Raw genomic sequence first — 72,089 nt, 5'->3', positions numbered from 1 at the left:
TTCTTTTTTGGTAAAAATTTGATGCGTTTTTTCATGGAGTGTTTTTTTTTAGCCATTTGGTTGGAAAAAAGATAGCTTGAATTTTTATCCTTTCATTTGAAATTTGTTCTTACCAGTGGTGGAAAACTTACCAAACAATAAGAAAAATGGGCATATGTGACGATCATATAGAAACTTCAATTTTTTTTTCCTTACTCATTTCTTTCCAACCAAACACAACCTTATATTGTGAGAAAATGTGATACGATCAGCATCTTTAGATAAGTAGTCACTCATCCCAACAAGTGGTCGGTGCTTTTTGTAAATTGATTGAATCTCATGGATACCGTTCGGGTGTTACCTCAACGGAAATGGGAATGCAACGAAAATAAATCACCAACCGGGTGTAATGGTTGCAAGCTTCACGATCTTCTTCAACTTCTAGATATCTTGAAAGGTTTCTCTACGGAAAAATCCATACCACAAAACCTTGGGAATTGATTGAATCCCACAGAGAACACACTAACAGCTTAGAGAGAGAGAGAGAGAGAGAGAGAGAGAATTGATTTCAACTTAGGGTTGGGGGCTGAAGATATGAGTGCATATATAGAGCCCTCCTGCCCCCTCTTAGTATCTCACTTGAAGTAGGAAACCAAAGAGGGTAGGCACCCGAACTGGGTTATACCTAGTTCAATTTACATCTCACACTCGTCCAAATAAGACATACTAACTCAATCGTCCATCCAATCAAATCTCAAATGCGTAACTCTTCATACTGGAAATGTAGCATGCAACCTAATAAGATAGAACAAGGTAGGAGTGCTATATCATGTATCTAACCAACATAGCATATCACATACAAACAATCTTGGAATTACCCTAAACAATCCAACTACACCAAATTCAGCACTCTCGACCCCTTATGATGAGCAGTGCTAACCCCTTTCATGTATTGTACTCATGACTATGTTGATCACAAATACGACAAGTCGCCTAGGCAATGAGTCACAAAATAGAGGTATATTATCGAATGGTTTTTCCTAAGCCTCACATGTCAATCCAACTATTCTCAACCGGTTTCCCAGACAAGTCCCGCCAAACTACATCATCCATGATACTAAGGATATGTTAAAATAGTGACATTAAGCGTCCTCTTCATGACATGGTTTCAGGTAGTAAAGGTATCACAGGACCTACTAGATATGATACATGTGGCTCACACAGTGACAAAGCAGGGATCCATTTTGTCACTCCAACTATCGATTTGTACTAATATATATAGTGTGATATATAGGTTATGTCGTAACTCCCATTAGAATGGACATGCCACTCATAAAACAAACGTTGATTATACACAGACTACACAGAAGTGTGGTATCTTCCATGTTCGACCAGATAAAGTCTCATTTTAGTTCTAACTAAGGCGTCATTAAGCACAAATTGTCACACCCCCATCCCAACTAGGATATTATACCAATATAAAACACAAGGTATGACTAGGACGATGACATTCATCCGACAAAACCACCAGGATCTCGATGCAGTGGCTAAATCACAGTCAACTCAAATCAATAACACATTATTCAGAGTGCAAAAATAAACATATTTGCATTAGAAACAATGTAATCCAAAGAATGCGGAAGCGTTTACCATAGTTATATGATGTTCATTCGTATAAATGATAATTAGTATAGTATATTACAACTTATCTCAATTGACCATCAAATAACTAGCAAAAGTATAACTATAAAAGCTTATACAAAACATGGTATAACCCAAAAAGAATCAAAAAGAAATATGATCTCCATAATCAAGGTTCCCCATAGGCACAGTCATCACACAGACATCCATCGCCACGATCCTCGATCACCGACTCCAGGTCATCAGCACCGATGAAGTCATACTCATAAGAATGAGCCTTAAAGCTTGCCACATCCATCATTTGCCATCACATCTAAAAAGTGTGCACAAAGAGGGGTAAGCTCCATTGAGCCTAATGAGGGGATTGGGAACACACAAGCAATCACACATAATTCATGATGCATGAATTCATTTTCATTATTAACCACTTAGCAAACAAGTTTAAGTCACTAGGTCGATAGTACTACAACAACTCAAGAAGCACGGGTCACTTTTCGGTTTTGCTGCGATGCAACCTCAATTATTGTCTTGGGAGCCCACGTCCGGCCCACAGTATCCCATATCGCCCTTTGGTAGACTCTGATAACCAATGATCATCCCTGACCTGGTCTTTCCCATCTCCACTGGCAATAAGGAGTCTTGGCTACCCAACACCTGAACCCCTGTTGGTAAGGATTGTAGCAAGGGGAACATAATCCTAACCACAAGATACTACATGATACTATCGTATTGCAAGGGTATTCTGGGTGCATCAACGTCCCATACCATCTAGTATCCAGGTACCAACTCGACACGGCACATGACAAACCAATTATAATACATGATAACAACATTTAATATTTCGCATAATAATCCGATGTCGGAATACGCCCCGACCACCGTATCCCATTTCATAAGTTCCCAACCACGTTCATCACACATAAAACTGATAAGCATATGCATGAGCATGTTCATAAATGAATTAGCAACATATGTAATTATGCATTATGTGCGACATACAATACATATTATAATGCCAAAACACTCCCCAAAAGAAAGTTACCCCCAACCCACTCACCTAGAGTTTTCTTCAAGTAAAGATCCAAGATTCGTCGCCCCAATTATGCCTCACCGGAAGGTGTAAAGTTGCCTAACAATGGGTGAGAATACGTGTTATAAAGAGTAGAAGAGATCCCCCAAAAGATCCCAGCAAAACTTCCCAAGGATATACAATTCAGGGCAAAGGCGGTTGAAGTGGCGGCTGCATCAGTACTTACGACCGCTCAATATAAGAGGCCCCGGGTCACTGCGGTTGAAAAGGCAATTTTACACAGGGTGTGCAACTGCCCCTGTGACCGCTTACGAGCAAAAGCCTTATGGGGTTTGGCAGTTGAAGAGGCACTTGTTCTCAGGTCTGCAACCGCCCCTGTGACCATCCACCATCAAACCCAAGTTTTTCAAGTCTTTAACCACCCAAAATCATCCCACTTGCATTCCAAGGCCTTGTGGTCTCGAGGGGAAGCATCCTAGGGTCCCCGAAGGTACTAGTGACCTAACTATCACAAGGAATCAAGGGATGTATGAGTTAATCCCATGTATTGACCAACTTCTAGGCTTTTGGAGCTCAATACCCTAATTTCACAACATGGGGATAGAGGAGGGTCAATGGAACACCAAGAGGTGGGCATTAGCACCACATTGGTTTACCTAGAAGTCCTACAAGTATACATTGGGCTCCAAGTTGAACCCAAGACCTTACCCAATCCATTGGAGGTTCCTAAACCCAAAATAGAAGGGAAAAAGAGAGGGTAGAGGGTCTATGGTGCTTACCTTTATGCCAAGTGTGAAGAACCTCAATGGTTGGTCATTCTAAGTGGCCCAAGTCCCCATCAATCTCCCTTCTTTCCTTTACCTCCTCTCTCTCCTTCTCTTCTTCAATCTTCCATGATTTTGGTTGGTGGAGAAGTAAATGAGACAATGAATGCTCAAGGTTCCCTTTTATAACTTAAGTGACTCTTAGGGTCTGTTTGGTTAGCCAGTTTAAGGTCCAAAACCATTTAAAGGTTAAATTGAGCAACGTGGGCCGACTAATAACTCTGCAAGGTATAAGATGTTGTAGATGAAGTCTACAGTGCTCAGGAACACCAACTCATTACTCAAGTCATGGGGTAAGTGGGCGCCATGGATTTCACTCCATTTGGAGCATTACAGCACAGGCGATTGTATAGGCAATTTAATCAGCAGGTGCAACCGCTTGATCAACCGCCCCCGTTGAGAAAACCTTTTTCAATGCTTATCACTTCTAGGCATTGGCTCACACTCATAGGGCTTTGAAGGAGATATGTGTAGATGACATTAAGGGTTAGATGCTTACCAATGTGTTATACCCGCACCTGAAATCCTAATTATTTATTATAACCCTCGTGGTGTGTAAATGGTGCTACAATGTATGTTAGTGAGCTATTCGCGATGGTTGTCAAGCCCAGTCATAAGGTCATTGATTTTGACACGGGTTTGCCCATCGAGGAGAAGTTCCTCAATCGGGAGTGGGAAATTCATTGATGATTCCATCGACTATCCTCCTAGTACAAGTCCTAAGAGAGAGGCGCACCGAAAGGCACACCCTGTGTCATGCCATATCGACACTTCATCTCTCGATGAGATTAGCATCGAAGTGAGGAAGCTCTTTGGGATCACGGAGGACACACCGTGATGGTCAAGGGGTAAGTTATTAACCTTAAATTATACTTATGTACCATCTCTCTTTATGACCTTGAAGTGCAGGCCAAGGCCCGACAACCTTATTGTTGCTGTTCAAGCTTCTCAGCAGGAACAGAACCACGAACGGACTCACTGCTGATGAGTGTGTTCGAGAATCCGTTCGTGCTATTTGATGCATTGTGTATGTTACTAACCTTAAATTATACTTGTGTGCCATCCCCCTTTATGACCTTGAAGTGCAGGCCAAGGCCCAATAACCTTATTGTTGTTATTCAAGCTTCTCAACAGGAACAGAACCACGAACGGACCCACTGCTGATGAGTCTGTTCGAGAATCCGTTCGTGCTATTTGATGCTTTGTGTATGTTTTCCTATGTAGGATCCATGTGCCTGCATCTCAGACACCGTTACTGTCCCTGGACATAGTGGACCCCACCCTTTACTTCCCTAGTAATAGTGGGTCATGTTAGTGGGCCCACAAGCTCTATAATGGGTTTAAAATGACTTTATGGACTTAAGACCCAAACCGAACAGGACTTTAGGGACAACTTACTATAAATAACACTACTTGGCCATTTATTGTCTCATTTGCTACTCTACCAACCAAAACCGTGGGAGTTAAGAGAGTGAGAGAACAAGAGGAGGTGATTGGGTTGAGGTTTGCTGATTTAGAAGGCTACCGTTGGAGCTTTTCCCCTTAGCTAAGTAAGTTATCTACTATTTTCCTTCCTAAATTTAAACCTTGGTAACCCTACTTGATCGGTTGGGCTTAGGGTTTCACTTGGGACCCAAGCCTTACCTATGAGCTCTTATTATGTTTTAGGTGAACTAAGACTCACCACACTAAGCTATAAGGACCTTCCCTCCTACCCTCATACTTTGAGTTTAAGACTCCAATTCCTTAACCTAGAAATCAACCTTAGAAAGATCCAATCTTTGATTCCCCTAAAACCATTAATCAAGTTATGTCAACATGATCTTAATAAACTCTATGATGGCCTTCCCTAAGTCCTAAAGCAATAATATACCTGAGGTTTGGGTTTGAAAAAGGATAACTTAAGGAATCTATATTCGAACTCGAACGGATTTACGAACGAACCCAAGTATCAGGCCTTCGTTCGAGAATCCATTCTGTATAAATACTTAACTTTTGGAAAACTGAACTGAACAAATTTATGAATAGAGTAATAAAAGTGGGGTACGTAGGAGAATCCGTTTGTCACTGCCTCTTAATATTTGAGAACGGATCCACGAATGGATCCACTGTTGGTGGGTTACGTTCGAGAATCCATTCGAGCTTCCTTATGTTGTACCATATAGCAACTCTTGGGGACCCTTTATGGGGCCCAACTACACCCTCTAACACCTTGTTCATGTATCCCTAGGCTATCTAACTACTATGGGGGAACGTGTACCAAGGCGATCCTTACTAGACACATCGAATAATATGCGAAAGATTGGTGAGTGAGTTTTGGATAACTGTTTGGGTTTGCTTATTATTAAACTTACATTATTCATGCTATTTGCATCATTATCATGCATGTTGCATATTTGCACTATATCTCTTGATTGATGGATTATATGACTCTATTGTGACTCATATTTTATTTTATATTGGGTTACGGTGTCATGAAGTACTGACATTGGAACCCCAGGAATATGTAAACTTCTGTTATATGCCATGATGATATGTATGCATCGTGTCATGCTGGTACCTAGATGCTAGATTGTATGGGACGTTGATGCACTCGGAATACATCTCGAGATGATAGGATTACATATGGTCTAATTGCGGTTAGATTTTCGTTCCCTATGCTACGACTCTAACCAACAGGGGTGTAGGTGTTCGATGATCAGGGCTCCTTGTTGCCTGTATAGGAGAGAGGCAAGTCAAGGATGACCACTGATCATCGGGGTCTGCCTCTGGGTGGTATTTTGCAGGCTGGTGCGAGCCCCCTGGTAACAATTGAGGTTTTACCCTGTGGTGAGAAGATAAGTGACCCATGGTATATCCCGAGTTGTTATAGTAGCATATACCATTGACTTAGAACTGTTTATTAGGTGAAAAATTAATTAACATTTACATGCATTATGGACTATGTGTGAATTACTTGTCTGTGCATTCGTCATCTCCTCATTGGCTTAGTGGAGCTAACCCCCTTTGTGCACACTCTTTCAGATGTTGTTGCAGGTGATGACTATTTTGCTGGACTCAAGGTTTAATCCTTGGGATATGATGATATTGGTGCCGAGGACCTAGAGGTTGTGACTGAGGAGCAAGGCAATGGATGTCCTTGCGACGACCATGCCTACGGGGCTTACTGATGTCTGGGACTTATTCCCTTTTAATTCTTTTTAACATTTGTTGTTATACTTGATATTTTACGTAGTTATATGATGGTCAGTCGAGATAACTATTAAACTTATGATATATCATTTAGTCAATTGAACATACTGTAATTACTATTACAAACGCTTTCATTTGGAATGTAATATTTCCTTTCTCTGCACTCTGATATTATTGTGTTTTTAATATTGGTTTATGACTGTAGATTGTGCCACTTTATCTATAATCCTGGTGGCTTATTGGGATGATGTGTGTTCTCCTAGTCACACCCTTATATTATATTATATTCTTATTGGGATAGGGGTGTGACGCAATGTGTGGTCTCATCACTCATCAAGGTGTACTTTCTCTAACCTCGAAAAACTTCCTCATCTTGATGCATACTTTACAAAGGCACCGATGTGAGGACAAAGACATGGTGAGGGGTCGCCACGTGTCCTCCACCTTATCACCCTTTTTGGTGGAGAAAAGGAGAGAGGGGAGATGAATTGTATGTAAGGAGTCGACACCTAGAGGAAGGTCTAGGACCCAAGATGTAAATGTAATGACTCTCATGCGATGCCTATTGGGGACAAATGGTCCGTTGGTCTGGGTACAGGTCAAGTTACAGTCTGGGGAAGGTATTAGGCACCCTAGTCCGCCTAGACTTGCCGATCTTTCGATTGCTAGGCATAGACAATGATTTAACGTGCTTTGGTGGAACGCAAGATGCAAGTAAAAGTGCAAGAAAGTAAAATACTAGAAAAGTGGAGAAACACATACCTGGAGGTTCGGCTACGAGGGAGAGGTTAGTATATAGGAATGTAAAATAAAGGACTTAAAACTTATGAGACCTAAGCATGATCGACACTAATCTAGGCGGGAGCGAGAGGCGAATATGAAAACATGGATAATGGTTCAATGCATATGCATGGAATAACATGGAAATTGACAATAGCATAAGGGAATGCGTGCACGATAGGAGACTGATATAGATGTATGTATGGAGGGAGTCTTAGACTACGGGGGATGGGGATCATGGAGATATGCATGCAATGCTAAAGATGAAATGCATGACATATAAAAAGAAAAGCAATAAAAGTGAGGTAGAAAAGGGGGGTGTGATCACCATCTAGAAAGATGGGATCACACTTCCCTAGGATATGCAAAACAAAATGAAAGCGAAAACAACGTAAGCTAAATAGAGTTTGAAGACAGAGAGCCTACCTAGTAGAAGAAGATTGGAACAAAAATGTGAAGATTTCCCTTGTGTAACTCAAGAGGTTTGCACGTTGAGCAAGTATCATTGTTCGTTGTGGCTTCTCTTGTCTCTATGTACTCGAACACTTTGTAGTGAAGCCGAGGTTATTGGATTATTGTCTTCAAGCCTTGATCATGGAGTTTCAAGTAGGATGGAGGTGTTCAAAAGGTGAGAGAGGCAATATCTTAGGCCAAGTGAAGGGCTAAAGGCTAAGGACTCAAAGCTTTTGACAAAGGAGCACTGTCTCTGAACCAGGGACTAGGCAAAGCTCATAGAAGGTGCATGTATGGATTATGTAACCCTCCTCCATGTGAGAGGGGGTGTATTTATAGATGTAGAGGGGTGTATGCACTCCCAAATTTGTGTAGGGTTGCTGGAGTTAATCTAGATCGTCTAAAATGGTTGTCTTTGCATCGACGATAGGTGCAAAATCAAGGTAAGGACCAATGGGATGTGGGCAAGTGTTTTATTGTCTTTGAAAGGGTTTTTTGGGACCTAAGGGAGCCAAGATTGAGATCCAAGGTGCTAAAAATAGGCTGGGTCATGAAAAGAATCTCTGAGATCCAAGGTGCTAAAAATAGGCTGGGTCATGAAAAGAATCTCAAACGAAGCAATATATGGCAAGTTTGGGCTTCTCAGATTTGTAGAGATTCAACAGTGAAATTGCCCGAGTCGACATCAAAGTGGGTTGGAATTGACATCGAGTGGCTATCGATGAACAAGACTCGACATTGAGGGTTGGTGTTTGAGTGTCGAGTACTATTGACTGAATGTGGAAGTGAGATGGACAATAGAAATGTTCTGTCCGACAGTGAAACGACATGGCTCGATGTCGATGGCAGGTGGGTTCAATGTCGACTCGGGGCCTTTGAGTGTCAATCCAGGTTCCAGTGTCGACAAGTTTGGTTGGGGCTATTTGGGTCAGGTTCTAAGTTGAGCCAGGTTGGTTCCAAGGGGTCAGGGTTAGGACTAGCCTTTCCAGGGGTTCTTGGAGGGCTTGGACGCTCTGATTTGGGCTCCAACAAGGGGATAGACAATTGGTATACGGATTCGGGCAGTGTACATTAATGCTACATCCACAGATACATCGGCTCTAGGCCTTGGAGGGTACTCATCATCGTTACGGGAAACCTCCAGGCGGAAAGACAAAATGAGGTGTCTATAACCCTTCGATGTTACAGGATACTAGATTCTCCTTCCAAAACTCCTCACTCCTGGGGCTGTTACTAGGAGGATAGTCGATAAATTCATCGTCAACAAACTTTCCCCAATCTTGGTTGAGGAATCTTTCCTCGACTACCAATCCTGTGTGTTGATCGATGATCTTGTGGGTTGGTTTGACAACCATCACAAACAACTCATCGGCGTAGGTTACTGCTTCATCTACACGGTACATAATTAAGATTAAATTAGTATGGTCTTAGGTACGAGTATAACACAAATGCTTATAGGCTCATCTTGCTTACTATATTCAAGTGCTAAGGCAAATCACATGTGTGAGTAGGTTGATTCAATGCCTAGTGATACATTTATAAAACAAAACAAATGTGTATGCACAATATCACTCAAAAAATACACATCTCATATATATAAGAGAGAGATACAAAAAAAAAAATGTTCAACTAATAAAGTGTCCAAATAAAGAAAATTATATATCAAATCCACCTCAGTCCCAAGTCCAAACCATAGTAGCTGAGCATGAGGTCTATAGTATCATGTAGATATCAAAGGATTCGTTTCACAGCTTGCTAATGACACAACCCTCGGTTACTCTTCAAACGGCTGACTATGCCAACTGGGAAGCATATATCTGGATGTGTACACAACATCGCATACATCAGACTGCCTACAGCCGCTACGTAGGGTACTTTGGACATTTGGTTTCTTTTTTCATTAGTTTTAGGACACTGATCTAGGCTTAAAGTGCATGTACTGCCATTGGAGTGTCTATGGGTTTCACATTGTTCATATGAAATTGCTCAAGGATTTTATTGTTATTGGTGAAACCTGATTTCGATCCAGAAAGTGGTTCAGATGATCTTAGGAGGACCGTTTCAGCCTCGAAACGTGCTCGGATGGCCGATCGATTTGAGTTTCTCGAACTTGTTCTTCTCTTGAGAAGATTGAAACATAAAGATTGGTCAACCACTTGGATCATCTAGTCAACCAAATTGCCTCTAAATTTATAGACCTGTGATCACTCAATCTTCCATAGCTTCCTTGATCTGTATCTGATTGACCCAATTCTTCTTTTGATAAAAAAGCTAACTCAAGGATCTTCATTTGTCAAGATATGGACTCTTCCAAATTCTGACTAGAAGATATCTCAATAAATCCATGAAGCTTCTGCACCAACACAATACTGCTTAGTTGCCACATCTTCCACTGCAACTGTACATAGCTCCAACTATCAATGTTGACAATAATGACAACCATGCACCAACAATAATAGCTTTTGGATTGATTACTTTAACATGATATTAGAACCACTATGTTAACGACATCTCCATATATGACCACCCAAAAGAGAAGCAACATGTGAGGGAAAACGTCGGAATATGTAAACATCTTATCTTGTTACTTGGAAACTATGGAGGACTATGAGGACAATGGGCTCTGATCGCCGGGATCGCCACACCGTCATCCATCTTACACACATAAATGAGATTAATCTAACCATAAGCATTCGCCACCTAGATTAGGGTCTAGGGCCTATGCATAATAAAGAATGACTCCACGACTTATCCAACAGGGAATTGGTCTAACCGTCAATATGAGAACGAGTCTAAGTTATGGTCTAGGGAAATTGTTAGGTACCTTAATCTGCATCGTATTATTTGGTTAAATTGTATAACACATGCATAATCCACATAAAATAGATGTAAAATATAGAGAAGATTTAGAGAACACATACTTGGAGGTTCGACTGCAAACTAAAGGTTAGCACACAAATGTAAGAAAGCATAAAATATAACACCTGTAATGATTAGAGGGATAAAAATCCTAGTTTCATATCATAGCATGAAGTAGACATACATGGGAAGTCATGCACAACAAGAGGGTAAGAAATTACCAAGACACCCATAGAGTTAGATGAGCTTATAAAAATCATGGAAAAATCTCTAAAAATACTTTAAAATAGATAAAACCATCTAGAGACTAAATCAACAGAAAAAAACTTAATGAGACACTAAAACATGGGTTTAGGACTAAATTAAAATCGATAAAACACCTACTCAATAATGCAAAGGTATATATCCCTATAAACATACAAAAGAAAATAGATGATGTATAGAAAAGGAGGAGAAAAAATTATTCATCGACATCCTACATCATGCAAGCATAAATTATATTCCTAATATTATGAAAAATTATGGAATAGAGTATGGATCGTAGGTTAATACATATAAAACATAAAAATTATACCAAAATCAATGAAACATGGGTGTGTGACCAGTACCTAGAAGGGTAGCATCGCACACCCTCTTTTGGGCTTTCAAGTTGCAAAACTAAACATAGGAGAATACCCAAAGACAGCAGATACAACAGAAAATGTCAAGAACTCACCTTATTGAAGATAACCAATCCAACAATATAGGAGAAGGTGTTGGAGGTTGCTCTTGACTTAGGTAGAAAGCTTCAACTCAGATTCAATAGTGCTGATACACTTAAAGCATAAAAAATATAGTCTTTTCACACCTCTAGTCAATGAGAGACTCCATATACTATGAGGTTGCTACTAGACTTGAGAAAAATAGTCAAAAGATAGAAGTTATAAACCATAGATCAAGAGCACTAGCCAAATATCAAAATAATTGACCAAGATCAACCAAAAATCCTCAAAAATGTGCAAAGCACTTGTATTTATAGATTTAGGAGAGACTATCCACTTTTTGGTACGTTTTACGGTTAAATAATCCATCTCAACAATCTATATGGGTTAGTTGTTGATCTATGGTGCCAATGAGTGCCAATACTCACAACCAATATGATTTAAGAAAGAAACCAAGTATACCACGTCCACGAGTCACCTTGGAGGCCAAGGAATGAACCTAGATGGGTTTATGACATCCAAGAATAGATTAGATGTGTAAAGATGATCAATCCCGAAGAAAAAGAGAGTCCGTGTTTATCTGAGAAATTCCCAGAATTCGACATTGATTGGGTTCGAGCTTCACAAACACTGATGTCGAATCCAACTTCCAATTTTTTGAATAGAATCTTCAATATGTCGATAGATCTTCTTGATAAATTGATGCAGTCAAAGGACTTTTTGACACATTACATAAAGCCAGTCGACTGAATCACATAGATGTCAACTCGAACTCTTTTTGTCGATTCTTATTAATGTTCCACCGGTTGGTTCACTACTAAACCAGGCTAGTTCCAAGTGGGACTGGGCTAGGCCAAGCCTATCCAATACATATCTAAGACCTTGGAATGCCTATAACTTAGGCTACGCATGTTCGAATCGGATGATTCAAAAGATATATTTTCACATATTTTGCTTATTTTAACTTAGTACAAGAATCGGGGATTATATTGGCTATCAGGAACTACCTCAAGTGTAATCCCAGTCAAAAAAAGAAATATTTTTTGAATAAGAGATAAATGAACATAATTTCATATTAAACTTGGATATGATTAAATAATTCATTATTCAAAAACATCGACAATTCTTTAGATCAAGTTATCCATTTTCATCAGATTTCTCCTTTAGAGATATTTCGATCATTTTCTAGATGATTTGTAAACGTATCAAGAAGTGTGGAAAACTTTTCAAATCTACTGATACAAGACCAACATGCCTCAAAGGATACTCATCATCGTCAAAACAACCTCTAAGGTGATAAAATGAGATGTCTACAGAATGCCCCTCTTTGACTAAGATTGTGCAACAATTAAAAGTCAAAGAAGTGATCTATTCGAACCTCAAATCGTCGAGGCAAGCAAAATCTAATTGGCACCTTGCTTAGGGGCACTAGAGCACAACAAACGGCAAAATGAACACAATGTTGGACCTAGAAGGTTCCATTTATATGTTATATATTTTGGATATGAAAAACTAGTGTGTGATGTGTGTTTGAGATTATTAACACGTACACTAATATGCTAGGAATTTTATATAACTCAAGCTTCTGATAAGAAACAGTTGAAGAAATAATAAGCTATGTTGGCGATTGAATGAAGAACTGCTGAAGAAGGTCTTCTATGACTTGAAAGATCAAGGAGCCGAAAAGCTACATCAAGTTTGAAATAATCTTTCAAGGTTAATACTAGTATTTGATGTTTATTGGCATACTATTGTAATCCTAATGTGCTAGATCAATAAGATGTAGAAGGCCCATGAAAATGACATTAAAAGGATCAAAATAGATAAACCCAAGAAACTTGGTGGTTTAACTTAGAAAAATGTCTATCTACTATCTACGATCTTCCATGAACAGAGCCGTGAACAAAGACAGACAACCAAACTTAAATGGAAAACAAAAAATATTCTATTAGAACTCACAAACAACTGAGCTTTAAAGTTCAATGTACGCGGATAAAATATTTGCATTCTTCTGTACGATCTTCTATATATGTTCGAGAGTAAGACTAAGTCACAACAGGACGGATGATCCCATGGTCTTCCGTGATTTGCTTTCATCCATGTCCGAGAGTGACAATCCTGAGTCCTTGCAATCACAGTATTCCATGATTGTCATGCGGTCTTCTGTGTGATAGCATTTATTGTTATGTGATTATGTATTTGAAAGGTTTTGATTTATTATTAATTAATCACTTGAGTGAAACTCTTAAACATCTTCACTAATGTTGAGGAGCTCCAACAGCTAGTTTTTTTACAAAAGTATATGCAAAATATTGGAGAGAAAAAATGGATTAATGTTTTCAATCAATCTGAATCATAAGTGAAACTCCAACAACTAGTTTCTCTTTGGGAATGAAAAGATAATTTAAATTTCAAAGAAGAAACTGAGCTTGACTCTAATGGCTAGTTTAATAACTAGTTCATTTGTCTATAAATAGGTGGATTCATTTGATGTCATATCAATAGATCAATACAAAATAATAACAAAAAACTAGAGTGCAAGCTTAATTTATTTCATCATCTTGAGAAAAATTGCAATGCCTAAGCTTTATTTTTTACATCATCTTGAGAAGTGTTGCTGTATTTGAGCTAGAGTACAATATCATATTAAAGAGGGCTGCAAACAAGTGATACATTAGTTTGTATGTTAAAAAAAACATCTTGTGTTGATCAACTAGGCTTAAAAATGTTTACAGTTTCAAGCTTGAAAAAAAGCCATTTTGTTGTAAAAGAGAATGTGTGGCTTTGTGAAGAAATCCTTGACTTATGTGGCTTGGGTGAAAATCTTTGACCAGAGGTTGTTGGAATGCTCAATCTGAGGTTAGTGGTTGAGTTGTGTAAGGGCTTGATTCCTTCTTAGTAAGGCCCCGTTTATTTGATGGATAAAAAGGGGTGGAAAACTTATGAGGGTGGGTCCCACATATTGTGGTTTGGGTTGACAAGGAAAGAAAATAATGGAATATGCATTTTGTAGTGGGTGGGATTTAGTGGGAGAGAGAGGAAATGCACATGGGGTTGGATTCCAGGGGAAAGAAAGGAAATAAGAAGGGGGAGAGAGAGAGAGAGATACACAAAAGTAACTTTTCTATGAATAGTGCCAAATCCTACCAATTTGGTACGACTTTGAAAATGAATGGGGTGGGAAAAAGAGGGGTGCCATCTCACCAGACAAGAATAATTACATTTAATGAGCTTGTCTGAAAGTTTCCCACCCCATGTAACCAAATTGTTACATTTATAGTAATTTGTGGGAAACAAGTACAAGTTTCCCACCCCTTTTTTCCTTTTCCACTTTTCTCCGTCAAACAAACAGGGCCTAAAGGAATCGGTTAGTAGAGAAATCTTTGGCCCATGATCAAGGCAGTGGACATAGGATCAGATTGATCCGAACTACTCTAAATGGTTATGTGTTTGCTTGTCTCTCTCTCTCTATCTCTCATTTGCACTTATCTTACATTAAGATATTGGTCATATCCTCCATAACACTCTCTATGCTTGTCTCTCATTTATTTTCTATCATTTTCCATTGTGTGATATTAGAATTAGTTTTGGGTTTCTGATTTGTTTGTTATATATTTTTTTAAAATTAGTTGCAACCTAATTCATCCCCCTCGTGAGTGTTTTCTCTCCTCCTAGTGAGTATTTGCCTCTCTCTCTCCTCCCTGTGAGTGTTTTCTTGCCTCCTAGTGAGTGTTTGCTTCTTTCCTCCTTGTGAGTGAATCACCATTACCATTGTAAATTGTCCAGGCAAAGGTGAAGATGAAGCTGAAGATGAAGGCGAAGAAGACTTCATGGCAGGGGCTAACTTGAGGACAGCGTTATAGTAGCCTAGATTAATTCGACATGGAATGCTCAAGAAGAGGTGGAGATTTCTAAGATGGAGGTAGACGCAGTCGCAAACGAGTCTGTGGTAGGGGACGAATTTGAGGATATCGCCGCAATAGCCTGAAATAAGTCTTTGGTGGGATGTGTCTTTTCGAGTAAGCCTCATCGCAAGCAGGCTGCGACTGAAGCGTTGGTCTCTGCATGGAATGCTCAAGGGGAGGTGGAGGTTTCTCTAATGGAGGTTGGTCGATATTTGTTCCATTGCTTCCCAAGATTTGTTTTCCAATGTATTCTTCCCGTTCATTGTCGATCTGAAGTTCGTATTGAGCTCATTATCAGGTATGGAATGTTGCATATGTTTTGCTATTTTGATGAAATCGAGTGCTATAGGAACCATAAAGACCCTTCATCAACATCCACGCTGAGGTTGAATTGTTCTTCGGCGGTAGCCTTTGTCGGAGAAGACAATACCCCTGAAAACCTTAATGTTCATCAATTGATTTCAACCCTTAATGCACATCAAGTGGGTCTTGATTATCAAGCTGTTACAACTCATCAATTGATTACAAACTTCAAAGTTAGTGGGTCTTGATTATCAAGCAGTTACAACTCATCAATTGATTACAAACTTCAAAGTTAGTGGGTCTTGATTATCAAGCAGTTACAACTCTTCAATTGATTTCAACCCTTAATGCACATCAAATGGGTTTTTTTTGTCTTTCTTTTTATTGAATGTAATTTTTCTTTTCTTCTAAGGAAAGCAAATGGTATAGCTCATTCCCTTGTTAAAAAGGCCCTGTCATTACTGTGTATAACAGTTTGGCCTAATTCCACTCCTTGACTTTATTATTTGTCTATAAATGAAGCATTAGTTACTATGCATTCTTATCATCAATGGATTTCTGATTTACCAAAAAAAAAAAAAAAAAATCAACCCCCTTTTGGGTTGCATTCAATCCTACAAGTGGTATCAGAGTTTGCTCTTTTCATTAGGAGTTTAACAAATCAAAGAATAGATTGCAACCATGTATTAGAGTGTAAACCATCATATGATGATTTGCTAATTACTGTTAAATCTCTCTGTGATAGGGTATAATTGATTCACTTTGAATTTAAATGCTTGAAAGATAAATTTTATCCATGATTGTTTATATTAGCATTTTTAGAATGCAAAATCTTTGGATAAATTTTTATCCATTATTGTTGATATTAGTACTTTTAGAATGCAAAATCTTTCTTTGTCATGTGAAGTAGTAATCTCAAATTTGCCTTGTCTGAAAAAATTGATTTTGAACGTCTGTCCATTTCAAAAACTTGGCAGAATGAACTTCCTCCACGAAAACACTTATATTTTCCTCGTCCGAACTTCAATTGACCTGATTCTTTTTTCTATGCAAAGAAGACTCGCAGAGCTACATCTTTCATGTATTGTACTACTCCATAATCTACCATTAAGATACCTGAAAATGTTTTAAAGTGATGTTTTGTGCAAAATAAGAATTTTAGAAAAACTGAGATTGACGTTCAAAATGATTTCTCCTTCATCTGAACCCCGATTGAGATGAAACTTGAAGCATTTGGATCTCCATTCAATGGTTCAAAGCCTTTTAGTTTTGAGCTTCAACTAATTCAGCCTCTAAGTTAACTAAAAAATTACACAAAGGTTCTGCTCACTATCAAAATGATAGTCCAATCCATACTCCTAACAAAGCACATTGTACTTCGACTTGATCTTTTATATTCAATGCATCAAACATAAGCCAAATAACACCAATACACTGTCACACATGTTCGGAAGCTTCAGTAACTCTGCCAACTACCACTGTATTGTTTTCACTGTTTGTGACTGTACATCACCAGACCTTTACTATGCACATATGTACTGCTACTAGTACATTGTACTGACTATGACTACTACTGCCATGTCACTACACTAACAACCACAATGATTGTCAAGTCATCACTACATGCTAACACTATACTGTTTGTACCATTACCTCTGTCACCTCAATGGCACTCTCTACTCTACTCTATATCATCACAGGTGCACTGCTACTATGCTATGTACTTTGTACATGTGTCCATCTACTATACCACATCAGTCTCGTACATTGTCCACATCAGTCTACCATTATATTGCCACATCACATATGTTATTTGCCTGTTATCTGATTTTGTGAGTATGTCTACTAATTGCATCTGAATGTCTATCACTGACTGTGTATCTAACACTAACTGTGTTGACAACAATGACAACATCTATTGCCACATCACCAACAATATCCCCCTTTGGATGAGTGTGTCCTTTTGACTGTGTTTAAATGTCTATCACTGCTTGTGTGTCTAACACTAGCTGTGTTGACAACAATGACAACATTTACTACCATATATCCAATAAAATCCTAAAACATCAAGTCTACCCTTACCCCCAGAATAGACTTACATGTAATGACAAAGAAAATGTAAAAAATAAATAAATAATGATATTCCCGAACAATCTTCTTTGTCTTCAACCTATAAACACCTTCTCAGACAAGGTGAATTAGTCAGAGTCACCACAATAATCAATAGATCAATCTCTCAATCTGATCTCAGATATCAGTCCCTTTTCTTCGTCTTTCTCAACCAAACAACCAGTCAGAATATCATTAACTGCTCTAATTAACTAACAAAACACCAACACACTTCCACATAGAATAATGAATTCAGCAAATTGAACACACGTATTGATATAACTTCAATTGAACTAACGGATTTGCAACAACATTAACGGATGGAAGTGGCCTCGTTTATCAACTTAGATAAACATGTCCATAACCAAAAAATTCATATTTGAAACAGATAATATCCAAACATGATTAGCAGATATCAAGTTGCACAAGACGGCAGTAGTGCAGATCACCACTTTAAGAGAATTCTCAATATATCGAAGGAAATAATAGCAGCATCATTCTTATTTTATAAAATCAAAACTTTTGCAAAACTTGAGCTCTCCCTTCTCTTAATGCCGGCATTTCTTACGAGTATAAGAACTATATCAAATTTCAACAGCAACAACAGCATGCTTCGACTTATTCTCTCTTTAAATTGACGTGATAGCAGCTCTAATATCATAACAATAGCAGCCAAAAAAAAAAAAAAAAAGGCGGACTAGTGCAAGAGGCTCTCACCACTGCGGGGTCTAGGGAGGGTCATAATATACGCAGCCTTACCCCTGTTTTCGTAGAAAGGCTGTTTCTAGACTCGAACCCATGACCTCTTGGTCACAATTGAGCAACCTTACCATTGTACCACAATGCCCACATATTTAGACCTTCAAGATCTCCCCTTTGTGCATCTCATTTCTGTTGCATCTCTCTCTACTCTCGGAATTCCGATTCTGGTGCTAATGGAGACTCTAAATCTGCAAGCTAACCTTGGACAAGGAATGCGCAAAAAGACTTCAAACTGACACCTAGCTCTTAAAAACCATGTCCACACAAGAGTCCAACTTGAACGTTGGGAGCTTAACCATGTAAAAATGGAAGTCCACTTTCTTTTCATATTATATAATCACATGCTGCTGCAGTCTTCAAAGACTTTTTTTCATATTCACATTGCATGTGATAACAAAAGAGCAAAACTGAACTTGTGTAGTGCCGCTGTTCATGCGAGAAGAATATAAAGCGGCTCACCTCTATTGCTTCGATCACACGCAATAGTAATCTTCAAAAGACAGCAAGAACCCGACTTCCAATACAAGAGTACAACTCTTCTTAAAAAAGAATTGACGAATTTGTCTCCAATGCTGTGATAATATATATGTTGTCCATCATGTGTCAAATCATTTTTTTTTTAATGATTCCACGGAAGTGACTACTTGCTGAAATGTAAAATTGAATGTTCCAATTTGCTGTTATCTGATTGAACCAAAAAAGAAAGCTAGCCTGCCCTTGAACAACTCACAATTGAACCATAATTTTAACCATAATGTGAGTGGAACTTGGTTAAATTACTTGAACTCGAACCATACAAGAAAAAACAAATGCAATCAAATCTCCAACCAATGATTCAACCTTCTGCGCCAAACCAATACCAAGTCATGTAGTATAATGTCAGCTGTATCCAAGTATGATGTGCATTGGAACCACTGTCTTGAACACTAATGCAATTCACTTGAGTTGACACCAATGACAAATATTCAATATGCTATTCAACACATTAACAACATCATTAGATGGAGTAATTTTACTTAAACAGTCCAATGGTCAAGAAGCAAGAAAGAGGGGAATGTCTAAGCCGTAGAGGGGTTGGGAAAAGATTGTATTCATACTCACATGGTCGCCTTCGTAGGCAACCGAATAGTCAAGAAGCAAGAAAGAGAGGGGAATGTGTGAGCCATAGAGGGGTTGGGAAAAGATTGTATTCATACTCACATGGTCGCCTTCGTAGGAAACCGAATAGTCAAGAAGCAAGAAAGAGAGAGGGGAATGTCTGAGTTGTAGAGTGGATGGGAAAAGATTGTATTCATACTCACACGGTCGCCTTCGTAGGCAACCATATAGCAGCCACTGTTTTAGCTATTTCAGTAATACCTATCTATGTTTTGGCTCTCATTAGTTATAGATTGAGTGGTGAGTTTAGTAACAAGAAACTCGTATATTTGTTAATCTGGTAAATTTTCCCATTTTCTTTCCTCTTGGTGGCTTGGCTCCATCTAGGTGAACTAAGAAGAAATTTAAGTACAATGACGAAGGAAAAGGCAAAAATAAAATTTCTTTTCATGCAACTCTCATCAGAAACAAAAAGTGAAAGAAAGAAACTTTTTTTCAATAATGATCCCCAATAGGGATAGCAATGGGAGCCACTGTGATATTAACTGTACAAACCCCCCCCCCCCCCCTCCCCCCCTCTCTTCCACCCCCTTTTTTTTTTCTAAGAAAAAAACAAAGCAGGAAGCAAAAATTGGAATGGCTGTTCCTTGAGGAAGACATGAGGTGATACCTCAACAAAAGCAAATTCCCAGCTTTACAGGGAACAGTTGGCTTGCCTATTAAACCTGTACAGTCAAAATGGTCACAAAACTGGATGTCCATTCTTCATGTGCCATGTCTATGAAAGCCCTTGTAGACCATGCAAGAGTTCCTCTTTGGACCGTTTAGTCAGAATATCCTCTGATGACCTGGAAATGCAATAATTTAAAGAAAACAAATCAACAAATTGGTAACTTAGAGAGGGAGCAGTGAAAAATTCAAAAAATAATAATAATAATAATTCTCCTCCCTTCCACATGTACTAGTATCATAAGCTACTTGAAAAAGACTGTCACTCCGTTCCTTTCATCTCATACATTTTTTGCTGCCTTCATGAAATAAAATTTATTGATGTTTTGATTAAAAAACCCCTTAAATGGCGTATTAGCTTGAATATGGTTCCACTATGGTTTACTCTTCCAGAGGGAAAAAAAGTCATGAAGCCCACATCGGAGCCCAAAGTTGTCATAAATTTCTTAGAAGCTAAATCTAATTTATTATTCCATGCTTTCCTTTTCTCAACAAGAACTTGGTAATTTATTATTCCATGCCATACGTCTTGAGTTGCTTGTTCCAATACAACCCTATCTATTAAAACTGACAGAAAGATCAAAAGCACAATCAGGCAGGTCCGAGATCAAATATGTGGAATGGGCAAATCTATAATGCTGTTAATACATAAGGACTGTGTTACAAAAAAATTACACTCAATTACTTGCTCCAGTCACTTGATCAGAGGACTTGAACACAACCAAACAACTCCAGGGTTTGGATGAGATTCTGTAACAAGATCAATTACCAGCAACTACTTCTCCCAAAAGAAGTAAACTAGACACGACTAGTCAATGAGGATCCCTGGGAAATAATTCCAAAATATTAGATGAAGAGAGAACTTTGTAACAAGAATGGCCTAACAACACCCCCCCCCCCCCATTATTACCTATTGGCCTATATATTTCTTCATGAAAAGGGTTTCCTGCAAACTGCAGCTAAGGACACTGATTGGAAAGTTATGCACAAGGTAAATGAGATGGTGATCCCAAGACAAGTTGTTTACAGTGATTATTAACATCCATACAGCTTTAGTCATATTGACCAAAAAAAGTTGGGGGAGGAAGGATTTCAACCTTGTACTTCCTATTGAAGATACAAAACGCCAATCTGGAACATGCAAGAAACCAGCCATTTTTCCATGTGGTAAAACAGCAAAGAGAAGAGGCAGACCAATCTGGACCCACCACCAATTCAACTATACTACGGAAATAAACAATCTACAGGCTTCTTCACAGTGCTGCACTGCTGCTCCACTGTTGACACGGAGAACCCATGAAAACTAGAAAAGTAACTTTTCGCTCTGTCCCTCTACAATGAAACTGTTCATTTTAACTCCACCCCCTTCCCCAATGGATTATTTGTCAGCCTCAGAGCAGGTAATGATTAGTTGAAAAAGCCCTTTATTATCGCTCACAGTTTTTCTAAAAACAAGGGAACAAAAAGGTATCCTATAACAATTACCTTGGTGAGCTTGAACGCTTTTGTGCTTGATTACTTATCACAGATCTTGAACTACCATGTACATCTTCAGCAGCCTGTAAAAAAAATTTACTGGTCAAAAAGCAGAAATTAGGTCTTAAAAATGATAGACCAAAAAAATCATGGGCAATGGATCGAGTTCACCAGTGAAATCTACGTATTTAAGAAGAAAAAAAAAAACCATTAAATTTATATTTTGTTCTTACAAGGAGAACATGGTTTTCGGACATTTCCTGCTTATAACTGTTCACATTTCTGCTGAAACAGAAGTAACAGAATCAATATAATATATATTACAAGTCTGGAGAGCTCATAAAATTTATATTAATGAGTGTTAATGCAAAAGCAAACTGTTGAGTTATGTAAACCGATAAGGGTATTTTGGGTTTTTTATTTTTATTTATTCCCTGTTATAAGCATAGTTGGCTATACAGGGACAGTATTGTAATTCTGCCTTATAAGTGAATGCTATAAATGAACGGGCTGAGTGTGAAGATCAATTCACTCAAGTCATTCTCTTAATTTCTGTCTTGCTAACATGGTAGCAGAGCAAGACTCTAAAACCCTATTCTGATCCAAGGCCAAAAACCCACCTCCTTCCCTCCTTTCTTCGATCTTCTTTCTCCTCTTCTTCTTGGTTTTTTCCCTTCACCTTAGGGCAGCACTAATGAGATGATCTTATGATCTAGTTGCCGCCCTTTAAACCACCTCATCTTCTTCATGACATAAACCACATTTATGCCCGATAGTTGCTGGGTTTTGCAGTTTTCCAAGTTTTGAAGATTCAACCTTGATACCTGCTGTAGGATGATCTTCTCTTGATTGGAGCTTCCTTTGCAACCTTACCCAGCAACTATCAACCTTTCCCATCCCCTCTTTGCAGATCCTAACCTCTAATCGACCTTTTTTTCAGTTTTTTTGTTCAAAAACTATCACCAATCGATTTCTGGGTTTGGACTGCTGGGCTGCCTATTGGTGCTACTTTTTTTGGAGCTATTTACTACCTTCGCAAGCTTCCCTCGACCTCAGTTTCAGCCATTGGTTGTTCACCCTTTCACGGCATCTCTCATCTCAGCTATCGATTTCAGCATACAGGGGTGCTCAACAGGTGTTTGATGAATTGCCTCTTATAGTTCTCCTTCTCCGATTGGTGTGAAATTTTGAGGACTTCTTCCATCATCATTGAAGAGTACTCGATCAAGTTTTCAGCCTCTTTCATTGGAGATTTCTTGGGGTTACTGCTGTTACCTTTTTCAGCATTTACTTTCTTGTGTTGGTGCCCTTTATTGGAGCCTTTCTTTGAATCATCATGACAGGTTCAAACTCCTCTTCTGCAACTTCTGGGTTTGATGACAGTCCCGGACAGAGTTCCTTCCCCTCGCTGCTCCTATCAAGCTCGATGGGACAAATTACCTCAAGTAGTCTCGGACTACCTACTTGACCATTGTTGGTCGTGGCCTTACTGGCCATATCCTTGGCACTAACACCATGCCGGCTGAAACTAGTTCACCGCAAGAAGTGGATGTCACATGATGCTATGGTGATGTCTTATTTGCTCCACTCTATGCAACCAGATCTGTCCAACAATTTCTTGCTTCTGGAGACAGCCCATCAAATTTGGAGTGCCGCCAAGGAGACTTATGGACGTGTTGGGAATGCTGCTCAGGTGTATGAGATCTGCCAGAAGGCCCATGACCTCATTCAGAAGGAATTGTCTGTCTCTGCGTACTATGCTGCCCTCAAAAGCTTGTGGCAGCAACTGGATCATTACTCCGACTATCAGCCCTCTACACCTACTGATATTGCTGCCTACCGTAAACACGTTGACAATATCCGTGTGTACGACTTCTTGGCAGGTCTGAATGTGGAGTATGACCCGATTAGAATGCAAGTGCTGAACCAGTCTCCCTTTCCTACACTAGAGCAGTCATTTGCCATGGTTCATACAGAGGAGACTCGTCGGGCTGCGATGTTACATGCTCCTACTGTTTCTAGATCTGCCCTACAGACTACTTCCAGCCCCACTCCCACTACCATTACTGATGGTGGTAATGCTGCCTCCAAGGAGCCTGTCAAGTGTGAACACTACCACAAACTTTATCACACCAAGGCTCAATGCTGGAAGTTACATGGGAAGCCTGCTGATTTTGAGGCCAAAAGGGATCGTGTGAAATCCAAACCCAAGGGAAATCTTACAGAGTCTCTACTATTGTTGTTGCTGCCCCATCTACTGACCATGGGTTTACTCAGGATGAACTCCTGGCTTTCCGTCGCATGCTACAGGCCTCTTCCGGTGCACCTACCATGGCTTCTACACCTGCTACCTCTTCTGGTTCTCACTTTGCCTCAGGTACTCCAGTCAGTAGTCATTGTGCATTGGCTGTCTCAGTTCCTTGGATTATAGACTCCGGTGCCACTGACCACATGGCTGGTTCTTCCCATGTGTTTCACCAATATTTTCCCTGCTCTAGCAAAGATAATGTTCGAACAGCTAATGGTTTTCATTCCCCTATTAATGGAAAGGGCTCCATTCGCTGCTCTCCTACCCATACATTATATTCTGTTTTGCATGTTCCTTCATTTTCTACCAATCTTCTTTCTATTAATAGTCTAACAAAAGATTTGAACTGTAAAATAACCTTCTTTCCCTCTCAATGTGTTAACCAGGATTTGGTGAAGAGGCACACAATTGGGGGTGGTAAGGGTACATGGTGGTCTCTACATACTTAACACCGGTCAGACTTGTTCATCAATAGCTTCATCTCAGCCTCATCAGTTACATTCAGCCACTTCTTCGGATCTCCATCTATAGCATTGTCGGCTTGGTCACCCTCCTCTTCGAACTTTTGCTGTCTCGTTTCCTTAGTTGACTAAAGATTGTAAAAAGGATTAGTATTTATGTGAAGCCTGTGTTCTGGCTAAACAGACTCGTTCCACTTACTCTCCATTAAATAAAAGTTCTTGTGGACAGATTTAAAATTAGGGAAAGCTTGGATGATCTATTCATCCCAAGCACTCTTTATTTATAAGAGTAATAAAACAGTAAACATCTGTATGGTAGCAATGTGGGACTAAACCACATAATACAAAACTAATAAAATAACAAAGAAAAGAGGTCCAGAATACCCCCACGGTATTCTGGCCATATATCTAACACTCCCCCTCAAGTTGGAGCATATATATCATGCATGCCCAACTTGACTAAGATAGGATGAAACAGCTTGCTACTCACCTTAGTGAACACATCAGCCGATTGATCGAAGAGACTTCACAAAAGGAACACAAATGAGGCCAGCCTCAAGCTTCTCCTTGATGAAATGTCGGTCAACCTCCACGTGTTTAGTACGATCATGCTGGACAGGGTTATGAGCAATGTTAATGGCTGCTTTATTGTCACAATAAAGCATCATGGGAAGATGGACAGCAACACCGATATCCTGTAATAATCCTCTAAGCCACAGAAGTTCACAAATTCCTTGGGCCATCGCACGAAACTCGGCTTCAAGATCGACCTGCCACAACATTCTCGCTTCTTGCTACGCCATGTGACAAGGTTCCCACCAACAAAGGAACAAGAACCGAGATAGATTTCCTGTCAGAGAACCAGCCCAATCGGCATCGATATAGGCTTCAATCTTAAGATGACCCGTGGGAGATAGAAGGATTCCCTTTCCTGGAGCAGACTTCAAATACCTCAAAATACGACGGACTACATCCATATGAGAGGAATAGGGATCATGCATGAACTGGCTCACCAAACTCACAGCAACTGCAATGTCAGGTCGTGTGTGAGAAAGGTAGATTAACTTGCCCACTAACCGATAAACACCCTTGTCAACAGTGCTCACCCTCTTTCTCCCTAAGTTTTGTAGTAGCTTCCATAGGAGTATCCGAAGGATGACACTTAGCAGCCCTGTTTGATCAATAGATCAAGGACATATTTTCTTTGAAAAAGAAAGATGCCCTTTGAAGAGCGAGCAACTTCTATCCCTAGAAAATATTTCAGAGGACCAAGATCTTTGACCTCAAACTCACGGCCAAGGAGGAGCTTCAAATCCCGGATAGCATCACCATCATTACCAGTGACCACAATATCATCCACATAGACTATGAGAAGAGTTACCTTGTTACCAACTCGTCTGATAAACAAAGTGTGATCAGCATTACTCTGCCTATAACCTGCTGAAATCATAGCCTTGTGAAATCTGCCAAACCATGCCCTAGGTGACTGTTTCAGCCCATAAAGTGCACGCTTCAGTCTACAGACCTTGCCCTTGGTCCTGTCATCAGAGAAGCCTGGTGGAATGTCCATATATACCTCCTCCTCAAGCTCCCCATGGAGGAAGGCATTCTTTACATCTAACTGTTGAAGATCCCACCCAAGATTTACAGCACAAGATAATAGTACCCGGACAGTGTTGAGCTTCGCCACTAGTGCAAAGGTCTCCTGATAGTCAACTCCATAAGTTTGAGTGAACCCCTTTGCAACCAAACGTGCCTTATATCGATCCACAGAACCATCAGCCTTCTGTTTGACCACGAAGACCCATCTACATCCAACTGGTTTCTTTCCCGGAGGAAGAGTCACAAGCTCCCATGTATTATTTTTATGTAGTGCTCTCATTTCTTCCAACATTGTTGTTGCCTTCCACTTTCCATCTGTAGATGCTTCCCAAGTTTTAGGAATCGAAACAGAAGAAAGAGAAGATACAAAAGCACAAAAAGATGGAGAAAGAGAACTATAAGAAACAAGACGAGATATGGGATGTAAAGTACAAGTCCTAGTACCTATGCGGTGAGCAATAGGTAGGTCAGAAGAAGAGGGATTACCAGGAGATGGAGGATCTGGATCTGGAGCCGGCAATTGGATGGGTATTGGTGCTAAAGTGGATTGCAACTGCCCTCTGTGGGTTTTGCCCCTTGTGTAGGTGAGTATGTTGGAATTGTCAATTCTCTTCTGAAATTCACCAATAGTTCTCTGGACTGGAGTCAGCTCCCCCTGAATAGGAACATTAACAACACTATTTTCTATGGTCTCCCCCTTTAAAGGATTCCCATTAGGTGAGGGAGGAACAGCCGGAGGAGGTTGGACATCATCCAAAGGAGGTTGGGCATCAATCAAAGGAGGCTGGGCAGCAGTCGTGGGTGCTGTCAAAGGAGGCTGGACAGCCGCCAGAGGAACCTCTAGTGAAGGAATCTCAAAGGGCACATCTTCACTAGAACTCTCCCCTTGAAGAGGTGGTGAAGAATAATAAGAAAGGGTCTCATGAAAAACAACATCCATACTCACCAAGGTACGACGGGAAGGGGGATGGTAACACTTATAACCTTTCTGGGTTGGAGAATAACCCAAGAAAATACAACGGAGCCCACGAGGCTCAAGCTTGCCTGGAGATCTGGTATCCCTAGCATAACATACACACCCAAATACTTTGGGAGGGACAATAAAGGAGGAATGGCCCAGTAAAATATCAGAGGGGGTACGGGAATTAAGAACCCGAGAAGGGAGCCTATTGATGAGATAGGCGGCAGTGAGAACCGCATCCCCCCAATATTGAGAAGGAACATTCCTCGCAAACATCAAAGCCCGGGCCATTTCCAACAAGTGGCGGTTTTTTCTTTCTGCCACACCATTCTGGGCAGGGGTATCAATACAACTAGTTTGGTGAATAATGCCATGATCAACCAAATATTTTTGAAATTGTGATTCAGTAAACTCGGTTCCATTATCACTTCTCAATATTTGGAGAGTAGCCTGGAACTGAGTTTGAATCATCTTATGAAAATGCTGAAAACATGAGAAAACCTGATTTTTAAGGTGCAAAAGATATACCCAAGTGTTCCGAGAATGACAATCAATAAAAGAGACAAACCAGCGATGACCAGAAATAGAGGGCTTGCAACTAGGGCCCCAAACATCAGAATGTACCAAATTAAAACAAGAACTCCTTTTATTTGAAATAGGATAAGTTGAACGTGTCTGTTTGGCCAGAACACAAGCCTCACAAAAAAAGTCATCCTTAGTATGTAGGGTGACCAAACTAGGAAATAAATGAGCTAAAATTCCTAAAGGGGGGTAACCTAACCGAGAGTGCCACTGGTAAAGTTCAGAAGAGACCAAGGAGTTCTGATGCAGCGGAGAAGGCAATGGTGGTGGAGAGAAGCGACCGTCATCAAACAGGTACAAGCCACCATGCACTTTACCCAATCCAATCGTCTTCCCAGAGTCCAGATCCTGAAACACACAATGAGATGGAAAAAAAGTGACTTTGCAATTAAGATCACAAGTAATACTACTAATGGAAAGAAGGTTAGTAGTAAAATTAGGAATATGTAAAACAGAAAACAAGGGAAGAGAGAAAGTGCAATTGATGAGTCCTTTTCTAGATATTGAAGGAAGGGACCCATCAGCCACTTTGACCTTATCTTTCCCAGAAGTGGGAGAATATCTGTGAAACAGACTAGAGGAACCGGTCATATGATCTGTAGCTCCAGAATCTATGATCCAAGGATGGGAAGCCACAAAAGCACAATGACCTACAAATGGAATACCTGACCGGGCAAAGTGTGAACCTGAAGGAGCTGAGGAATTGGCAGTAGCTGATGTAATAGAGGCAGCAGCAGCGGAAGTCCTGAGCATACGTAGGAGGGCCTGTAGATCATCCTGGGATAGACCAATGTCAGTAGTAGGGGCTGCAGTAACAGTCTCAGTCTGATGGGCCTTGGTCTTTGTCTTTATTTTTGTCTTGGCAGCCCGTTTAGCTTCAAAATCAGCCGGTTTCCCATGAAGTTTCCAGCTCTTCTCTTTGGTGTGATAGGGTTTGTGATAGTGCTCACAAACAACAGTCCCTCGTAGTAGAATCACCAAGAGAAGCAGGTGCCACTAGGTGCGAGAGGGCCGGGGTAGCAGCCTTGAGAGCCGATCTATCGAATAAAGGGTGCAACATGGCAGCCCTACGGTTCTCCTCGATGAAACCAATGCATAAGATTGTTCGAGTGTGGGAAAAGGCTTATGGCCCAACATTTGAACACGAATTAGATCATACTCCACGTTCAAGCTAGCCAAAAAATCATAGACCCTGATCTTGTCCACATGCTTCTTATAGGAAGCAATATCAGCAACTGTAGACGGGTGGAAGTCAGAGAAGTGGTCTAATTGCTGCCACAGACTGCGTAGAGTAGCATAGTACTTCGAAACTAAAAGTTCACCTTGAGTGGTATGGAGGACCTTCTGCCTAAGTTCATATACCTGGGCATCATTGCCAAGCTGCCCGTAGGTTTCCTTGCAAGCACCCAAATCAGTGCAGTGTGTCTAGAAGAAGAAAGTTATGTTGCAAATCGTAGTCATTGAACCAATTAAGTAGGACATGAGAACACCATTATTAGCAAGCCACCTATCCTGAGCAGGGCCTGGGGCAGTAGGTTGAACACTAGTGCCATTAATATGGCTGGTGAGACCACGGCCAGCAATGGCAAAAGAGGCAGATCTGGACCATAAAAAGTAATTCGAGCCATCAAGTTTAATAGGATTTGGTGTGAAGCTGTGGTAGTCAGTCTTGTGGTGACCATCGGTAGGTGGCTGATCTGAAGTAGCTGAAGAATCGAGAGAGTCACCCATACTCCCAGTAAAGACGTCCAATAATGTCTTCAAGTGAAGGCTGAACTAACTCCAAATAATCAGAGACAGCAGCAGTGAAGAGTCCTATATCGATAATGTCAGGGTTTTTTGATAAAACCTGAATTGCTGAAATCGATGAGGATAATAAGGAGTCCAAAATTCTGCAAAAAAATGGCTTCAACTGAGGTCAATTAACCCTCTATACTGGAAGAAACAGCCTGCAGAAAAATCAGGAACACTGGGCTGCAACAACTCCAAGATTGATAGGTGTCAGGGTTTTGCAAAAAACCCTGTGATAGTAGGATCGATCTCAAGGAGGTCTTCAAAGCTGTAGATAAGAACTGAACCAATAAAAAAGGAATCCTGCTGCAGTTTGTGGTCTTCAAAGGAAGGAGTTAATGCCTTGTAGTTGTTGTAGAAGCAAGCTCCAAAAAAAACTGAAGATCCAATATCGCAGACAGGATTGGCAGGTCCTTATCGAGCAGAATTATAGTGCATAAAAGAGGTAATAGGGGCAGCAACTGGATCGTATGATCACCTCATCAGTGCTGCCCTATATGGGAATGGAGAACAAGGGAGAAGAAAGAGAGAACTAGAAGAGAAGAATATCGAAAGAGAGAGGGAGAAGAAAACTGAAATTCGAAGGAGGGGTTTCGTCCCTAACTCGAAATCTGCTCTGATACCATGTGGACAGATTTAAAATTAGGGAAAGCTTGGATGATCTATTCATCCCAAGCACTCTTTATTTATAAGAGTAATAAAACAGTAAACATCTGTACGGTAGCAATGTGGGACTAAACCACATAATACAAAACTAATAAAATAACAAAGAAAAGAGGTCCAGAATACCCCCACGGTATTCTGGCCATATATCTAACAGTTCTTCTCCCTTTGCTTTAGTTCATACTGATCGTTGTGTTTCTATTTCTGGCCATAGATGGTTTGTTTCCTTTATTGACTGCTTTACTAGGACAACTTGGGTGTAGATGATGCAGCACAAGAGTGAGGTTTTTCGATGTTTTCAGCTATTTCATTGTATGGTTCAGAGCCAATTCAATGCCACCTTAAAAATTCTGCGGAGTGATAATGGCAGGGAGTACATGGAAGGCCAGTTCCAAAATTACTTGGCTGAAAATGGCATCCTTCATCAGACCAACTATGTAGACATCCTGGCCCAGAATGGCGTGGCTGAAAGCATAGCTCAAGATCTCGCTTTTAACTCGATCTTGTAGGATCTCGAGACGAAACGTCATGCGACACACAAATATCATTATCTCACTCGAGATCTCGATATCTCACCGAGGTCTCGAGCTATTTCTTATTTCGGTTCGACTCGGTAGAACCAGAAAGCTCATAATATTCCATAACTCGACGAGATCTCGACTCGCTCTTGCCTGTCTCGCCTCTGTGAATGGGAAACTCCATCTTTGGGTCATTTTTACATTTCTTTTGGCAAATCACACCTCCAACACCTCATCAAAGCTTGATTCATTGAAGATTGAAGCTGCTAATCTCCTCCAAGCTGCATCTCAAGAACCTAAGGTAACTATTCATCTCAAAAACCATATTTTTCATAGAAACATGATCTAAACTTGGAGACTACCAACTTAGGGTCCGTAGTCAAAGTAACATTTTGGGTTTGAATTTGTAAAAACAAAGGGTTCTACTGTGTTTAGAAGGCCTAAAATAGGGGGAATGTCAAGTTTCAACCCCTATCTTGGCCATATGGCCACCGAAACTTACCATCGAGTTCATAAAAAAAAAATACATGATCTCGCCGAGATCTCGGTTTCGTGGCCTAGCAAAATCGAGACCTAAAACCTTAGCTAAAAGAAAAAAACCGGCACCTTCTGGAAGTGGCTTGGGCGATTATGTTTGCATGGCAGGTTCCTTCTCTATATTGGAGTGAGGCTATCCTCACTGCCGCCTACCTCATCAATCGTATGCCTACCCCTGTCCTTGATGGTCGTGCCCCTATTGACCTTCTCCAGGGTTCTTCTTCTTTTGTGGTCCCCAAAAAATATTTGGTTGTGTTTGCTATGCTTGCAACCATCATCTTCATAGCAAGCTTGATCCTCGGAATGTTCGATGAATCTTTTTGGGCTACTCCGCCACCCAAAAAGGATACAAGTGTTATCACCCACCCTCTTGGCGTACATTTGTTACCATGGACATTGTCTTCCATGAGTCTCTGGCATATTATTTTTAGCCACCTCTTCAGGGGGAGCATGATCCAGTGCTTGAAGATGTGTCTGCTCTTCTACCGGCTCCTATCCAAGGGGAGCCTTCATCTCCAAAGCCTCCAATGTCAGCCCCCATTTCTATTCAGGAGGAGCGTAGACCCATGAGTCAGATTCTTATTCATAAAGTCTATACCCGGATGTACAAAGAGCAAGTTGAGACTAGCAATGTTGTACCACTTCTCTAACCGTCAAAACTTGATCCAAATCTAGACTCTGGTACATTACCTAGTAAGGATCCCTCTCTTGATTTACCTATTGCTGCTCGCAAAGGCATTAGGTCCTGCACCTAACATCCCATCTCCAATTTTGTTTCCTATGATGCTTTGTCTCCTTCCTATCGTGCATTTGTGTCCTCTCTTTCCTCTGTTTCTATTCCTCAAAAATGGCATGAGGCAATTGCATATCCAAAGTGGCAAGCAGCCATGATTGAAGAGATTACAGCCTCATCCAAAAATGAGACGTGGGAGCTGGTGGTTCTTCCTTCGGGCAAGAAACCAGTAGGTTGCAAATGGGTGTTTGTTGTCAAGCAGAAGCCAGGTGGAACAGTGGACAGATATAAGGCCAGGCTGGTGGCCAAGGGCTTTACTCAGACCTATGGGATTGATTATCAAGAGAAATTTGCCCCAGTGGCAAAATTGAACACTGTTTGGGCTTTGTTGTCATATGTTGTTAATCTTGGCTGGGATTTGCAACAATTGGATGTGAAAAATGCATTTCTTCATGGAGAGCTGGAGGAGGAAGTTTATATAGAGGTTCCTCCAGGTTTCTCTTGTGACAAGACTCATAGGAAAGTTTGCAGATTGAAGAGGGCATTATATGGGCTGAAACAATCTCGTTGGGCTTGGTTTGGCAGGTCCCATAAAACAATGATCTCTATAGGATACAAACAGAGTAATGTTGATCACACCTTGTTCATCAAGCGAAATGGAGATAAGGTCACTCTTCTTATCGTCAATGTCGATGACATAGTGGTGACTGGAAATAATGCAGATGAAGTTTCTCACCTGAAGACTTTAATTTGAAAAAAAAGATCTAGGACAGCTCAGGTACTTCCTCGGGATTGAAGTTGCCCGTTCTCCCAAAGGCATCTTTCTCTCCCAAAAGAAAAATGTTCTGGACTTACTCTCATAGATTGGGTTGTTAGGATGTCACCTATGTGACACCTCTTTGGAGGCTACTACTCGTTTACAAGAGAAGGATGGTGATCCTGTTGATAAGGGGCGCTATCAACGGTTGATGGGAAAACTAATTTCTCTCTCCCACACCAGACCAAACATCATAGTTCGAGAACTCGCGAGATCTAGGTGAGATCTCGCTGAGTTTCTCGGTTTTTGGAAAAAACGAGACGAAACCTTAGGCGAGTCCCAAAAGTGTGAGATCTCGCCGAGATCTTGGATCTCAGTTCAAGATCTCGTTTTGAACCATTTTTATGAGGCATCTTGCCCATATCTCGCCGAGATCACAGATCTCGGGTCAAGATCTCGGGTTGACCCATGGAATGACCCATCTACTATGTATTTACTTACCTAACTCGACAGAACTCTTATATGCTTGTTGTGGAGCACTATATGCAACATTACAGCAACACTATGTCATGGGAAGACTATGTGACACTAGTGGGGGGCTGAATACTTGATTCAAAGTCATTTTATGTGATGATAGTTGTAACACTGTTAAACAGTTTAATATATCACTTTAACATTTCTGATTCTTATTTAAGTTGTTTAGCTATTAATTGAATGCTTTGCTTGCTTTCTATTACTAAATAATGTGTAGAGTAGGGTATTTTAGTACATCATCGCCTACCAGCCTATGGTCCGAAGTGAAACTCAAATTTGGACTTTGTTTTTGCAAAATCTGATAGTGCTAGTGTTTAAATGGCCTAAAATAGGCTGAATACCAAGTTTCAAACCCAAACTAGATCTAAAACCCACCGAGATGAGGCTTCAAGTCGGAAAAAAAAATGCACCAACTCATCGAGATCTCGACTCGACTCGATTCGATTTTTCCCAAAATCGAGTTGGTTCCAAGATCCGAGTTTCAGAACCTTGCCAGACATTGCATTTGCAGTTAGCTTGGTCAGTCAGTTCATGCAAGATCCCTACTCCATCCATATGGCTGTTGTTCTTCGTATTCTCCACTACTTGAAGTCAGCTCCAGGGAAAGAGATTCTCCTATGTCCATATGATCATCTTCGCATTGAGACTTACATAGATGCTGACTGGGGTGGTAACCTTGACAGGAAATCCACTTCAGGCTATTGTACCTTTGTAGGAGGTAACCTTGTCACATGGCGAAAAGTAAAAAAGCAAAATATGGTGGCTAGGTCCAACGCTGAAGCAGAATTCCGTGCCATGGCCCAGGGCATATGTGAGCTATTGTGGCTTCAGAGCTTACTCCAGGATATGGTGGCTCTGTTCATCGTCGAATGATGTTGTACTGTGACAACAAAGCAACGATCAGCATTGCTCACAATCTAATGCAACATGATCATACCAAGCATGTGGAGATCGACAGACACTTCATCAAGGAGAAGTTAGAAAGTGGGCAGATTTGTATACCTTCTGTGAAATCTGATGATCAACTTGCAAATGTATTCACTAAAGGGTTAAGTGGAAATGTGTGATATCTATGCACTAACTTGAGAGGGAGTGTTGAGTTATGTGACCCGATAAGGGTATTTTGGGTTTTTTTTTCTTTATTTATTCCCTGTTATAAGCATAGTTGACTATATAGGGATAGTATTGTAATTTTGCCTTATAAGTGAATGTTATAAATGAAGGGGCTGAGTGTGAAGATCAATTCACTCAAGCCATTCTCTTAATTTCTCTCTTGCTAACACAAACATATCTCCAAACAAGTTAGACAACTTACTCAATGCAAGACATAGAGTGAAATAATTACACCCAGGAGAGGGGACAAGAGCACTTTAATACAGCAGTTACTTAGATGTTGACACAAGACTACTTTAAGCTTATTTCAATGAAGGCTAAACAAATTTTACTCCATTATAAGAAAAGAAAAGGCATGAAGATCTATGAGGTATACAAAGAGTTGCTTGGATAAGAGCTAGAAAGCAAGCCAAGAAGACCTACCCCATGGAAGGGGAAGTACCGCGCTTAAATTACAGTATGATGGGCAGACGCGTAAGCCTCTTTTTCAACCTCTCACATCTTGATCCAACATGAGATCCATAGAACTCCAGAAAGTATACCCAATGTTACCCGTCATCAGGAAATTTTTTGTGCTCTAACCCTTATCCAAGCAAGAAAAATGAATGTTTTAGTTATCAAAATTAAGTCAATTATCTATGACATCATCAAACCTCAGAAATGCTGGCATTGGGTAAAGCTTCTTTGTGCTGCTCCTTCAGTTCAAGATCCACAATTTCCCATAAAAATCCATTTTCACTACTAAGGGAAAGCTTATCCAAATCTTTATCCACAGCTCCAGAATCAGGTGCAGAATTGTCTGTATATTCATCTGTAAAATCATATATGAAAAGAAAAAAAATCAAATCAGTGCTTAAATGTCATACTAATTTTAAAAGACAGAATAAATGCATTGGACTCTATCAGATGCAATACATTACCAAAAAGAGAAACAGCACTTTTGCTGCAGAAATGGAAAAAAGATGAAAAAGGCATCCAATTAGAATATATGAATAATATGAAAGCAAACTACCATCGAGCATGCTACCATCTATGTTAAAAGGTGCGTGTTTCCTCACTGATATCCAACAACAAAGTCAATCATCCATTTCATCCCCTAAAGCTTGAATGCACTTAAAAAAGGCAACAGTGACTAAATTTTTATTGTCAAAGTCAGAATAGCAATACTGATGCTACAGCCTACAATATGCATATTCCTATTGATCTTTTACATTATAATACTTGCAAGCCTGTGCAGTACTCCAAATGTATTCCCCTATTTTCATATACGCATACATTTTTTTTTATTATGTTTTTTATCGATAAAGGCACAAGATCATGTACTCCACTTAAGGATACACATTTATTGATAAAACTATATTTACCCACAGTATGTATGTATGTATGTATGTATATATATATATATATATTTATTGAGAACGATTCTGATCTAGCTCAATGCACTAATAGAAGTTGTTTTGATGGCCCTCCGTTCGCGTGATCTGCTTTAGCTTTTGGCATTCAGGCTAAGAAGATACAGATAGGTACAAATTCTGACATCACCACAGCCCACTTCGTTCTCTCGCTCTGCAGTTTGAATCCATGGATTTGGCAGTTCCTATTTGGAAGGTTGCAATTTCTTAACCACCACAGTTTCTACTCCTGCTAAGTTTAGCACATTCATTATCGCTACTATGGGGTCCTGAAGCACAAGGGATTTTACTCGTTGGTGTCAATTAGGCAGTAATGGACTTTTGTTGCTCTCCATGGTGCTTTCGGACAAATAGGTTTCTACACCTCTTACTTGGTGTAGCTCATTACATGGGTCGTGAGTGAAACTTAGTTTCCATCTGGGTATGCACCCTTGGATTGATGTTGCATATTCAGCTCCTGTTGCAGCTGCTACTGCTGTTCTCTCGATCTACCCAATTGGTCAAAGAAGCTATTCTGTTGGTATGCCCCTAGGAATCTCCATATATATATATATTAGGGTAAATTACACAACACCCCCTAAAAATCGAACGATACTCAACTCACCGCCTCTTTTTTGAAAATACTCACCCGTCCCCCTCTACACTAACGGTGTTAACTTAAATCAAACCTAAAAGTGAAATGGCATATTTAACCTGAACCCATCTCTCTCTTTTGGAACTCTTGGAGACAGTAACCATCGCGGCAGTGACCCAACCCTCCTCTCTCGCTGCCAAGAAGGTTAGGTTAATGGAGGGAGAGGTCGTGGCAACCATCGCGGCAGTGACCCAACCCTTCTCTCTGCAGCAAGCCATTGGTTCCATCTGCGATTTCAGGGATTGATTGGACATATCAGCAAGGACACTCAACCCTTACCTGAAGCTGATCCAAGCGGTTGCTGCTGTGTTATTAAGTTTTCTCTAAGTGCAGGCGATACTCTCTTGTTTTTTTTTTTGGCAATTTCTAGGCAGTTTTGCATCTGGCATTAGTTTCTATCTGACATCAGATGTGTCTGATTCTTTTGGTCATTATTGGACTCCATTAAAGATTTCTTCGATCTGAGTTTGGGGTCAATCTGACACTCTGATTTTCTGTTTTATGAAATCACCCAAAATTCTGGATTTCTAATCTCAGTCTCTCAGATTCTTATTTGATAGATGAAAAATCAGGGAGAGAGAGAGAAAAAAAAAAACCGAGAAAAGGGAGCCTAAGAAATCAGGGGGTTTGAGAATGAAATCAAAAAAGAAAAAGGGAAAAAGATCGAGAAATTAGGGTTTTAGTTTCAGAGAGCAAGAGGGAAAAATCAGGGGGAGCATAGTTATCAAGGCGTCGCCATTGCATGGCGTCCAGGCTCCTTGGTCGCCTTGGACGCCTTGGGCACCATGGCAGGTGCCTTCCCGCCATGGCGGTGTCGCCTTGAATTTTGCCCCTCTAAAACGCCATGGTCGCTTTCCCGCCTTGATAAATATGAGGGGGAGTCGAGAAAAAAAACAGATGAGAGAGGGAAACAGATTTTCCCTCTTACAACTGCAAGATGACTGAGTCTGCAAGTAAAAACAGATTTCAATTCTGGTGGCAAGTGGCAACTTTTTTAGTGATTATAAATTTCTGGAGAAGAACCAATTGACGGGTTAATGTGAAACAGATACGGATTAAAAGTTTAACCCACATGGATGGATGAAAGAGATTCTCAGAATCAATCACCTCTTGCTAAACTCTGGTGCTTTGACCGGATCAATCAGACAGGTATGTGAAGATTGAGTGCAGATCATGTGAGGAAGAGAGTGGTGTCACTGGTGTGAGGAAGAAGATTGATTTTGGGGTTTTTAGATCCAAGGGTAAAAACGTAACTCTACACTTGTCAAGGGTAGTTTAGGGATTTAAAAATATTTAACTTGCTGACATCATAACTTAACCGCATAAAACTAACGGTGGGGACTAAGTTGTAATATAGTGCTCTAATACAGAGGGACGGGTGAGTATTTATCAAAAAAGAGGGGGTGAGTTGAGTATCGTTCGATTTTCAGGGGGTGTCGTGTAATTTACCCTACATATTACCACCCCGCCCCCAATGAAATCTAAAATCCCATCCATATTGTTGCCCCTGCGGGTGTTCTCATTGGCCCCAGCACTGGTGCAGGGGCTACACGACCAGACAATGATCTCTTGTGTGTGTGTGTGTATATATATATACTGAAATAATGCTTATTATGAACATAAATTTACAAAGATATAAACATTAGCATTATAATCAATTTTTTTAAGAATACTCATTGCTATAATCGTAGGCCTACATATGCACATACAAATGGTTCATGCAGAAGTGTAACATTTATTTATTCAGTAATATATTATTTTTTTTTTTTACTTTTATTTATTTATTTTTTTTTATTTTTTTTTTGTTTTTTTTACTGATAGAACATGTAAGTGCTAGTTATATAAGCATCTATTAGAACTTACAAGTATTCAGCATATTTACGGTGGCAAATGAACAAGGAGAAGGCCAAAATGATCCGGGTGAAAGGTGGAAGCATTTAGGATGAACATGAGTGCTTATGATTTAAAAGCTACAATTACGGAAAACCAATTTGGTTTATGCCAGGAACATCCATGACAAAAGCTACTTACTTAGGAGACTTGTAGAAAGATTTAGAAATTGTTGCAAGGATCACAATATGATGGTCTTTATTGACCTAGAATAAGCTTATGATAGAGTCCCTAAAGATTTAATCTGGCAAGTACTAGAGAAGTGTTTCAAGTAAATATATGGACATAATTAAAGATATGAATAATGATGTGGGGACTAGTGTAAAAACTGTGGGAGGATCAAGGTAGTGAATTCCCAATTTCAATTGGAGTACATCAAGGATCAACTTTAAGCCCTTGGTTGTTTGCGCTTATCATGGATGATCTAACTAGTGACATTCAAGATAAGGTTCCTTGGTGTATGCTTTTTGCTGATGATATTGTTTTGGTTAATTTGACAAAAGCAGGATTAATGCAAAGTTGAAGCTATGGAGATCAACCTTGGAATCAAAAGGTTTTAAGACAAGTAGAACGAAGACTGCGATATGGTGTGTAACTTCAGTTACATTAGGACGGATAATAGGGTGGTGAAAATTGATGAGAGAGAGATTCCGCAAAGTGATTATTTTAGGTATTTGGGATCAATCATAAATAAAAAAGGTGATGCACAAAACGATGTTTCACATATAACTAAAATAGGATGGATGAAGTGAAGAGGTGATTCTGGAGTGTTGTACAATCGACGTATTCCTTCAAAACTTGAAGAAAATTTTATCAGACAATCACATGACCGGCTATGATGTATGGTGTAGAATGTTGGCCAATTAAGAAGCATCATATAGATAAACTCAGTGTAGCTGAAATGAGGAAGTTGAGATGGATGTGTGGCAAAACTAGGAAGGATAGAGTAAGAAATGATCATATTAGAGCTAATTTTGGACTTGCTCTAATACATGATAAGCGACAAGAAAGTTGTTTGAGGTGGCAAGGACATGTTCAACGGAGAGCTTTGGATGCTCCAGTATGGAAGAGTGATTTGATTTAGATTCAAGGAGCTAAAAGAACCAGAGTTATACCTAATATAACTCTAGGCGAAGTGGTGAGGGAAGACATACATAACTTAGGCCTTGTATCAAGTATGACCTTGAACAGAGCTGATTGGAGGGTAAGGATCCATGTGGCTGAACCCATTTAGTTGGGATAAGGTTGAGTTGTTGTTGTATGGCCTTGAATAGTGGTGAATAAGTGGTTGGGGGTAGGTAGGAAGAACTCTAAAACCCTCCTGGATAGGATCCAAGTCAAAACCCCACTCAAATGAAACCCGAAAATTGACTGAAAACTCAAACCTCTCAGAATAACACCAAACTCTATGAAACAATAGTTAATAGAAAGGATAAGAACCCCTCAAAAGATGGGAATGATCCGATTAGTGGTTTGAAAGTAATTTAGGAAACAGTGATCTCACAGGCGGAGATCCCAGAAATAGTGAAACTGAGATTTAAATCCAATCAAACTAATGGATTGGCCTGAAACTTGGATTAGACCTCAATCTCAGTAGTATAATTTGAATCCCTAAGGTATTGTAGAAATCAGATGGTTGAACTGTAACTAATTTGAAAACCCCAAATCTGAAATACTGAAAACTGAGAAAAGAAAGATTTTAAGTAGCACACAAATGACAACTCAGACAGCCCCCAAATTCGAATTTAGGTCTAGGGAAGGTCACTGATTCCCCAAATTCATGGTGGAACTGGATTACGGGATCAGGTTTAATTAACAGAATACTAGCCTCTGAAATTGACAGAAAAACAGGATATGTGCAGGTTCAATGATTCTGAAATTAAACTCTGATTTAAGCTTACCTCATATTGGGGATTGAATGCCAATGAAAGAACAATGAACCCTCTTGAAATCAGGTAGCAAACACCAGCAATAACAATGGTTCTTGATCAGAAAATTAAAATCACACAGTAATGGTGGCAGAACTAATGCAAACTTGACCTAGAACCAGGGAAACCAGCGGAAGATCGATTGCAGCAGGATCAATACAATAAAAGAACAAAAATTGAATAACTAAAACTCTTGTATTGCTATTTTCTGTTTACATATGAAGGAGAACATAAAAAGATAAGAAAAAAAAAGAAGGGACATACAAGGGGGGTTAGGATCAGCTATGTCAGCCCATCATCCTCCCCCAGGGCTTCTCACCCACGGTATCTCACTGTTGCCACATCTCACAGCTTCACCAATAGCTTTTTTTCACTTCAATCTATGTCTCTTTTTTGTTTAGCCACATACATGCATTTATAATAAAACAATCTAATCCTAATCTAAAAAACTAATTAATAAAACCTATAAAATAGAAACTAGACTCTAACTATGATTCCTAAAAGAACTAGGATTCCAAATTAGGATTACAACTCAAATAGGAAATTAAATAAGTGTCTAATAATGAAAATAACAAAAAAAATCAACTCCTCTAAGCCAACAGTCCATATCAGCCTCCAAATCACTGTTCGCGTGAACAGTGTCGCATGAACAGTGCCTCGTGTTACTGTTCACGTGAACAGTAACTTTTCTTTTTTGGGTCTTCTTCATGCTTCGATCTACATCAAGAACAAGGGAAGAAGAAGAAGAGACCTACCTCAGGGTCAAGGGAATCTCTCCCATTCTGTCTCACAGATCCTTAAGGCTCAAAAGCACTCAAAACTGTATTAATCAAATCGTGAATGGCTTTAGCAGCCTTACAATGTTTATATAGACTGAAATATAAACTCCTATTCTAACTCGAAAAACTGAAGAAAAAAACCTCCTACTATTAATAGGAGTACTAAAAAGCTTTTACAACTTTGCTGAAATAAGAAACAACTAATAACTAACTATTCCTACTTGAACTAGGAATGAAAATAAGCCACTACTAAGCCTTATCCCGTATGCCTACCATGTATCCACATTTTAGGCCCATTAAAGTGGCCCATTACAAAGAAATCACATGGAATCAAAGGCCCAATGCATAAATAACCCAACCCAAGGCTTATTTCTACTAAAATAAGCCCTCTAGGTGACTTATCTGCATCAATAAGGACTCCAACAACAATTATTTGGGATAACACTGAAATGAATCAAACTGAATCTAAAAATCTAATCAGGCCTACTTGGAGTAATAAGTGAATAAAGTACATAAGGTACTTTCTTACCCCCTTGAAAAATATTAAGAACTGAGGATACGAGGAATCTTATATATGCTAACCATTATCAATAAAGAATATTTAGTAGGCATAGGATTCAACTGGCTACATAACGTAGGGAACATTGGTATATAATAAAAGACTGGCTGGCAAAAGGAGGTTGATGAAATACTCGACAGAGGAAAAAGCATCCAATACAACTCTCCACTCTTTGGTACCAAATTAGGACACAAGGGACCTTTACCTGTAACACCTTTCAACAAACTAGCAGCTAAAGTACCAGCTCCTCAATTGAAGGAGGTGATTGATGAGGTTGACTGGAGTGTAACACTGTGCATCTGCTAAAGGCATCATATAATGGAAAGTCCTTAAAGATAATGTGTTGGCTTTGTACGATGCCCAAAATAGACTAGGAAAAGGCTTATGCTCAGATTAAATAGAGCTTCTCAATATATGGAGAGAATTGGGTCTCTTGAAATTTGGAGAAAGCTGATTTTGACATGCAGATTGACAGCTTCTTCCTTAATCAACAGAAAAAATCTCTATGGCATGGGTAGTCAAGGTTTAAAGGGTGCTTCACAACGACACTATATAGTTATACCCTTCAACTTTTACATCTATAAACTTTTGAGTCATTGAGTGTCTTTATTTTATTTAAGATTAAGTCTCAGCAACCTTCTTGATTTTGGAAATATTTGAATGTTTTTTTACTTAACTATATGATAAACCAAGATATAATGATGTATATCTGATACGTGAGTACAAGGCATCTGTCTATGATAGGATTAATCTAGAAGTAGTTGCAGTGATGTACGACTAGGTCTCAAGTAGGCAACTATAAACCCAACCTACAATAGGATCTTCCAACTCTAACATTAGCATCTTATACACCAGTTTCCAGCAACTGAGAAATATCAGTTAATCAGTAGCAGCTAACAATAGGTGCACAGCAAGATAATCAACTCTTATAATCCCTCAACAAAGGGTTTACAGCACCCTGATTACAGACCAGACACAAAGGAAACAAACAGGACAAGTCTGGTCTATCGGCCTTCAGAATAGAGGTGATATTAACCAAGAAAACAAAAATCACAGAATTGTTAAATCGGTTCCATAGATAGAACTGATATTCCATCAAGGATAGTACTTCCAAACAGGGACAATTCTTTAAATTTCAGCCTGATCTGATGGCTGTATACAAAGTTATGAAGGATACTCAAAATTAGCAAGTAAAAACAGAACTAGCAACTAAGGTCCTTTGATGGGACTGATATCTCAGTCAAAGGTAGGTCTCTTAGGTCCCGTTTGTTTAGCAAGGAGTATGAGGTGGGATTGTTGTGGGGATGGGACCCACATGGTGATGGGGTAAACGACAGGAATGGTAAAGTGTAGGGAAACTTCACTTTACCATTCCAATAAGCTGTTGGGTTGTTCTGTGTTGGGGAATGTTCCAGAGAGTGAAAGCTGGAGAGGTCGGAAGGGTAGAGAGAGAGAGAGAGAGGGGGCAGGGGAGATTGATGGTGCTGCAACGGCTTCGCATTTGAGCAGCAAGAGCTCCAGCCACAGCCACAGCAACGACAATGATGGCAATCCTCGATCCGTCAATGGCTTTGAGGAGCTCTATGGCGATGTCTTCTCCTCTACGGAGCTTGTCGTCGTCTCTGAAGGTGCGGATGCCTTTTTTTTTTTTAAGGGAACATAAAAAAGACGAGGAAAAGAAGAAAAATCTAATTATGATATTCATTCAATTCTGGCAAATATAGGCATTCGTTCAGACTTCGATCTCTGCAAAAATCCATGGAGAAGAGAAGATCAGCTTAACATGAGAGACAAAAAACAACTGGTGGGTGCTATATGGTTCAGGTGCACCTAACCTGAGAAAGATAGCAATTAGAGTGCTCTCACAGACTTGTTCATCCTCCGGATGCGAGCACAACTGGAGTACATTTTCACTCATACATACTAAGAGGGGGAACTGATTGGGTCACTGACGACTTGTGCAGCTGGTGTATGTGCACTATAATATGAGACTAAGGATGAAGCACATACGTGAAGAAATGAACAAAAATGATAAAGAACAAATCAAGCTTGAAGGCATTTTCAAAGAGGACTAAGATGATAAAGAGGATCCCTTATTCTAGTGGGCGAAGGATCGAGGTGAACCAGAATTGGATCAGGTTGGGGGTAGGCTAACCCCACCATGGCTAGTTCGATGGGTAATGATGTGGATGACTATGTCGAAAGAGGGGCGTGTACATTCAGAGTCGCCTCAACCTTTTCAAGATTCAGCTGACTAGGTTGATGAGGAGGAACACGAATCAGATGGGTCACAAATTGATGATGATGGGGGTAGTGGTGGTGGTGGTGGTGGCATGGTAAGTGGTGGTTATTATGATAATCGTCATGAGGGGATACGTGAGCAGTACCAGTACAGGCTGGAGACGGAGCTGAAGCCGGTGTGTTTCACAGGTGAGAGTCAGTTTACTCATGCTACACAAGATCAAGACCATGGTGGCCCCGCTACGTACAAGAGACGCCCGCGTCGCACACAATCATAAGCACAGGACATGGCCAATGAGTTACAGTCGATGGACATGACTATGAAGACCATGCTTGAAAGTTTCAGAAGAATGAGTATAGATACAACTAGTGAGCGTGAGTCGTCGCATGTATCTCAGCCTCAATATGACTATGATTATGGCCAAGAGAGCACCGATTCCGAATATAGTGGCTATGGTCAGTTTGGGCAGCCGCAATTGTAGTCACACTTTGGCTATATCCATCATCAGTAGCCTTCGTATCTTAGTTTGACTATGGAGGTAATTGGAGCACTGGGTCAAGTTTTGTGAATGACATATTAACAGTCCCAACTCCCAACCCAGCTATGCATTCCAATGGGAGTTTGACAGCCTGGTCCTAGTAGCAGTTGATCGATCTCATCATAACTACCTCTTCCATACCCTAAGATACGGTACCTTCAGTTTGTTGATGACAACACTTTTATGTATTGTATGGAAGAGCACGTGTGATTCTTCAGTAGCAATATGACATGGGAAGCCTATGTGTCACAGACAGAGGCTAACTTGCTTGGGCAGAGTCAATCGAGGTCTCAGGGTTTTGATCTAGCATGGCACTCGTTTACGTGATAGAGGTGAGATAAGATTGATGTATTTTACATTTTTACATTCCTAATGCTTATTTAAGTTCTGTTACATTAATTTATTCTTACTACTAAATTATGTGTAGAATAGGGCCTATTAGAGTATTAGTACGTTGTAGCCTACCAACATAGGGTCCAAAATTTAACTCCTATTTGGACTTTGATTTTTCAAAATCTGATAGTGTCATTGTGTTTAAATGGCCCAAAATAGGCTGTATACCAAGTTTAATGACCAAACTAGGTCAAAAACCCACTGAAACCATGGAACGAGTTCAAAAAAATAAGTGCACCAACTCACCGAGATCTTGGTCCAACTCGGTTTTTGGCTTGACCGAGTTGGGGTCCGAAACCGAGACCTCGAACCATGGACGATACTGAAGGCAGGGCAGCTTCCAATGAAATAATCGACCAAAGTATTGTGCCATTTCAAGGCTTGGTAATCCATTAAAAGCTTACAAAACAGTATTTTTCTTAGTTGATTTTGCATTTCCAAAAAATTCTGATTTCTTTGTCCTAGCCTGGAAACCTTTCCAATAGATCAACTCTTTCTCTAAACCTTGGTTCTATGATACCTCCACTTGATAAATCATTTTCTTTTCTTGTTTCAGTATTCTGATTTCTGGAAGATTTCATCCCTTAAGGATGATAGAACACCAAAACAACTACGAAATAGGGAGTTGACAAGAGGAGAAAAATGCGGGAGAAATTATATCATAGTGAGAATGAAGAAGAAAAATGCATGGGAAATTATATCGTAGTGAGAATGAAGAAGAAAAACGATAAACAATCTCACCAGCCAAGTTGTGAAGAGCATCCTTGGAAGCCTTTTGTTGAGCTTCCTTCTTTGTTTTCCCCATCCCAATACCTATCTTCTCCCCAGCGAACAAAACCTAAACCAAACTGTCAACCAAATGAGCTTTCTTGAATGCATTGACATAGAATAATATGACAGCTTTAAACATTTATGGTCACTTAAGAACTTCTAAATTTAATATTAAGTGAAGATGAGATTATTCATTGAATTTTAGTAATATATGACTGGATATGCATAACATAAGAACCCAGGAAAGATAGTTCTCCTCCCTTTCCTTGTAAACAAGACGATCATTTGATGCAGATGCACTGCCTTGGACCGACCCAAACCTATTTGGGTATCCATGTGCAGATGAACCGGGTCCAACTGGGTCTTTGGGTTCAGTAGGGTATTTAATATATTTATTTAATAGGGTTTTTATTAGTGAGTTTATCATGTAATTTTCTGTTTTAGTTTTAATAGGTTATTTAGTGGTAGAGTCTATCTAGGGCTTTTTTAAGTTATGAGTCTATTAGAGTTAAGGTTAATTTCAGTTTTAGAGTTTAATTAGGAGTCTTAAATTATTTTTCTTTTAAATATCAGTGTAATCAAACAATAATCAGATTTGATTAAATGAAATTTTGGTTTATTATTGTTACCAGATGGTACGATAGAATCATGGTTGTGTGACCATCTCTCTCTCTCTCTCTCTCTCTCTCTCTCTCTCTCTCTCCCTCCCTGTGAGACCTCTTGGTACTATTACCTTGCAGGCCTACTCTGTTTGGGCGGTACTTGCAGCCCATCTGATTTGAAGCAAACTCCTTCGATTATGACCCTTTCGATCTGTTAATAGTTGGTTTTGATCACAAACTCCTTAGGCGACTCAGACTACCAAATCTGAGACTGGAACTCAATCTGGTTTGTGAGATTTAAGCAAAACTCTAAGTCTGGTCCTTCTTCCATCGCCAGATTTGAGTAGCAGATTTATTTCTTTAAACTTCGAACTCTAGTTGGAGTGAAACCCGGTTGGATTCAATACGGTCAAGGGTCAGAAATCTTCACCTGAAATCTTGCATGGATTGGAGTTGTGTTGAGAAGGTTCCCTCCAATTGAAGAAGTCTGGTTTTCCGCCATGTTCTGTGGCCAAGGTTGTAGACGATGCCTCTTTTTTCTTTTTTTCTTTTTTTGTTTCACGATATTTTAGGTCTCTTTCAGTTTGTCTTTCAGTAATCTTTTCACTTTCCCAATATTTTCTTTCTTTTGTCTTTTAGTTATCTTTAAACTTCTTTTTTTATTGTTACATATCTATCACCTCATCAGCCCACGGTTCTATCGTTTTCTTATTTTATGATTTAGTTTCCTTCAATACCCCTTTCCTTCAGTTTTTATTCCACTTGGTCCATACTCTACAAACCCTTCCAAGTTTGTCCTTGGCAAATAAATACTAATCCCTATTAGGTCCCTTCTTTCTTCTTACCTATTTAGCCCTTGAAAATTCTGGTTATTTACCTTTATGCCATTGCACATTAGATTTGATTTATCTATTATTCGAGTAGACCTGTAAGCGAACCGAATATGGATTTGTAACCCCGGATCTGCATTATCATTAGAAGGTTGATGGGGTTGTGATGCAATAGCAACAACAAAGACGACCCACAGCAATTTTGGGGGGGGGGGGGGTGGATGAGGATTTGAGCTTTTGAACTTGATTGGGCTCGCGGCCCAAAACCCACCAAACCATTGACACATGAGCGCTCATCACAATCCTGATAAACCATTCCACCATCAGAAGCCAACCAGTGCATGTAAGAGTGGAACTCCACAAAATTCAATAAAACCTTGTCCCAACTAATTGGGACAAATCATCTTCATTCCACCAGTCCAATCTAAGATCATATCTTTCTTTCAGTCACCCAATAAGACAAACAGAAGACATCTTTCTATAATTTTCTTGAAATACTATACTAGATGGAACAAATCAAACACAACAATGTAGAGCTATGCTCAAATTTTTAGATGCAACAATGTCGACACATGTCCATAAATATTAAGTGGCATATAGTTCTGACCTCAACAGAAAATGGCAGATCCTTACTGATGCTTACTGTAGACTTGAATTCAACCTAACCAACCACAAATGGCACCAGAAGTTATTATAGGAATGACGAGAGGAATGCACATGTCAATCTCATAACCCAGTCACTGTACCTTAGAGCCACACCTCCGTCCAATTTCTTGCAGCACTCCAATAGATATGGAGGCCGATAGTGAAATCACTTTATCACCTTCAGTCTGGACATCCCTACTATCTGTAGATGCATGATTCTCATCATCCTCTACAAAGAAAAATCTCAGCACATAAATATAAAGAAAAATAACAGCAATCACTCACTAGATAACAAATGATAGGAAAGCTGGATAGAGTACTAAAATAAGTTGCTTTCTCAATACTAGGTTGAATTCTGAGGTAAGTAGAATGCTCAGCTATACTAGCTGTAAATTACCAAAACCACTTGGCATTAGTAATTTCACCCACTCCAATCATCCAAGCATTTAGCCTAGATCAATATGAGGTAAGGCACCATCTCAAATCAACAAATAGGAATCCTAAAGTAAGGAAGGGAACTTGCTAAGGACAATCATGTTTGGCATTTGGAGCTACCAGTCCTATGTAACAATTAAAGGATCGATCAAATCTACACTTAGAAGTAATAATGCTTCCACCACCGTCAATAACATGGTATCACATGCACATGCACCTTATTTGTACTTGAAGTCTAGTAATTGGGTCCAATCCCTTTTTAGAAACATACACCATCTTATCATATAAACGAAAAGGAGCTTCAACCAACAATTAATTTTAGAATTTCACAGAGAAATTTTAGCATCCATTGGGGCAGGGAGGGAGGGGGGGGGGGGGGGATGCACAATCAGTACCAGCAGAACAATAACAGCATCCTTTGTAAACTAAACAACTCAATACCTGAGAATGAAGAATGCTTTGATTGCGAAAGATTTTGTTTTTGACGTTCATTTCCAAAAGGAGCCTGCACCCAAGTATGATTTCAACTGGCTGTACTGAACTACTGATATACAAGTTTCTGTATGTGCAGTACTGATGGCAATGCAATGGTTTAATGGCTACAGTACCACTTCCCCTAATGGATAGGTAGTGTATGACACTTACAAGGCAAGGTCTGTTATGATACTTTAAATCCTGAGTACTCACCCCCACCTCACCATTGCCCTGCAGGTACCAAGCCTGGTTAACTTGACAACTGACAAGCCGCCATCAATGTTTAATGGGGCAGGGCAAGGTTAGGGTTGAGAAATATTTTCAGATGTTGGTACCGTATTGGTGGAACTAACCCATCATGATCTTTAATATGAAACACTAAAGAAGAACGAGAAAACAAGGGTGTTTCAAGGTAGGAGTGGCAATTCTCAGCCCGGCTTGCTTAGCCTGCCCTACCCCGCCCCCCCAACCTCTAACTCACCAGAACACGACTTGATTAATATATGGGCCGTAACCAGGTTCAGCCCAGAAGCCCATGTATTAAATAGGCAGGGTATAGGCATGGGCTTTAGACAAATAGGCAGTTGTAACCCCATCAACCCATCAATCCCAAGCCGAACCTTTCTAACCCGATTGCCCAATCATCCCACTTCAACTATGATAATAGTTTACTTTATCAAAATCACTTAGTATTTTATTTTTGAACAGGCCATCCAAACCCGCCTAAATAGGTTAGGCATGGCAATGCCCACCCCTGCCTGTTTATTAATCTATGGTACCTGGACACTTCAAATTATGAACCAAACCCGTCTCCAACAAATCATATAAACTTGTAAGAATGCAAAAAATGGAATCTTGTGGCAAGCAAGCTATATCCTATGCCATCTCCGGTCAACATAGTTATTAATTCAGTGGGTTTAGGCCAGGCCCATTTCTTATTACCCTCTATCTCAACCCACGCAATTACCATCCCTATTTCAAAGCAAATAGAAGAGAAAAGACCTCTTCACTTTTCACTTGAGATGCATGAGAGGATGTGCCATGGGAAGTAGAACTCTCTGAAGCATTGTATAGCAGACTCTGCCTTGCCCGGTTATTAGGTTGTCCCACATTGGTGTCCTCTCCAGACCAGCTTCCACATGACAGCGTTGATGGTAGCAACACCTGTGCAGGTAGCCTTGACTGAAAAGAAGGATCACCTGAGCCGTGATCCCGCATATCTTGACCATGCTGCAAGATTAGGAGTCTTCTCCTCATGTCAGGGTCCAATTCAGCAGGGTTGACCTCTCGACTAGCAGAAGCTCCAGGCAAACTAGGTCCTAATGTAAAACAACAAACTATGAAAAATTTAAAAGCTAACCAAATTACTACATGTAATAGAGAAACAGACAAAACTATGAACTGCATTTCAAACAAGGAAAATGGCAACCATACTCTGTAAAGGTAGAATTGGTCTAGAGGTTGCTGGATTGACAATATTTGGCGAGATGGTCACCGGTAGTTGAGACATTTCAAGTGTCAATTCAGGATTATTAGAAATGAAACCAGAAGCGGAATCCAGAATATACTTCTCATCCTAACCATGGAAAAGAACATTATCAACAATATATTCAAAGCATTGAGACTTAGCATAAGCATAGCATACTGCCATTCAAGCCAAAATATTATATTTTATTGATATGCCAGTTGAATACCACATGAATCTACTATCCTTTCCCAGAAAAGAGGAAGCAATATGTCAGCTCGACTATAAATAATATAATGCATGCAGGAACTACCGGTCGATTTACTCTTCGATCAACTTCAGAACCATTTATGCCCTCAGAAATAGGAGCATCTCTATTGCCATTTGGTACAAAACCAGCATCCTGACAAATCAGTGAGTAGAATAATAAATAAAGATTTCATATGCCACATGACTTCATAAAGCACAAAAGTAAAGAGAAATGATTCAATACCTCTGACATTAAGTAGTTACTGACATCAGGTGGAATTGGTAAATTTAAAGCATCGTCTTCATGACAGAGTTCATAGATTCTTCGCAATAGATTCTCATCAAATTCTCTGCATGACATAAGGTGCCATATGTATATTACATGGAAAACAAAATGCAAAGTGCTTCAGTTAGACAAAATTAAGTGGCTCACTTACTTGAAAAAGCCACCTCTGACATTACATGCAACATTTCTCGCTACACATAAGACTGGCACCGCATTTGCTGTCTACAAAATACATACTTTGGGTGGTTTCAGCTCTTAAAACTTGAAAGTAACACCATGCACAATGCCCAGCATTCTAGGGAAGTAATTCAGTACCTCTGCCTGAGGAGCATAATAAGGAGTAAATGCAGGTACAACATGAACTCGAGGCTGGTCCTTATCTTCCCAAACCTTCAGACGGTCATCAATCACCATTGCCATTTTTGGATGACATATTCCATCTTGGAAGACATTAAGCAAAGATTTCCTCGAACCTACAAGTTCAATGCAGCGGTAAGTCATGAAAATAAGAATGCAATCCGAAGGTTATTGTTCAAGTAGGTCTGAGACTCTGAATTGTCCTTGGCCACTTTTCGCTGTGGCAATTGCACAGGCACAACCACAGAGTGCAAAAAAGCATCCAAAGGTTATCTTAGTGACAGTAAACAAAACCCCACTGCATATTTAAATAATGGCCTTGAGAAAAAGCTTCTTTGTAGTCTGCGGTTGTGACTGTATGATGGGACCTGAAAAAGTGGCCACAGATTATCTGTTCCCTGAAAACATGACCACTAAGAATAGCAAATGAAGAACATCTAATACTGTAAAAGTTAAATAATGAAAATCATAGAACAACCATCAGTAAAGAAAAACAAGTCTCAGAAATATTTAATTATATAAGATTCAATATTAGTGCATATTTGAAAGGAGGATTCAGCTTATTTGCCAAGATACTGAATTATAAATGTATAGAACATTACCTCTTGCCATTTGGAATGTGAATTATCTTCAAAAACCACATCGATCAAAATCGTCTGAGACAATAATAGGTCTTACCTGATTTTACACAAACAACGCGCTCCAAAAGCTGCTTTGAGCTTATTAAGTGCGCCTCTGGGTCAAGAAGCCTCCATATCTCTAGAGCATAATCTCTCTCAGCCATTGTACAAACATAAACTTCAAAACGTTTGCGTCCTTTTGCTGTTAAATAACTTTTCAAATCCTCCCACGCAGGTCGCAGCCTTACAAGCACACTAGTATCGCGGATCTGAAGAAAGATAGGAATTAGTCATCAAAATATTTGTAACCCACTCTTTCAGCAAGATGATTCACAGGTCACGATTGTCATCCACATAAGGACATGACAGAAAATGTTTGAATCCACTAAATTCCCTAGGGAAAAAACCCTCAGACACAGCAAAAAGGTTACTACAGGCTTCAATATTGAAAGAAAAATATCAGTGACTTCAGATACTGAAATTGTCAAAATCTAACAATAAAGCCTATTACCCGGCCATATGGACTCACAAACACATATTCCATCCCAGAGAATAAGGTAAAAGAGATGTATGCATGATAACATGTAAAAGATTAGAATGAATGCAACAGTAAACCAAACAGCTCAATATTGTTGGACTAGAACCCCCCCCCCCCCAAAAAAAAAAAAAGTGAATTATCATGCTAAGCCAACTAAACAACAACAACATCCAGTCCTCTTCATAGTTTTAGGCTTCAGCAGCTGCACGTTGCTTGCAAGAAATTCGGTTGTAGCGCCGGCCTGCTCAAAATACATGTAACCTTCCTAGTAAATTTAGAATATGTTTGGGCAGGTGGTACAGAAGATAAGTGGGAGGGAAATCAGAAGGATTGTATGCCAGAGGTACAGCCACAACAGAATGTTCTGGCTCCTATTTTTAGCAGGTGGGGTTTCTCTCTTGTCAGTTATATTCTCCAGAAAAGCTGAAAAGCATAAGTTTCTAACTTTAGGAGGTGGTACCATCCAGCAAGGTTCAAAAACTCAGATTTCAGTCTCGTTTCAGCTTGACCAAAATTTCGCTGAAACAGTGCATTTTTTGCCAGTATGATTTAGTTGACCATTTTGGGGGGCAATCGGCCATATTAAGCTCCAATACTTCAGGGAAACCTTATTTTAGCCTATATAAACATATGTAAACCTTTATATTGCAAGAAAAGTCACACAAAGTAGTGGTTTGGATTTTCACCCTTGGTTGGCAGTCTAAGCCAAACCCTATTGTAATACCACCTTGTGTAATATAGCCTATTCTACAAATTGTTTTAGTACTAGAAGACAGAAAAAGGCAACTAAACAAGTAAATTATGAACCATGGCCTACAGTCGTACAAGAAGGTAAATTTTTGAGCTGTTAATAAATCAAGGTGCAGTCACAGGCTTCATTTGCCCTGATAATGGATTTCCTTGGGGACCTGAAGTGATTGAATTATTCTTTTGATTGTACAAAAGAGTGCTTTGGCACCATTCCATTTTTTACCACTGTGGGACTCTCAGGTGAATAAAGAAACATAGTATAGATTAATTATAAAACAGTAGAGTAGATGTAACATAACATGTAGAGACCCAAGTCCCAACAATACAATACTATGTAAATTGGTGATACATACATGAGTACAAAGCATGGTACATAGTTACACTAAAATTTCATGAAACTGTGCAAAATATTTTGGTTTCTCAAGGGCTCAAAACGAAACCCAATGAGATACCAAGGAATGCACATATTTCAACCGAAATTTCGAGGTTCCGATTGAATTTCGGTCAAAAGTTTTGTTTCACCAAAACTTTGGCCGAAACATTACTTTAACCATAGTTTAAATACCACATTTCAAACAAAATGGATCGAAATTTCAACCCCTTTTATTCATTTCGCCAATGAAGCTTGGAAAATCCAGTTTTAGTGCTTTTTTTACTCCAATATATTTGACTCTTTGTAACAAAAAATGTTTGATGTATGATTTACAAAAAGGTTTATAAGTTGATGCCTATTCACCTAATGCATATTTAAATTGCTTTATTTGAACTACATGTGTTCTAGTACTAAACAGTGTATAATGTTTAAGTTGTTTTATTTGAACTATATGTATTCTAGTGAGGGTGGACACTAGACCTTGGTGCAACGGTAAGGTTGCTCCATTGTGACCAAGTGGTCACGGGTTCTAGTCTCAGGAAACCGCCTCTCCATGAAGCGGGGATTAAGGCTGCGTACATTATGACCCTCCTCAGACCCCGCAGTGGTGGGAGCCTCGTGCACTGGGTACACCCTTTTTTTTCATTCAAACTATATGTATTCTAGTACTAAACACTGTGTGGAATAGAATGTATACAGCGTACACTACCAACCTAGCGTCTGGAGTCAGACTACCATTTTGAGTGTGATTTTTAAAATCTAAGTGTTCCACTATGTTTTTTTTTTTTTATAGAAGAAAGAAAGAAAATATATTATAGAAAAGAGACAATAGTGTTTACATCAAGGTTAGGGTCAAATTTGGCCATTTGGCCCTTGAAACCCACCATCGAAACTTGTTGCAAAAAGTGTAAAGGTTTCAACCGAAATTTCGGTTTAGGTCAAAATATTTCGGTTTCGAGCCTGGTTTCAACTAGGCTCGAAACCAAAACCTGGAACTATGGTACAAAGTGGACCCCCTCAGGCCATCCTAATGACTAATACCATGAACTATGACGTGGAGGATTGAGCCCACTCATGGAACGGTGTAGCCGATGCCAATTTTCCTCCCACTGTATGACAACTGCAGGCCATGTCCATAGTTCTAAATCGAGCCGAGATCTCGAATATCTCGAGCTCCTCAATTAGAGATTATATACGAAACTTAAAATCTGCAGTGTTTTAAAATTTCGGTCGAAATTTCAGTGAAATCTCAAAATCTCAGTGAAATCTCGGATATCATGACCTACTTGAGAAGAAACTACTCTTGTTTCTTCTCGAACACTATGATTTGGCATTCATATGTCATGCAGACGGAAGACAATGAATGTCAGTTCCATCAGACCATGAGTGGACTTGATCCAGCACGTCATAGTTCATATCAATAGACAGTCATATACTCACAATATTGTATTGTTGGGACATGGAAGACTATGGTGTCTATGACATATGTATTGTTCAATGTACTTGGGTGTCTATGTAATATGCATTGTTCACTGTACTTTGTAGTTTTTAATTCAAGTCCCTAACTATTTCTTAAATAATTATTCAATATTATGTGTCTTCACCCATTATTGCATAATTTACTTGTTTTATTTTCCCATTATGTCTCATAGCACTCAAACAATGTGTATAGGCAAATATTACATAAGGATTCGACGTTTACTGCCAACCAAGGGTGCAAATCTAAACCACAAAATTGGGTGTTTTTTTTACAATTTGAAGATTTAATTATTTAAATATGTTTATTAAGCCTAGAACAAGCTTCTATTAAAGTTTCGGAGCCAACTATGGCCATTTGCCCACCGAAACAAAAAAAAATGCACTGTCTCACTGAGATCTCGAAAATCTCGGCCTGGTTGAGACACCTCCTCGAGACGAGTTTTTGAACCTTGGCCGCATCATAGTGTGCCGAAAGAAACGCTCGAAGTCCTCCATAGTTGCCCTAATGGCCTCATCTACATACTGGAGGTAACCTATCCACATCATAATTTTTTTTGAAAATTGAAAAAATATATTTACTGGCAGAAAAAACAATCCAACTTAGATTGACCAACAGTGACTAACATATATAAAATTGAACCCCATCCAGTTGATATTAACCCTAATTTTTTCACATTTTTGTTGTAGGAAAATCGATTTTTTGAAACCAGAAAAATAAAAAGGGTAAATAACACGGACCTCCCCTGACGAATGGTTAAAGTACTACACTCCCCTCCCCCCATGTTTCTAAAAAGTACAAAGGCGTCCCCTACTTTACAAACTATTTAACACTTAAACTCAGACTGTTAGTGAATTCTGTTAGTTACTAACAGGAGGAGTTTTTAAAGATTTGAGGACCATTCTACCCTAGAGTTCAATGGTAGAATTACTGATTTGTCCTAATACTGACCCCTAACATAATCGACCTTGTTTCTAAAAAAATCCTGGAGCTCACCCATCCTCTGCAAGACTGTAAACCCACCTCCACCCTTGCAACCCAGCCCCACCCCCAACCCCTAATCGTCATCCCAATCAACTTTGACTTGTAAGATGGAGGAGGTTTTGGCGATGGAGTCTGAGAACCCAGGGAGGCGGTGTTCTTTCGTTCTAAGTGTAGGCCAGCGCAGGATTGATGGAGATGACTCATCAATCATCAAACAGAAAGAGCGTTGTAGTATAAGGTATTCCTTTACATGAAGAACCAGAGCTTGAATCCATGGCCTGGACTCCCCACAGTAGCTCCTGAAGCTTCCTCTGCAGTATCATAAGTACCCAACCAGATTCGAACACCTCTAATAGGGTCACAAATCTCAGCAGCCCATTTCCCCCATCTCCTCTGTCAAACCCCTTGATACTTAAGGTGGATCTAGGGTTCCTCCTCAAAGTCCTTCTGCTAGGGTTTTTGGTGACTCTAGAACTAGGGATTTTGCAGCCATAATAGCTGTCATATGAGAAGAGCTATCAATCTCATGAACAGATTATCCATATGGAGAAATTGGAACATGAATCTCTGAAGAGGTATTTTAGCCCCGCCGAACCATTCGCTATAAGATGAATCTGCAGCATTAGGATCGGAACAGATAAAGCAGATTTTTCTCATGGTTTTGTTGTGGATGTCGAGTCTCTCTGCAGAGATTGATTTCTTCATCCCTGCTTAAAGGCCTTGCTTGATTCAATATCTGAAATCTCTCCTCAAAAAAAGATAAAGATAAAAACTTTGAAGAGAGAAGATCTCTCACAGTTCCTGTGTCAAGTAAGAACCCTTTGAAGAGATATATAAAACGCTTTATATGAAAATCCCCAAAACATTCGATTCTAGAACAAATCCTGCAAAACCCGAAAATACTAAAACCCATTAAAATAGATCTAACAAAAGTCATTACAAGGAAGCCATTAAGAACCCAAGTGGGTATAAACGAACCGTGTTGATCTCAAACGCATCAAAACCTTTTGGGACCTCTTTTGCAGTCAAACGTAGCAGCAGAAGAACGTAAAAAAACTTAAGAAGAGAACATATAGAGAAGAAGAAAAAGATGAAAATAAGAACTGCTCAGTAACTCCAGTGGAACTGTGGATTTGAAAAGGAGTTAAAAGATCATGATGTGGAGAAGAGGCCAAAACACTGTTCACATGACCAATGTCACAGCCCCTTGATTTGGCTTGGTGAGAATATTCCTAGAAGAATTGTGGGGCAGATCAGTATTTTATTTGTAACAAATCAGAAGCTAACTAATCAGCAGAAGAATGGAGAAGAAGAGAAAAAGGGAAGAAGAAGCACACTACCGAGAGAGAAGAGATGGCAGCCTGCGATAGGTATTAATTTCCTATCGCAGGACCTAGGTTCTATTTATAATAAAAGTCATCAAAATTAGGTGTATTGGTTAGGGGTTTATTATGAAATTACCCCTAAGCCCTCACCTATTACAACTTAACAAATAAGGACAGAAAAGAAGGAAAATAATATAGAACCCCAAAACCCAAAATAACAAGCCTAAACTACTCCTAATTCTCAACACTCCCCCTCAAGCTGGAGCATGTAGGTCTCCCATGCTCAGCTTGTTACAACAGGTGCGCAAATTAGGGGCAAACAACTTGGTGAAGACATCAGCTAGCTTATTTGAAGACGAAACAAACGGGGTCTCAACTAGCTTTTTCAAGACAGCATCGCAAACAAAGTGACAATCCACCTCAATATGTTTAGTCCGCCCATGGTAAACAAGGTTACTAGCAATATATATAGCTGCATGGTTATCACAATACATCTTCATCAGCGTGAGGACAGGAAATCCCATCTCAAGAAGAAGAGACCTGAGCCACATCAACTCAGCTGTAGTGTGGGCCATAGCCCGGTACTCAGCCTCTGCACTCGACCGAACAATATTAGTATGCTTTTTACTATGCCACGAGACAAGATTACCCCCAAAAGACATACAATAACCTATGGTGGAACGACGATCACTTGCCGATCCAGCCCAATCTACATCAGAATAAGCAACCAGATCCATATGCCGATTAGGACGATAAATCAACCCTTTACCAGGAGCACCTTTCAAATAACGACGGATACGAATAGCAGCATCCCAGTGAGCTTTCTGAGGAGTTGGCATAAACTGGCTCAGAACAACAACAGCAAAAGAGATGTCTGGTCTCGTGACAGTAAGGTAAATCAACTTTCCAACTAAACTCCTGTACTGGTGCACATCCTAAAGAGGATCACCATCATCTACACCAAACTTCTGATGAAGATCCATAGGAATATCCATTGGCTTGGACGCAAGCATGCCAATATTAGATAAAAGATCTAACATACTTCCTCTGGGAAAGACTGATACCCTTCTTGCTTCTCACAACCTCAATGCCAAGAAAGTAGTGAAGATCACTTAAATCCTTGGTCTGAAAGTTCTGTTGTAAGTAAGCCTTTACCTCAACAATGCCTGACACATCATCACCAGAAACAATAATATCATCAACATACACAACTAGGATAACCAACTTGCCACCACGACAACGAACAAACACAGAATGATCAAAATAACACTGTGAAAAACCGCACGATACTACTGTGGCACTGAACTTCTCAAACCATGCTTTGGGTGATTGTTTAAGGCCATAGATTGCTTTCTACAATTTGTACGCCTGAGTATTATTCTCCCCCTGAGCAACATACCCAGGAGGTGCTCCATATACACTTCCTCATGAAGATTACTATACAAGGAGTTTTTAATATCCAACTGAAACAAGGGCCAATCAAAATAAACTGCCATAGAAATAAGTAGGCAAACAAAAATCAGCCGAGCAACAGGAGAGAAGGTCTCAAAATAGTCCACACCATAAGTCTGTGTATACCTCTTGGCAACCAGACGGGCTTTAAGCCGCTCAACAGAACCATCCGGAAGGTATTTGATTGTGTACACCCAACAACACTTAACAAGTTCCTTCTCAGGAGGCAAATCTACCAAACTCCAAGTTTGACGACATAAGAGAGCATCCATTTCCATATCCATGGCTTTCTTCCAACCAGGAAGACGAAGAGCCTCAATATAGTTTTTGGGAATAGCGTTGAAAGAGAAGGACAAGGCAAAAGTATGCATAAAGTGAGAAAGGGACACATACTTATCAATAGAATATCAAACATTGGACCTTTGAGTGCAAGAGTGAGTACCTTTACGCAAGGCAACGGGTATGTCATCAGTTGAAGAAGGAAGCAGAGCTTCACTAGATGAAGAAGTTGGTAGAGGTGGTGAAACAGGTGGAGCCGAAGGAAACTCTTTCTATGTTACGGACCTGTCACACGCCGACAAACCTGTAATGGTGGTGTAGAGAATGGGACTAGTGCAGGGACAGGAGGAGGAGCATCAACATTGTTATACCCGCGCCCAATGTACACCCTAAATTTCCGGACTAAATTGATTTTCTATTGGTAGATGTCGCAACGCTGCCAACGGTTAACACCTGTGACCTTGGGCCGTGTCAGTCAAGGGGATGAATGGAATAAAAGGGTGGAATTTGGTCTAATGGGCGATGTAACCGCACGAAGGTGAGCGTTTAATCCTTAAATATTATGTGTACATGCTCCCTTTGAAGTCCTTGAAGTACGAGACAAAGTCGGGGATGTTTGGAGTGAAAAATAACCCATCTTTGCGTGGGTGGTTTATCATATGGTTTTGGGTATTGAGTAAAACCACCTATAAAACCACCCAGGCTAAAATAGCTGTAAATTGAGTACTTTGTTGTGGGACCAACTTACCTTGGGAAATGTGTAAGAGACTGGTGTCCCCATACCTTGTGGACCCCATCCACAACCTTTCCTCTTTTTGTGGGACCAATAAGTGGACCCACTTAACCATTTATAGCCCAATAATGGATTTTAACCTATTCAGTACCCAACCAATAGACCTTAGGAAGGGTTTAAGTTATAAATAAAGGCTTGGATTCCCATAGCCCATTTCTTTTACTCCTCAAGTCAAAAACGTGGGAAGAAGGGAAAGAAGAGAAAGAAAGAAGGAAGGAGAGGAGAAGAAGGAAAGAAGGAGGGGAAGAAGAAGAAGAAGGGAAGGAAAGGAGCCATTGCTATCCTTCCCTTGAAGCTCATCTCATCCTCCCCTCTTCAAGGCCAAGCCAAGAGAGAAACCTATGGAAGGAAGGAGTGAAGGAAGGAGAAGGGACAAGGGGTTTGGCTGAAGATTGAACCCACATCCCTTGGTGGATAAATCGTGGAACTCCTCTAATTGGTAAGGTAAGCCATTAACACCTCCTCTCCCTCTTTGATCGATTTTGGGTTTGGGAACTTGGGGAATGGGAAGAGCATGACCTAAGGTTCCACTTGGAACCCAAGGACCGATTAGAACTTCTACTTTATGCTTATATGGAGTCAATAACCTCTATTCATGACCCCTAAGACTCGCCACCTCACCCTACTTGTAAGACTTAGGGTTTCACCCTATTATGCCTAAGATTAGGGTCTTCTTGGATTCTCCTCTTGAATCCATTGGTTGAATGGACCTAATAATGTCTTAGGACCCTAAGGAACCTAAGGGGAAGCTCCTTTGGCGTTCCAATGCCCTCAAACTCCTTAGGAATCAAACCCTAGGTGAAAAACCCCTTGAATCTCAGACCTGAAGGTGTAAGGTTTTACATGCGATTTTAAGACTCTGTGTGAAACCACCTTTAAAACCGCCCCCCTAATATGAGGTACTGGTTAGTAAGGTTTTACATGCGGTTTTATGTTTTGGGTAAAACCACCCATAAAACCGCCTGGCTTTAAAGCTACTGACTTGAGAGGTTTTACATGCGGTTTCAGGATTTGGGTTAAGACCACCCATAAAACCGTCCTGCCTTTGAAGCCCCATACTTGGGTGATTTAAGAGATACCTTTTTGGGATCCTATCCATCACTTGTTTAATCTTGTTCTCACTCTTTCCCTAGGCTAAAAACTCTTATCTTGAGGCATATTACTCAACCGCGGCGACAAACTTATAACAACGGGGCATAACCTATGGTGTGAGTGGGTTTTGGGTGATTTCTTTGGGTTTGCTTATGATAATTGTATCTAACATGTTATTGTACATGAATGAGCATATTGCAACTTGCATATTATTCTTGATATATGATGTGATATGAGAACTGCTGTGACTTGTACTCTTCTCTTACACCGGGTTACGGTGCCAAGAAGAACCGATGCCGAAACCCCAAAAATGCATTTGATATCCTCTATTGCATGCCATATTGATCTGTATGCGCCGTATCGTGCTGGTAGCCGGGTGATAGTTGGTATGGGACGTTGATGCACCCGGAATACCTCTCAAGACGATAGGATTTTGCATGTAGTATAACTGCAGTTAGGATCTTTGTTTCCCTTATGCTACGACCCTTACCAACAGGGGTTTAGGTGTTGGGTGATCAGGGCTCCTTGCTGCCTACGGGGGAGAGAGGCCAGGTCAGGGATGACCACTGATCATCGGGGTCTACCTCTGGGTGGTTTTGGTGGCTTCAACCGGCGCGGGCCCCTAGTGACAATCGAGGTTTCATTATGGCGATAACATAAGTGACCCACAGTGTCTCCCGAGTTGTTACAGTAGCATATACCATTGACTTAGTTTGTGTGCTAGGTGGAAAATGAATTAACATGTATATACATCATGGACTATTTGTGATTGTGCATCCCCTTCTCTCCCGCACTAGCTCAATGGAGCTAACCCCTTTGTACACACTCTTTTAGATGTTGATGCAAGTGGCGGAGGAGCACTGTGATCGATGTCCTTGCAACGATTGAGCCTATGGGGCATACTAATGGCTGGGACTTAGTCCCCCTTTATATTTTGGCTTTTGGACCTTGTACCTTTGTAATAATATTATCTGTTACACTATATATTTTGTGTAGTTACTATATGGCCAGCTCAGAATAAAAACTTTAAACTATATGTATCACTCAGTAGTTTAAGCATGAAATAACTATTATGGTAAACGCTTCCGCTTGTATTTCTAATCTTTCAAAATGTAATATTTCTTCCTCCGCGCTATAATATTACTGTGTTGTTAATATTAGTTCTGACTGTATATTGGGACACTACATCTGTGATCCTGACAATGGTTGGGATGACACGTGTCGTCCTAGTCATACCCTTTTATTGTACTTTATCCCTTGTCGGGATGGGGGTGTGACATACATGCCACTCATCCTCAGAAACAGAGGAGGATGAAGAAAAATAAGAATGGTCGTCAAAGAAGGTGACATCGGCACTCACAAAATACCTATGGGCGACAGGGTCATAACACTCGTACCCTTTTTGGGTACAAGAATATCCAAGAAAAACACACTTAGTGGACCTGGGAGAGAGTTTATCAGAATGAGCATGTAGATTGTGAACAAAACAAATACACCCAAAAACACGAGGAGGTAAATGAAACTAGGTTGACTAAGAAAAACAATGGAAAATGGAGACTTGTCGACAAGAACAAAAGAAGGCATTCGATTAATCAGGTAACAGGCAGTAAGCACCCCTTCACACCAAATTGCTTTAGAATATGCATATGGAACATTATAGTGCAGGCAACCTCAAGTAAATATCTATTCTTACGTTCCACCACCCTATTTTGATGTGGAGTGTAGGAACAACTAGTTTGGTGAATCATTCCATGAGTAACAAAAAAGTCAGAAATATCACGCTGAACATACTCCAAAGCATTATCAGAACGAAAATTCTTAATCGACAAATCAAACTAAGTTTTTATTTCATTATAAAAATTTTGGAATATAGAGAAAAACTCAGAACGATCCTTCATAAGATATAATCATGTGAGACTAGAATGGTCGTCCACAAAAGTGACAAAATACATGAAACCACTTCGATTCTTAACACAAGGACTCCAAATGTCCGAATGGACTAAAGAAAAAAAGACGAACTACAACCATAGCACGAGAAGGGAAAGAGGCACGGTGATGTTTTCCCAACTTACAAGCTTCACACTCTAACCAAGAAACAAACTTAAAAGAAGGAAATAACAACTTTAACCTAGCTAAAGACAAATGGCCTAAACAACAGTGCCACTAGAACGGAGTCACCCTACCAACAGAAGCAGTAGCGGCAGACGAGGCAGTAGCACCATGGTCAAGATAGTAGAGTCCATCTTTTTCACACCCTCCACCAATCTTCTTCCTCGTGTGAAGATCCTGAAAAACACAACAAGAAGGAAAAAAAGTCACAGAACAATGTAAAGCTTTAGTTATTGACTGACAAAAGGAGATTCAATGGTAACTGAGGAACATGTAACACAATGGAGACTCATGGAGGGCGTGGGAGAGATGGTACCATGCCCAGAAACAAGAGTAGAAGAACCATTTGCAAGGATAACACGAGATGATGAATGTGTATCCTGAAAAACACAATAAGAAGTAAAGAAAGTCACAGAACAATGTAAAGCTTTAGTTATTTAACTGACTGATAGGAGATTCAATGGTGACTGCGGAACATGTATAACACAGTCGAGAGACTCATGGAAGGAGTGGGAGAGATGGTACCATGCCCAGAAACAGGAGTAGAAGAACCATTTGCAAGGATAACAGGAGATGATGAATGTCTATGTGAATAAGTGGTAAATAAAGATGACTCGCCAATCATATGAGCAGAAGCCCCGGAGTCAATTATCCAAGATAGAGTAGTAGTGGTTAGGGGAGCAGGTGTACTTGCATGACCGAGAGAAGCAAAAGAAGAAGAGGGCCCGGTGGATGTAAGACTGGATGCCTCCAAGTAGCGCCATAATATCTGGGAGAGATCATCACGGTGAGGAGTTGTAGTAGAACCACTACCTGGTAGGGAAACCTATGGAGAATCACTATAGGCAGCACCATCACTACCTCCTTCAGGCGCTGCATGATTGGCAGATTGAGTTGCCCAATCGGGCTTACCATGCTTGTGCCAACAAAAATCAACAGTGTGACCAGTTTTCCCACGATGAGTACACTTCCGAAAACGTCTATCACCTGACTCGGTGACTGACCACCACCACCACGTCCTCCCCCTGAGCTACGTCCAGGACCACGACCAGCCACAAAGACAGAATTCTCCTTGGGAGTAGAGTCAGTTTTTCTAGGAGAAGAGATATGTTATAGGCAGGAGAACGTGTCAGCAAGAGTAGGAACAGTTTCTCCAGCAAGAACATGTCCTTTGACAGACTTCAAATCAGAATCTAGGCCAGCCAGAAATTTAAACACAAAAAATTCATTCCTCTGAGCTTTTAATTTGTCAATGTCGGTGGTGAGAGGCTGAAAGACATTTAATTCCTCAACAAGACCCTTAAAAGTGCTATAGTAGTCTTGGAGAGGCTTGTTTGATTGACAGAGTCTTCAATCCACAAACCAAAAAAAAGGCAGCAACAGGTGGCTGCACACCAGAAAACTAAAAACCGAAAGGAGAATCAGCAAAAGGAGATTAGAGAATAACCTTCTACTGATTAGTAGTGCTCTGATACCATGTTACAAATCAGAAGCTAACTAATCAGCAGAAGAATGGAGAAGAAGAGAAAAGGGAAGAAGAAGCACACTGTCGTGAGAGAAGGAAGGCAGCCTGCGATAGGTATTAATTTCCTATCGCAGGACCTGGGTTCTATTTATAATAAAAGACATATCAAAATTAGGTGTGTTGGTTAGGGGTTTATTATGAAATTACCCCTAAGTCCTCACCTATTACAACTTATCAAATAAGGACAGAAAAGAAGGAAAATAATATAGAACCCCAAAACTCAACATAATAAGACTAAACTACCCCTAATTCTCAACATTATTTATTAGTGATTCAAGTCTTTAAGTGAGGGGCATTATTGTCAAATTTATTGACAATTTTATTGACAAAATTGTGGGACCTCAAGTGCTGACCGATATCACTTATGGTGGGGACCACTTGAAGGAGTGAAGATCTTATTATGTTTCTAATCTATTTCAGTCATAGTAAATTAGAGTAGTTTCTATTTTTATGTTGCACTTATTATGTCAAGTTTTTGTTTCCTCTCTTATAAGGTGCAAGTATTGCCCTCTTTATATTGTAAGACTGTTTATGCCTCTCCCCACAATTTCTATAGTGAATGAAAATTGGTTTTAGCACATTATGTTTCCTTTCTCAAGTTTGAATTGTGACTTGAAGGGCTGAAAGAGCCTGGCTGAGAGAGCCAAATCCACCTATCCCAACCCTTCCATTGTCATCTTCTCCAGTCTTTCTTCTCCATCGAACCTGAGAACTGCTGTGATCATTCCACTGCCAATGATTCCACTCTTGCTGTTGCTGCTGTTCCGAGTTGTTGCTGCTGCTGCTGGAGATCATCACTCGAAGCTTGAAGGCACTTCTCCAACACTGTTGCTGCTTTTGCGGGTTGTTCCATCGACAGGAACCATTGCTGCACCCTCTGCAACTCCTTTGACTGCAAGTTTCTAATTTCATAACTCCCCCATTCCATCAACAAACCCTGCTGGGTTTTGTAGCACACCATCCCCCATTCATTCTCTCCACTCGATCCTCAGTTTCACCCCATTTCACAAGCTGAAACCTTCTATTTTCATTAACCTTCTCTTTTCACTCCACCCCATAACTTCACTACTACCCAACAGAATTTCACCAAATTTGCAGCAGAGGCCCCTCTCCATAGATCCTACACCCGATCCAAGTTAGAGCCCAAACTGGTGGCTAGTTTGGCCTGCAGAGAATTAGTTTCTATTTTGGGAGTTGCTGTCATATCTTCCAGCTCAACAATCAGATTCAATTGAAACTTTCAGCAGTGTTTCTACCTAGACAAGCATCATTCGATCCAAGTTTGGTTACTTTCTCATGGTTGGTTTGATCTCTACTCACTAAGTTACTAAATCTGAGTTTACCTTCTATTTTAGTGACCTGCTGGTATAGTGGTATCTCCCTCTTCAGCCATCAATCGGAGCTGAGATTTCTAGGGCTTCATCACCCTTATTGGATCTTTACTTGTTAGGAGTATCAGTCCCATACGAGTTGGGGAACAACTGGTTCTGGAGTTAGCAATTTTCTGGCGACTAAACCTCTGTTTCAGACCTGCGGTTCCAGTATTTTGGCTGCTATTTGGTTATTTATGGTGTGGATAACTGGGACTAGGTTAACCCTAATCTAGTCGTACATTAGATCATCAGTTTTCATTTTATTTTTTTCAGTTGCAGAATCTCTGTGTGTTTCTATCCTCCCATCTTCTTCAACCTCTCTCCAATTATTATTTTTTTGTAAGTTGCAGGTTCTAAACCCAGCCGGTGGTCAGTTGCAGGTCATTAGAGAGGCTGGTGGTCCCCTGAAATGGAGTTGCAGGTAATCGGAAGGGGCTGCTGTTCTTTGGTTCCTTCGGTTCCTTCGTTTCCAAGTGGTTTGAAGCCTCCACAGTCGATAGAATGGGGTTGCAGTTAGGATTGAAGTCATTTAGAAGCAAGGGGCAAAGGAAATATGGTCATATAGACATTTTATCTAATGTTTATCTAACGTTTTTAGTCCTACGAGGGTACCAGTGGAAACGTCTGTACTTTTTAGAAACACAGGGGGGGAGTGTACTTTAGCCATTTGTCAGGGGAGGTCCATGTAATTTACCCAAATAAAAAATATATTGGGAGAAAAAAATGCTGCCTGGATGCGTGCGGTGCGCTGCCCCTGCGCTCAGACATAGGGGCAAGCGAAATGACTGCCACACCCCCGGGAATTTCTGCCTTTCCATGGGGGGGCGGCAGTCATTTTGCGCACCCTTGTGTCTGAGCGCAGGGGCAGCGCACCTCACGCACCCAGGCAGCGTGTATATATATAAACATTAAAAAATCCGACACCTTAAGGCCATAGATCGTGCTCCGGTGTCTGACATATAAAAATTTCATCACTAACTTTCGGGTATTTATCATATGTTTTGCAAAAAAAAATCATTTTTGGTAAGAAGTTCACACCTTAAACTGTTGAATGTAGCCAAATCTTCACTAATATGCACCAAAATTTCATGTTATTCAGAGATGCCTGCCAGTTAGCAAAGGGGACAAAACAGAATACGGCTCTGTACTCTCCACTGCCTATTCTCCCTTGGTGAGATATTAGTATGGAATCTATGGACTTCATGCTCAAGTCGCCGCCTACTCAAGAAAGGCACGATTCAATACTAGTAGTGGTGGACCATCCATCAAAGATGGCACACCTCATCCCCTATCGGAAGACTTTTGATTCGAGTCACATAGACTCTATATTCTTAGCGAGATATTAGTATTGATTTCGTGTGTGGGCTGCCAACTAATCGAGAAAGTCAAGATTCAATGCTAGTGGTGGTGGACTGTTTCTCAAAGTGGTCACTTCATCCCCTGTCGGCAAACCCTTAATGCAAGTTATGTAGCCTCTTATCTTCTTTAAAGAGGTTATACGTTTACAAAGACTTCCGGACTCTATGTCAAATAGAGATGTCAAATGACACTATGGATGAAGACAAATACTAAGCTCCAGTTTTCTACAGCCCACCATCCACAGACTGAGGTAGTTAACAGCTTGGAAATTTGCAATGATGTCTTGTTCGGGATTATGACCAAAAAAATCGGCCTTCTATTTTGAACATAGAAGAATTTGCCTACATCAGTTCTATAAACCGGACAAATGGTCAATCGCACACTATTTGAGATTGTTCTTAGAATTTAGCCCATAAGCGACCTATTGATCTAGTACCACTTCGGGCACATGCAAGCATCAATGTTGAGGCATATGAGTTCCTTCATCATATCATGTAGATACATGCAGATGTCCTTAGACAGATAGCCCTTAGCAACGACGCCTACAAAGCTGTAGCTGACTACCATCGACAATATGTGAAGTTCAAACCAGGTGACATGGTGATGGTGCATATTTCTCCGGATAGGTTTCCTCCGGGTGAGAACAAACAACTTCACCCATAGCGTAGGGATCCCTATAAGTTCCTTAAACAAGTAGGACCGAATGCAGATATGCTAGAGATACCTGTCAAACATGACCATAAGTAAGGTGTTCAATGTGGCTGATTTGACTAATCTATTTGGGACATCACTTTGATGAAGGAGATTCTACGCACACATTGTGATTGCTCCAAATGACACCACCAGTTAAGGATCAGATTGAGTAACTATACTATGACAAGACATACAGGTGGCTACCATTCATTCTTAGTCGAGTGGAAAGTATGTCCGAGGACTAATGCTACCTAGATTCATGCTGACAATTTTCAATAGCTCAACCTGGACTTGTATGAACGCTATATGTCTTTTATCCATTCATCGAGAACAAATGTAGAGATCAAGCAATACCAGCATAGGAGAAAGAAGAATCAAGCCAAACAGTGAACCCACGGTTTTAGTTCTGGCTCAAACCAGAACTAGGCTGGTTTGTGTGGGCTGATTTGGACAGGTTTGATGTTAATTGTGTGGAGCAGGTTGCTGGAATATCTTCGAGAAGTTACCGTTTTTCTTAGTTTCTATTTTTGCGACTAGTTTCTGAATTTGCAATAGCTTCTTAGTTGTCATTCAATAGCTACTAGCAGTTGCTATTTGGTTCTTTCTTTTTTATGTAGTAGCCATTATATCTCCCTTCAAGGAGGGTTACTAATTTTGTGTTGCCAGTAAGTCAAGTACTCTCCTACACATGGAGAGTTACTAAATTTTGTATACAGCCATCTAAAGTTGTAAATACAAGCATGGGGTACTCTATTCCACTATTTTGGCCATTCCCTTATGACTTCTTTGAAGAGTGTTTGCCATCGTGGTGATACAGCAGCCTCCTTAGTGGTGAAGCTAAGGATTGGTGGGTGGTGAAGCAATGTCATACCATTCTATTTCCTTTCTCTTCCTCTTCATCCTCTTTTTTCTATTCCTGTCATACATCTGGTTGCGTGGAGGCTTTGCTACTGTAGACTAGACTGATATCAAGGGCTGAAATGGACTTAATTCCTTGTTCTTTGCTGCTGAAGACCCTTTCAAGATTTGATCCAAACTGCGGCAGATTTCATACCGGTTATAGGAATACAATAAGCATTCAAGCAGAGTGTTACCAAACGTGGCCTTACTTTCCCTGAAGTACAAAGAAATATATCCAACTTTTTCTAAAATATGAAAGGCTTGAAATTCCAAATCGATATATATTCTTCAAAACTTCTCCAACAGAAACAGTGGCCAACACCAAAGCAATGAACAATGACATACTATTAAGCAGAAACCAAGGGCATAAAAAAGGAGTACTACCCATCTTCAGCTGTAAAAAGTCATTACACACACTTATAAATTATATGTAAAACAATTATCATACCATTCCAACACCATCCCCAATAGCTAAAACTTGTAAAACACTTACAGACTAAAGGTAAGTCCTCTAAGGTACCGTGATATGCTATTTTTAGCCTTGATATTAATCTCATTGCGGTGTTAGAAAGACAATCAGTGAGAGGTTTCATCCATAAACATTAGTCCATGAATACCTGTGCAAGCCTCCATACAATTCATGTTAAGCTTATCAGCAAGTCATCATACTTTAGCTATATCTGGAGGTGATAATTTTCACTTTGTGTTAGTGGAAAAAATTTTGTTTTCACCATCTTAGACCTAAAAAGAGCAGTCACTAAGACAACTTGCATGAGAGTTTCTAAAGTTGTCTTAAAAATGCAATTCTATTGCTGATCAGCAATGGTATCCAGAATATGTGCTAATGAAAAGCAGATAAGAGGAATCTCGGCCAGACAATGGATACTCTCCGCACAGTGAAAGGCTACCTTACCTAATTTCCCTCCCAACCAAGAACTTGGCTTTAGAGAATAATTGTATCAAATACCAGTAGGATGATATGTCCCATACAATGGGAGGGAAGGCTATAGTGTTTCATACTTCAGAAATGTCACATGAACCTGTCAGCCAGAGAAGGTAAATTGGGCCATGAATAGCATCAATTTCCTTTCTGCTAAGGCATCAAGCACTCTTCCTACCTTCTATCAAATGTCCATTAGGCAAATAGCCTAACACACGTGATCTGAATTTATCTACAATTATTAACAAGCGCAAGTGCAATATTTCTAGGATCAATAAAACAAATGTATGCTATAGATTCCATGTGAAATAACCACGAATTTATAAATGCAGAAGGATATAATTCATGAGAGCAAGGAATTTGTAACCTCAGGATTAATCCGAGTAAGAACGATATTCTTTTCCGGCAATCTAATAACTGGCCGAATGACACGTTCATAGTTATTAGATAGTGGAGGAACCTCCTCCTGCTGCACCTTGAACGATTTCCCATTATCCATTACAAAATCACTCTCTGCATACTGCTTCAATATTGATTTATCTTCTATGTAGCGTTTTAGCTCTGCCGCCATTCCCACAATCCGAGAGGGATCGGTCTCACATGTAAGCCTACGTTGAAGAGCTTCAATTTTATCCTCAAATGACTTCATAGTGTTGGCAACAATAAGGGTCTCATCAAGATCAAAAACAATCGCAAGGCAACGGAGATTCAGCATCCCTATGCAAGACATATAAAGACCCAATGGAACAGAGCAACACCAAAAGCAAGTAAGCTTCTCCTGCTTAGTCGGCATTGCCACCAAGTGAAGCTCTTCGTCTCCAAGCAACACAACCGCTGTCTGTAAACCAAGTGAACAGAACAAAGTTCCAAAAAGAACGTCAGGAAAATATCAGGAAACTCCATGTTGAATCAACAAAAAAAGTTGGACAAATGAAGAAAACCTTAAGTTCCCGGAAACAGGAAGCATGAAGCCGATAGAGTGGAGACTGTTCGGCTAGAGCTCTCGATTCGAGCTTGCAGCGAACTGCGAAAGGGGAAATAGTTTGAAGGATCGAGAGAGGAGGGCATCGCTCACTAGGCGGAGTGAAGTACTTAATTCGAATTTCATTGTTTGGGAATTGAAATTTCTGGTTATTCGCAGCGAAAACCTCCACGTCTCCCACGTAGGATTCGCCATCATATATCACAGATTTAAACCCTAAACGACTCATCCAGAACTCCAAATGGCCTGATACAGATCCCGTTACCAGAACCCAAATCTGAGAGGGCAACTACGGCTTCTCGCTTTCACGATGAAATCTATAAATTGTTTTTCATTTTTTTCTTTGGTGACGTGATAACACGCCGCTGTCCCTAGTCCGTACCTCTCCCTAGCACACGGACTGACGCACACGCCCAGGCTCAGCGCTCACCCTTGCAGTCAGGGTTACCCTATTTTTATACGTTCTTCATCATTCGTGATAACCATTCCATGAGCTCCCGTTTGTTTGATGGGGTGAGAATTTAAGAATAGGATAGCTGTATGAACTATTCCACCACATGGGATTTGAGATCGTTTGGTTATCAAGGGTGGGGCAACACAACATTTTTTCTTGTAGGCCGATGTGCCTCGAAGACTCTCCCACCCCACCCGGCCACCCACTTGCAAAGTCCCGCCTATTTGGTGGGACTTCGCCAAAAATCCAGGGAAAACAGTTGGAAAGGCGAGATCACTAGTCAACTACACATCTTAACCCATCGCTGCAAGCTCAACCACCACGATCGGGCATGCCCAACCATTACACCCACATCTCCATCTGTTGTCGACGCATCAAAGCCACCACCTTCTTGGCCTGAAACCAAATCAAGCTCAGTTCAGGAATTCAAATTGTAGAATGGCGATTGGAAAGGACAAATTATATTCTTTTCAACTCAATGAACCAGGATCAAAGAATCGTGTTTGGCATTACATGATATTGCAATCTCAAAACCCACAAGAACATACAAGACCCGGTTTAAATTGTTTTGAGAGACATTGAGGCTAAGACTAAGACATTGTCTGATATAATTGCTTGAAGAGACATTGAGGCTTTGACCAAGATACTACCCGGCAAAAAGGAATATCGTAACCATGAGGAGTTGGGACTAAGACTAAGAACGAAACAAGTAACATATGAAATGGATGTAAGATAATGGGACTATGTCCACCATGATTACGATCACCACTGATAAAGCATAAGTTATCATGAATGATTAGAACGATGCATGATGTATGTTATTCCATGATCTATTGAGAACCTCGATTCTAATGCATGATTGTTTATTTTGCTCACTGGGCTGTGTAGGTACCACAGCCTCCAGATGCAGACTTCTCTACCTTGAGGCGAGATCTGTTGGTTCCCGTGGTCCCCTGGTGACAAGGGTATAGATGACATTGGATTTCGATATATCAACATGCTGGGTTAGGATCATGCTTCATATATTAAAAATAAATAGAATCGCCACCTAGGATTCGAGTCTAGGACCCAATGGGTGTAGCATCATCCGGGGTGAGCGGAAAGGGTTACGTGATTCCATATAGTCTGGTCAGAGATTCTGAGCAAGTGGTCAAGTTACGAACGTGGGAAGGTATTAACAC

The 72,089-nt window shown here is 40.1% G+C and overlaps 1 protein-coding gene across 5 annotated transcripts; it reads right to left on the bottom strand.

The window, feature by feature from the left end:
* Positions 1-20,242: 20,242 nt before the first annotated feature.
* On the bottom strand, positions 20,243-70,785 carry LOC122651744 (RNA polymerase II C-terminal domain phosphatase-like 2). Of its 5 annotated transcripts, none has more exons than XR_006331501.1 (17): positions 70,414-70,784; positions 69,840-70,310; positions 51,569-51,779; positions 50,849-51,006; positions 50,685-50,755; positions 50,492-50,597; positions 50,312-50,401; positions 49,968-50,109; positions 49,536-49,852; positions 48,501-48,564; positions 47,726-47,853; positions 47,587-47,640; positions 45,518-45,614; positions 35,055-35,212; positions 22,075-22,126; positions 21,851-21,924; positions 20,408-20,474 (listed from the first exon to the last, which is right to left on the bottom strand). XR_006331501.1 is itself a non-coding variant. In XM_043845261.1 (16 exons), exons 1-16 carry the CDS (start codon positions 70,681-70,683, stop codon positions 20,415-20,417), a joined length of 2,481 nt encoding a protein of 826 aa, XP_043701196.1. In that variant the 5' UTR covers positions 70,684-70,784; the 3' UTR covers positions 20,243-20,414. The 5 variants fall into 5 exon arrangements, 2 of the variants coding, with proteins under 2 accessions (XP_043701196.1, XP_043701197.1); XR_006331500.1 differs by having other exon boundaries at positions 20,417-20,484; XM_043845261.1 differs by lacking the exon at positions 22,075-22,126 and having other exon boundaries at positions 20,243-20,484.
* Between the last annotated feature and the right edge of the window lie 1,304 nt (positions 70,786-72,089).

Source organism: Telopea speciosissima, chromosome 2, assembly GCF_018873765.1.
Source record: "Telopea speciosissima isolate NSW1024214 ecotype Mountain lineage chromosome 2, Tspe_v1, whole genome shotgun sequence".
NCBI lineage: Eukaryota > Viridiplantae > Streptophyta > Magnoliopsida > Proteales > Proteaceae > Telopea > Telopea speciosissima.
Note: the sequence above shows the minus strand (reverse complement) of the source record. Positions and strands in the feature narration are given on the sequence as shown.

What these genes read in the sequence shown, in the direction of transcription:
- LOC122651744 (XM_043845261.1), bottom strand. Translation starts at nt 70,683, where the DNA reads ATGAGTCGTTTAGGGTTTAAATCTGTGATATATGATGGCGAATCCTAC. An exon ending in CCTGTTTCCGGGAACTTAAG is followed by an intron (nt 70,311 to 70,413) that starts GTTTTCTTCATT and finishes CTTGGTTTACAG; the next exon opens with ACAGCGGTTGTGTTGCTTGG. An exon ending in ATCTGCCATTTTCTGTTGAG is followed by an intron (nt 45,615 to 47,586) that starts GTCAGAACTATA and finishes AGTTTGGTTTAG; the next exon opens with GTTTTGTTCGCTGGGGAGAA.